The sequence below is a fragment of the Sprattus sprattus genome (assembly GCF_963457725.1).
Source record: "Sprattus sprattus genome assembly, chromosome: 15".
Classification (NCBI taxonomy): domain Eukaryota; kingdom Metazoa; phylum Chordata; class Actinopteri; order Clupeiformes; family Clupeidae; genus Sprattus; species Sprattus sprattus.
The window spans coordinates 13,691,717-13,763,290 of record NC_137913.1 but is presented as its reverse complement, the minus strand read 5'-3'; the positions used below and the strand labels follow the sequence as shown (position 1 = coordinate 13,763,290).

Here is a 71,574-nt window from a genome sequence, read left to right as displayed (position 1 = left end):
ATAGTAACTACTACAACAAGGAGGTAACCATGTTTGGGCCTATATATCTACCCAGCCATTCCATCTAGCATAAAACAAATTAGAGTTTTGGAATCTACAGGGAATATTGAACTAGCATGCCAAATTTCAGGTCATATTTATGGCCAAGTTACTCTCCAAAGACCTGAAAAATGACTAACTGAGTAGGTAGCTACAATTTTGGGATAGGTCCTCCCAGAGTGTATTTGTCAAGAGAAAAAATTATCAGCCAATTCTGAGATGTGGTGGATGTCCTCAGGGTGGTTAGTCCCGGACCAGAGAACTCACATATACCAGCAAAATGAAATTGTGAAGGACAGAAAAAACGAGTTGCCTATAAACACATACCACAAACAGTGGTATTCTTGTTAGTGTGGTATTAATAAATGTTGCTCTCGGTTTGTTACCTCAGAGGCAGGAAACGCGTTCTGTAGAGGATGGCTCCCAGCGTCCACTGAACCTCTTTATCGTAGACCAGCAGCGCGGTCTTCAGGTTGTCATAATTCGTGGGGAAGGCGAAGCCCGAGTGGAAAACCTCATACATCCACGCTGATTTGAAACACTGGTACCTGCAAAGGAGACATAATGTTACAGACACGCTGGACCAAATAGAAAAGCTGCTGATTTGAGGGAGACGCAATACCGTGGACACTTACTTGAGTCTATGCAAGTCAGCATGAGAAGCATACAGACCCCGATCAAATCGTTCCTTCAGGGTCCTCCACTGGGTGGCGCAGTAGTTCTGTATAAAAAAACATTAGGAGAGATTGACTATAATATTTCAGACACAGAAAAAGCCTACAGAAGTGTTTTCAAATGTATAGTGGAAGCTGGCCATATCCACAAACACTTGAGAATTCTTTACACCCCACACTACAGCATAAAAGTAAAATCTGTTGTTAGAAATATGTACTTCGTCAATACACAATAACGCATGTAGCTAGATGCCTGCACTCCACTGCATACCTTCGCTGCACTGGTGTACTTTGTGGAGTTGTAGTCACCACCCATGCGTAGCACATCTTCCGTACAGTAGTAGTACTCGGAGAAGCCATAGAACTGACTGTTTCGGAAGTCGATGGCGGGCTGGTAGACGCCGTTGAGGGAGGTGTGCGTCTCGTTGGTGTGGTTGAGGAACGGCTGCAGGAGCAGCCGGCAGGAGTCAAAGTCACCAGTTCCGCGGATGTGGACCCTCTGTCCCGCAGGACCCACTTCATCCTGCAACTCGGTGGGAAGACACGGGTCCAGAACTGGAGTGTCTGCCGTCTCCCCCCCATGCTGGTCCAAAAGCCTGCAGAGAAACACACACAGCTGAGCAATAGCTGACATTTACTTTCAAGCATGGAATCTCATTTCATTACCGATAAGCATAATCCACAAAGGGTATTTAGTGAGATCAGATGAACAGGTGATGATCTTTACCAGATCTTTTACTGTGATAAGTAAGGCCCTTTTGGCCTTCTCTGCACTAAAACAGCTATTGCTACTGCTATTACTGCTGCTACTACCACCACCACCACCACCACCACCACCACCACTACTACTACTACAGATCCACCCACCTAGTGATTAAGCAACTATATACAAAAAGTAGCAGAATCCTGTGGGTTGACATGACTACACCTCGTTTTCAAAACAAATATAACTTTTGCGATGAATATAAAGATGAATGTAAAGCGTCTTACTTGTTCTGAAGAACAGTCTTGCTGACCAGGCTCTCCTCATACCTCTGGCGGGCTGCGTTGCCACCGTAGCCCAGGAAAGTGGAGACATAGACGCGGTATACGTGCTCTGTACGGTGGGCATCACAGCCCAGGTTAAACTCTGCCAGCAGGTTCTTAGCCATTTCCTCCTGCAGAAACAAAGTCAGTGTTAAGGCAGGCAGTGGATTTTTGAGAATAGTATTTTTAAACAAATTACTGGAAGGACATAGAAGTTAGTGAATACTGCAGTTTTCTATTCTAAAGGTTACAACCAGCATGCAATGCCACCAACACCACTCTTAGTTTCAGATTGTTTGTTAAACCCAAGAAGTTGCATCGCACGAAAACCACTCTCCCCACGTGCCTTCAAACACAAAAATCAATAAAAAAAAAAAAATCACTGAGTTTAGAGTTTGATTGTAATTACTCCTGCTTTGATTCACCTGAAAAAGACTATGCGCATATTTGACTATACCCAAACCGTGAGATCTGCACTCCAACATTACAGCTCATCCAATTCAGCTTAGCGAATCTTTACACAGAACCTGACTAACCAGGTGTGTTTGATCAGTACCAAACACCAAAAACCTGCAAGATAACAGATCTCCCAGGTGATCAACCCTTGCTTTACGGTTAGTGCTCTAAAAGTTCATTCCCTGTCCTGTTCAGAACCCATGCTTATCTTATCTCTGCAGAAGGAAGGACCTCAACTCCATTAAACAGACAGGAATGTTCACCGCACAGACAGTGGGCGGTGTTGTGTTGGAAGGGGAAGAAATCAGATGAGTAACAAAAAAGTCAACATACTTCAAAAAATGAAACTGTATAGGATAATAACCTGCTGTGGAGAAGAAAAGCTTACACTTTTGGGCACTTCGAACGCGATCTGCGTGGAGACGCCGCCCATGTCCAGCACACCGGCTGTGCGCTTGCGTACCAGCGCCTCCTGCTGGTCACCCCCTGGGACCTGCACCTCCACCACTGCCTCACCTTCTAGTTAAGAAGCAATGGCTTAAATACAAATCAACATGTAACGATCATCAACAAACCCTTGTAAGTTAAGGAAATCAGGCACTTACCATCCTCTGCATGATTGAATCTTCCGAGGACAAAGTTTATTCCAATCCAGGCATACACACCTGCATAAAACATAAGTAAAGGGAATTTAAATGTCTTTCAACATTTCACTACGAATGCACTTCAGGCTCATAAAAGGTGCCAGTAAACTGGTTGGTTGGTTTGCTCCAAAGAGCAGGCTTACCCTCCTGTTTCCCGGAGATGACCTCCACATGGGAGTCGGAGAACAGAAAGTTAAAATGTACAGGGATGTCAGTCCGCAGATCCTCCAGGATCGCCTCCTGTTGACTGAACATGAAAAACACCCGTCACATCTCAAAGCAAGGACAAACATCACTCTTCATCACCTATATCCAAACACTGAAACCCCTCAGCCTTAGCAAATGCTTATTTGTATACATTCTAAATTCTCTTTTTAAAAGGTCACATTTCACAGACCTACAGACAGAAACCTGCCAATGCGGTAAGAAGAAGGTGAGAAGGTTTCACAGAAATTCAAAGTATGTGAGAGAATACCTCTGTGCAAGGGGGATAATATTTCTGGCAAGACTCTGATCCACAAAGAGCAAACAGTGGTAATAGTAGAAGCTGACGCTACTTTAATCTAAAATTTCCCTTGGCATAAATATAGTATCCATCTATCTATATACCACCAATCATGCAATGACATCAGCATTCTCTAGCTTCTCTTCGACTGAGCCTACTCTATGGACTTGGTCACTCTAGTATGGTTTGTGGTACTGAATGCATTTGCTTTCTACGACATCTCTTGATGTAAACCCTCTTGCAATTATTTTTCTCCCATGCATGGAGTACCTCTCAGGCAGCACTCTCATTCCTGCAGTGCAGAGGATGTACAGAGGGGTTTCCTGATGCTTAAACTTGGGGATGTGCTCTGCAGCGAAGCTTAGCAACGGGTGGATGTAGTCACTGGCCTTTTCTGGCGTGGTTGCAAGCTCTGAGATACCTATCAGTCCACAAACACCAGAGGGTTACAACAACAGCAGGTAACAGAAAACTGTCAATGAAACATCAGGTTTTTCTTTCAAAAGATGCATGTAAAAATTCAGCAACTATGATGCACTGCAGCGTACATCCGGATTTCTTAAAAGCTAGGACAAAGACAGAGTGAACAAGCCAAAAGCCCACCTGGTTTGATCTTCATGACCACTGGCTTCCGGTGCTGGTCTCTCATCTGACGGATGTCCAACAGGTCGTGTGGGTTGCCGTTGTGCCGCGGCCAGCAGTAAACAAACACCCGTGAGCCACTGCTCCCACAGTCAACCACTAGCCCATAGTTAAGGTCGGGGTTACTGGTGTCTGTGACCTCCAAGTCCGTCACTCTGGCCAGATGTCTAGAGGGTTAGAAGGGTGCCACACAAACAGGTGAATGAGCAGAACATCATCAAATACAGTAACAAATCTATTGAGTTTCGGAGAATCAAGTGACATGATAAGCGATGTAATAAACCCTTCACCTGTGAATATGTTTGTCCTCCTTTATCCAACTGTACTGGCCCTTTCCTGTGACCAGCAGCAGGTAAAGGAGACCAAGAAGCCCAGCCAGCAGACCCAGAAAGATCAGCTGTCTGAATGAAGGAAAAAGGATCCGGGGGAGAACGGCTGGTGATATGCTGAAGTGCCAGGAGGCAGGGAAAAGGCAGGATATGCTGAGCCTGTGGAGATCAGAGGAGAGAAGTGGTGAAGGCAAGATTACATCATCAATTCATAATCATTATGGTCCTACGTTTAACTTTTCACAACAGATGTTCTTGCAAACATGTTCTACGACAAAATGCCTTAAAGGGCAAGCAGCATTTGAATTCAGTGAAAGGCAAACGTACTTTCCCATTCTGTTGAGAGGCCCTTAAATCAGTTCGATGTAACGGAGATGCTGGCATTCGACACCTGGAACATTACCGGTAACCCCGCTGATGCACATGGACACTCCTAGGCCGCGACATTACCAACCTGTAATGATGGGACATGATCAATAGATGAACTAGAGATGCATTTCTGTAAGAATATGCAAAGTGTGATTGCTCAACAGTAGCAGGCCCTCACCCTGGAAATTACAGATTATACAACCCCAATGCTGATTTTTATAATTATGAGCATACAGCAGACTAGTACTCTTTAAAATGAATCTGTAGTACTTATTATGTTTATTGGTTGCACCAATACGCCAAAGCAAATTCCTAGTAGGCGTACACTTACTTGGCAATAAGAACCATTCGGATTCGGATTCTAAAACCGTAACTTTCCCAATCAAGGACACATCTGCTGTATTTTTTAGGTAAATGAAGAACCCATCAACACAGATTATATGACTACGTACCATCCAACCCCTAATAAAATTATGCAAAACTTTAGAATATATTTCAAAGGAGAAAGACATTGGAAATTATTGATGTATCGGTATAACGCTCAAATTGTTTGAAAAGAAACAGCATTGACACATATAAAAGGGCATTGATATGGACACAAAAAAAATCGTGCCAAAACACATTTTCCCATTACCCTTAACTTTCTCTTGAAGCAATAATTAGCAACGCCACATCCAACGTTATCTTCACTGACGTGACGTGGCAGTCACTCTAAACTAAACAAATAATTACTTGTATTAGGTAAACGTTACCTGTTCTTACATCTGGTAACTGCCTACATTACAAACCTATTGTCATACATGTCACTGCCGAATACAGATTCAATATTTCGCCTAAAATTAACTTATTTAGCAATGATGCAAGTTAGGTTACTTATTCACATCCCATTGCTACGTTACAGGGCGAAGATGAAACATTACTTGTATCTGACCAGCTGGAGCAAATACTAGCTAGTTGCCAGATAACTTACTTAGCTAGTTAGCAGTAGAACTCCCTCAACGTAACATTCAGTTCAGTTAAATTACTTATAGGGCTATCCAGCTAATAACCACGCTAGCCTGAATTACCTGCAGTATCATACATTCATTGAATAAACGTGAACGTCAGTAGGTAAACCAGATCCTACCTGTCCAATGCAAAGGCTGGTCTTTTACCGTCAACGTCACTGCTACTGCCTTTATACCTGAAGTTACATAACCTGTCTATCGTTTAGCTAGCAAGTTAGCTCTAGCTCGTTTGAATTACTGCTAGCTACGTTATCTTTCTACCTAGCTTACAGCATAGCTTCAGCGTAACGTTGTTAGCATAGCGAGCTGATCCAAGTTACAACGCAACGATTTTGTTAACCGCTGACGTCTATTGAAACGTTTATATTGGTAATGGCTGTACCTAAATATAAGTTAACCAGGCCGTGTGTTACCGTAACGTTACTGATTGATCATCTACGAGAAATGTAGCAAGCTAACTAAGCTAGGACCGGCAGGGAGCTAGCTACCGTTATAACTGAATAACTCTACTTTGTTGGCTATGATAGCTTAGAAAGTTTAGCAAGGAAGCATGCTATCGCTAACGTTAAAGTGAAGCTACCACACTAGCTTCATGTTAGCGAGATAGATGATTCTTTAGTTATATCACTCGTATAATCCTGTCACATAACCACCCTGGCCTATTAAATGTTCTACATACCCAAGCATGCCTTTCTTACAACATCCAAAACGTGTCTCCGCAGTTAGATCCACGTAAGAAGAATCAATTCAAAGCCGAGGAGACTAGCCATCGGCCACGAAAAGCTCAATCCGTCCAGAAGTCGCGCATGCGCAACAGTTACAAGTTAAGCATTTCTTGATTTCGAAAGATCAGTTGTTCTATAAACGTTGCATAACAACCACATATAATGGTCTGATCTAATCTAATTACAGCATTTGAGTGAGAACAACCCTTAAACATAATCTGCGGCACAGACAACGACCAGACAAATGCCATTTCACATTTGCATACAAAGTATTCTGTATCAACTGATGATTCCGTCACACAGAATCAGTTGTTTGGCATCATGATTGTAATTCTTTATTAGAGTTATACACTTCACAGACATTAAAAGGCCACTTTTAAAACTTTTAATTTAAAAAGAAAAAGAAAAAGGATCACAAACATGCCATTACAAACATGAATAAAGGCATATTGCAAATAAAAACAACATACAATAGACTGTAGTTTGATTGCTTAATACATTGATAGAGACATCTGACTGTGCCTCACTGTGCTGGCTCTGGTTTCTTCAGTGGTGAGAGAGGTCCTCTCTGCTGAACACCTGTTAGGAAAAAAACACATAAAGAGTCAACACTTCACAGCAAGATAACAGCCTTTTACCGGTAAATAGAACATTTCATGACGAGCAAAAAGATTAACTGCACCAAAAATAGTCAGCATATGTACACTGTAACATTACAAGCTGTATGTTTTATATTTACATTTAACATACCATGTTTCAGTATAAAATGTAAGAGGGAAATAAGCCATCCATTATAAATGACCCTTGCTGAAGCTCAGTCAATCACATTATTACAAAGACAAAGTAATAGCATTTCAAAGAACTCAGATGAATTCAGAATGGAACAAAACTTGAAAATCGTTCAAAACTTGTATTGCAAGTCGGCAAATGCCACTGTTGAGAATGTACCCTACAGACCTTTCAATGCTAGGAACATTTAAAATGAAATTATCTTAAAAACAGGGGAGAAAAAGCCATCCCCACAGCTCAGACACAGACAAACCTGCTCCAGAGATGTTGAGACGACTCAGCTCTCTGTCCAACTCCTCGTCTGTGATATTTAAATGGGTGTCGGGTACAGTGGGTAAAGAGTGGAAGAAATCGTCGTCAAGAACACCCGTTTTCCTGCTTGTTGGCATAGGGCCTGAGGGAACCTCTGGAAGGTTCAGTTGTCCATCAGGAGCAGACTCCTCTAAAAGAATCTTGAGCTCTTCCTCCAGCTCATCTGTGTCTCCACCAGCTACAGGCATAAACACAGCATCACTGAGTACAGCATATACACAATGATGAATCACTATGGTGCCTCTGTGTGTATGATTTCATCTTTGTGTAGGCAAAATATATGTTCATATTTACCACATAGAAAACCTTACATTAAATGTTGTGAAATACCCTGCCAAACCATACATTATTTTTCTAAATATACATTTGTTTTGGCATGCAATTTTCCATATTCATGTTATGGATGTTGTGCAAAGAGGACTGACATTACTGTGAGGGCCATTCACTAATTTCGCAACACGTATACTTAGTTAAGCCTAAATGTGGTGTACGTACTTGTGTCCAATGCTCCTCCGGCAAGCGTCTGGTTCACTTCGTCCTGAGTATCACACAGCTGAGCACACAAAGAGGATGGAGAACTAGTCAGGTCGAAAAGATCAGGGTGACTTAATGTTATTCATAGAAAAACATATGGAAGACGTCTGACCTCCTGAATCTGATCCACCAAACTTTCAGCCTTCTCCACAGTGACGTCTTTTAATGAGAGACGCAGGGCAGCTACACCAGCCTGGTATGCTTGCATCACCTGCATCAAACACAGACATTAAGTATTGCTTGATGGGACTGAAAAGATACATTTGTAAAATCGATCTAAATGTCAATCACTGCTTCAGATTCTTCAATACCAGCATTCTTACTAAATACATTGTGAATGGGGAAATAAATTGTGCATGGGGAAGATTAAATGAACAATTAAATAAGCATGTTGGGTTGAATAGGTGACAAATAAAGCAGACTAATTAGTATTCAAAGAGGTATGTATTATGAAAAAGCATGCATGACACACAGGCAGAATGCATACTAAACAGTACAGAACCAATTTCCTTTCTTTTTGAGCACAGAAGGATGTCTGTGTGCATGCTTCAGAATGGCAGTAGCATGTGTCTATTTTCTCACCAGACGGTCCGTGTGTGAGTGGGCTATTCTGTCAAGAATACCCTTTACAGTCTCAAGCTGGGCGTAAAGTCGGTCAGCCCTCTTCTCAACACGCTTTCTCCCCTTAAGGCACCTCAGAGCCTGCACAGGGAGCAAGAAATACAGTGCACAACTCATTTAAGTCTTATATGCAGATTTTCTTTTCCTTTTAAGCATCTACATTAACATAGTTCTCACGGTCGACTCTTTATACCAATAGATCCCATGGTATACATTAATACAATTCCCATTAATATCTAAAAAAAATTATGCAGTCATTTTAAAATTAATTTAACATCTTATCTCTGCACTGCTGCTTAAATGTCACAAAAACAATGCAAGATAACGGTCGTTTTGCCCTGTCATTGACACACAGAAAAAAACACATAAGCGACAAATACAAGTCCTGACAAAGTCATGTGGCAGATGACTTACCTGAGATTTCTTCCCCTCACTTAGTAGAGCCTTGGCCTCCTCTTTGCATCTGTCAAAAAGAAACAGCATATATTTGGTTCATCACCTGCCTCCTCTTTTGTTCAGAATTAATTTGTATGAATCTAGTAAAAACAAGTTTGTATCAGTTAAAAAGAATAGTTCGCGTGATTTCTCCTTTGTTTATTAACATGCCCTAATTTGTGTTTAAAGTAAGCTGCCTCTGTCAACGTATGATAGAAGACAATCTTGGATAGTAATAAGTCTGGATTGAATGATTTGTGAGTTGCCTTCAAGGCTTACTTCTCTGCCTCCTTGCCCAGTGCTTCCACTCTCTCTCCAAGCAGCTTCTCGCTGCGTTGCAGCTGAAAGATCCCCAGGTCCACATCACTGACAGGACTCACACGACCTTGAGCTGGCTGGGAGAACTTCACTAGCTGGACAGGACAGACACATCAAAATTACTGATGACACATTCAATTTCCATTGATCACATTTACACCGATTTAACAGATGATATTATGTTACCCTAACAAGACAGTGAATGATGTTATTTTATTAGTAGAATAACTGTCACTTTCAATGACACTTGAGCAGTATAAACTAATTGGGTAACTATCACTATCCAGTCAGCTAACCAGAATTAAAACAAATTCATCAACGCACTTTTTCGCCTTCGTGAAGAGACACGATCACCTGCTTGTCTCTCTGCAGCTGAAGCAGAGCCAAGCACAGAGTGGACTCATCAGGACAGACATGAGAGGCCAGTGTTCTCACATCCTGAAAGGACAGCAGGCACCTGTCTGCCAGTGGGGAGGACCGATATGTCTCCAGCAGCTTCACTGCCCTTTCCTAAACACAACAGACACAAAACATAATTTGTTATTACTGAATGCATGTATTGAAGAGTTGTAAAATTCTGCAAGTAAATAACTCCCCTTTCTTCTCTTAACAAAAACAGTGATATGCTTATCCTCTAATGATAATGTTACATGCTGGTAGGGTGGTAGTTTATTTTGGCAATGTCTGACATGATCAGCATTGGAGACCACACTCACCTTGACCAACTCAATCACAACGAAAGACTCTTCTAGGGGCACACGGCCACTGCCCAAAAGAGTGGACAATGTCCACTTCAGTGGCTTAACAAGCAGAAGGCCAACTCCCCACGACAACCAGCCAGAATCCACATTTGCAGCAAACTCTGATTCCTTCTGCACTTTTCCATTCCTTCACATTAAAATACAAAAATATACTAGATAGTGGTATTTATAGATTGATATCTTTTTAAAAATAATTTGGCTTCCCTTCACACTCGTTTTACAATCATTAAAGAGCCACCAAGTACTGCAGAATGAACATGGAGTACCTGTACATGGACAGAAGAACAGTCCCCAGACCAAGTGGTGCGCTGCCTTTTCTGCGAAGACTTTCGTTCAGTTCGTGCAAAATTACGCAGACAGCTCCACGACGTCTGCAATGGTCTACAATAAGTGGTGTCCAGAAGTCCATTTTACCATCCCAGTCTGTAGGGTCGACATCCCTATTCTCTTTGAACGCCGAAAAAAGGAAAGCCATGCGTGCATCGTCTGCCCAGTCTGGGGGAAATTCGGAAGAGCAATCCTCCCTTGACTGAGGTAAACCTGACATTGCTCTGTAATCAAGGCAAATATAAGTTAATGGCAGCAGGTGAAAGACAACAAACTGATTACTATTATGATAATTGCCGGTATCTAGCAATGAAGAGGAGTGACACTACTGCGCTTACAACGAAACATTACAAACATTGTGTTATTGTTTAGGTACATCATACGTGAGCACGCTAACAAATGAAGAAATTACTGGATTGGTTCCATAATTAATAACGGTATCTGTTCTTCCAGCTCCTAAACTAACAGTTAAATTTAAAGAGTGAGTAGTTTTAACCTTTAAAATGATATACATATCGTTTTAAGATTTATAGGAATATGACCATTTCACTTTCCCAGTTGGCAAAATACTAACCAGCTATCTGGCAAAGCAAAGTTATTGCAAAACACACACCTCAGTGGCTAGCTAGCAGCACTAGATACAAGTCTTGCGAGCATGCGAAGGAAGTGGAAGGCCTAACTTAGGTCTCTGTCACCAGCCAAATAGCCCGATCACCATTTTGGGTCAAACATCTTCGCTAGATGACCAGACAAATCTTCTAAGTCTGCAGTTAGTGAGTGTTAAGATGGAAAGTGAAATGTAGACTACTCTTTGGCCATTGCGGATGTGACAGCAGTGTTCAACCCGGATAACAAAAACACAGCCATCATATCCCGCGTGACGGGTTAAACCATAGATATCTTAGATAAAGGCTAGATGGATTATGGCGGACTCTTGAATGTCCGCACAGGAGGCCATTTTGAGGACAGTATGCTTCCGGTAGGGATCAGTGGTAGCCTACGTTAGGTAACGTCAGTGATCTTCACAATCGTTTACACTCTTCTCTCGCGGAAATTTTGACGGATTTACATATGACTTGATTTACAATCGTCATTACCTTGGTAATAATTCTGGATGCTTGAAATGTGCAGCTTAATTGTGTATCACGGCTATTGTGTATCAGTCATTTTACATCAATTGGCGAGTAATTGTTCTTTCTTTTCAATATAACTTAAGTTGCACATAATAAAACTGAAGTTGCACATGATTTCCAATCGGGTTGGTTTGTTAAACATCTTACATTATGATTTCGACAGGAAATTGCTGACTTTATTGCCAATGAAGATGCCAGAATTTTGTGCAACCTGCTCTATTGAACACTCCCTTGAAACGAGACCTGTCAGAGACCTGTCAATGTTATTTTCATATGAAAACCCATGTTTATAATCCTTCATAAGTATGTAATGCCATAAGAAATATCTTACGTTTATAACAAACCAACCCGTTTGAAAATCGGTTGGAAATTGAGCAAGTTCTGGTTATTTAAAAAGTCCACTACCAACACAATGTTAAGGGGGAGTGAGCTATACTGTCCTCAAAATGGCCGAAATGTGCGGACATTCGACTCCGTCGGCCAGAAACGCAGGCAGGATATCTAGCCTTTATTATAGATATCTATGGGTTAAACCAATCACTACCCAGCTTGGAAATAAACCGAATAAAATACCATACTTACTATATGGGGTTCATGCAATTCCTTTATTCGTATACTTTCTAGTGCGGCATCCGATCTGAATATGATGACACAAGTACGCTATCTTGTCTGATGAATAACACATAGAACGTATTTAGTGGCGTGACCTGGAAGTGACCGGTACTCCTGAAAAACAACGAATGCAAAATGTATCTGACCCAATAGAAAGTTTCGTCTGTAGCCGAAGACGTGAAGAAACCCATAAAACCTTAGGCAATAAAACAAAATCGGAATAAGTTGTACCTAAGTAAAATGTCTGACAAGGAAAATAACCCTGCGCTAGTCGTGTGAACACTTCTGGAAATGGTAATAACGTTTTTGTTATTGTCCGAAGAAAACAGTGTTGTTGAACACTACAGTGAACAGTCAACAGCTGCGTGTATGTGTCTTTTTAAACGACTTTATACAGTTAATGATATACAGCACTGTTTAAAAGTTATTTTCATTTTAAGAAAAAGTTTAAAGGCATACCATTACATTGGGATTTATTTATTATTATTAGTAGTAGTAGTTAGTATTATCTTTAATAGGCCTAACCATTTGCCTGCCTTACAAAGGCATATAATTATCTTGACATACATCATATGCTGTTCTCCAGACATATTTCGGGTTAGACTCATGTCTATGCTTATTTTGTTACTTGTGCATCTTGCATTGAGTCAGTATAGGTCAATTGTATTAATACCTGCAAGGCCAGTCGTCACAAAAAAAACACAACTTTAAAATAAAGTAGTTTGCTAATGAATGTGAGGTAAAGTCTGCTGTCAAACTATGAATGTCAGTAGTGAACACTATTTTTAAATCCACCACCACCACCCCCTCCTCGGAGGACAACTTACAAGAGCTGTACATGGATATGATGATAAAATGTACAGACATGAAAGCAGATGGCATACACTGTTTAGATTCGCTCCATGTCGTATTGCAATCCCTTTTTAAAAGGTACATACATACAAACACAAATGTACAAAATGGCATAATGTTGTATGTTTAGATGCAAGCACACACTTTATGAGATGTTTGGAATATACAAGAAAACATTTTCTCATGGAGTTGATAAGATAACTATTTGAAACTTGAACATAATACATTTTCGCTTGTTTGATAGGCTGTTTAAAGTTTAGTGGCACAGTCAACAAGGAGAATCATTACTAATAAACACATTTTCATTAGTATTTGGTATGTTATGAACAAATTCCACCCCACTTTTATTAAAATACTTTGTTAAATTAGTTGATTGTTGTGTACTCAGTGTCCTCTCATTGAGCACCATGCAATTCCTATGATCTGCGATCTTTAAAGCATAGTGGCACTGTCAATGATGAGATGTTATCACTGATAAACACATTTGTATTAATACTTATGATATTCTGAACATTCAACCCCACTTTTATATACAATCTTTTGTTTTATTAGTCGAGTGAGGCACATGTCAGTGTTTTCCTAATGTTTTTGTTATGGTAATGCAATCAATATACAAGAGGAATGCCTATATACAGGAGCTGTGAATTTTAACACAACAATAGTGCAAAGAAGTGGAGAGTCCAAGAAGTGCAGGGATACATATTTGACGTATGAGTATTAAGGATGAATAGATAAATATGAATGCAGGAGTAATTGTACAGTGGTTATTATAATGATCCAGGGTGATTTCACAGTGCCACAGTGGGTTAGATGTTCAGTAGTGAGAGCGCGAGAGGGAAAAAACAGTTTTTGTGTGTGGAGGTTTTTGCGAACAGAGATCTGTAGCGCCTACCAGAGGGGAGGAGTCGGAATAGGTTGTGTCCAGGGTGTGAGGGGTCTGCATTGATTTTTCCTTCCCGTTTCCTGACTCTGGAGGTGTACAGGTCTTGGATGGTGGTCAGGTTGGCACCGATGATCTTTTCTACAGACCTGTCAGTTGGAGTCTATTCTTATCCAGTTTGGTGGCCGATCCAAACCAGACAGTTATTTAAGTGCACAGAACAGACTCGATGACTGCAGTGTACAACATGATCAGCAGGAAGTACATCCTCTGTTGGGCCTTCTTGATGATTGTGTTGATGTTGGGTTCCCACTTCAGGTTCCGGGAGATTATGGATCCCAGAATCCTGAAGGATTCCACAGCCAACACAGTACTGTTGAGTACGGTGAGAGGGGGCAGTGCTGGGGGGCTCCTCCTGAAGTCCACTGTCATCTCCACGGTTTAGAGCGTGTTCAGCTCAAGGTTGTTGTGACAGCACCACAGGGCCAGCTGTTCAACTTTCCGCCTATATGCAGACTCATCATGCACGGATGAGGCAGATGACTGATGTGTCGTCTGCAAATTTTAGGAGTTTAACAGATGGGTCTCCTGAGGTCCAGTCGTTTGTGTAGAGGGAGAAAACGGAGGGTAGAGCACGCATCCCTGAGCTGCACCAGTGCCGACTGACCGGGTGCTGGATGTAATTTCACCCAGCCTCACCTGCTGCTTCCTGTCTATCAAACAGCAAACTGCAGTGGGTCCAGCAGGGGGCCTGTGATGCTCTTCAGATGGGGTCAACACCAGTCTTCCGAAAGATTTCATGACCACAGACGTCAGGGCCACGGGCCTGTAGTAATTCAATCCAGTGATGAAGTGTTTGTTAGGGACTTTGATGATGGTGGAGCGTTTGAAGCAGGAGGGGACTTCACAATGCTCCAGAGATCTGTTGAAGATCCGTGTGAAGATGGGGGCCAGCTGATCAGCGGAGGCTTTCAGACAGGAGGGTGACACACCGTCAGGGCCTGATGCCGTCCTTGTCTTCTGTCTCTGAAAGAGAAAGAGCTGGCACACATCCTCTTCTCAGACCGTCAGTGAAGGGGGGGAATCAGGGGGGAGTTGATAACAGGGGATGCAGATGATTGTGTGAAGTCTGAGTTGGAGCGGGTGAGGGGTGTGAATGTGGGGTGATCTAATACACATCAATTCGTCAGCCAGGTGAGGGTTCTCCATGGAGTGGGGGGAGGTTTTCCAATAGTTGGTGATGACGCAGGGTCGTTAGCTGAAGACTTGTTTTTAGCTTTTCAGATAAGCTTCTCTTTGCTACTCTGATCTCCCTAGTATGTTTCTGGCCTGGTTGTACAGGGTCCTGTTCCCACTCCTGAAGGCCTCCTCTTTTCATTAAATAGAACAGACTCGTTGAAGAACGTTTTGGTTTTTCCCCAAATATGTCTACATTTAAGACTATGTTTAGATAAGTCGAGTCTAGTCGTTATATTTCATGCTTTATTGTGTAAGCTTACACTTGCATTGTCAAACCAGCTAAGGTTAACTTATTTACCTAACTGACATGAATTCAGATGAATACGCTGAACAGTACGCAATATGAATACAGCACTTTTTTTAATCGTCCTGTATCTAAGTATATTTGCTATAAAATATATACAGCCAATAGCTGCATCTGAAAGGTGTGATGGAAGAATGTGTTTCTTTATGCTGGACTTTATCCTCCATGGTGTGAATGGAGTTCAAATATTATCCTGACCTGCTGCGCTTTGTCATTTACAAGAAAGTTCTTCCCGGGTGGGAAGTGCACCGTTCCTGGAGATACTGCAATACCAGGTCGATGCGTGGAGTGGACGGAGCAAGCCCCTATTCCATCTCCCAGTTTCAAAAATCAATTTAATATATAGTCCCCGGGTAGGGGACGTATCAGATATTAAACTGATAAGAACAGATTTTTTTTCTTTCGAAAAAAATTTATTGTCACTTTCCGTTACAGTTTCATTTCGTTTTTACATTTTTCATTTTACATTTTTTCACTTCTTCATTTTCACACTTTTACAGTTTTACAGTTTTACGTTGCACAGATTTTCACCACATTTTTTGAAAACATTATAAATAAATACATTACACAATTTTTGTTTTAAAACCGGTGGTGTGTGTGTATGTAAAAGAGTCTTTGTCTGTGTCTGTAAAAACCATGGGGTATGTAAAAATCCTAGAAAAAACCTGTAATCAAAATTTAAAAATCTCTCCATGCAGGACCGGGGTTCGCCACATCCAGGGTAGCGTCGCCCCCACCCCCCATCACAGCAGCAGGGCCGCCGCTTCTTGCGGCCCAGCGGAGACGAAACACCCCAAGCCCGCAGCTCCAGCCCTCTTGTGGTCTTCGACACTTGTCGGGGGGGCATCCGGCGGGAATCAGGAGCCGTGGTGGCCGAGACCCTCCTGCGTGAAGCCCCGACCCCCTCCGAATGGCCATGCTCGCCGCCTCCTGCTGTGCAGATGTTTCCAGCCGCCAGGGCACGAGGAGGGGCAGCGTCGCACGCCTCCACCAGCAGGTCCTGGAGGTCCGCAGTGCGGTACTCACACTGGTCAGAGTGAGCCAGAGCGCATGGACATCTGCGGCTGGTAGACCCTCCAGCCTCTGACTCACCCCATGTACCGCTGCCCGATACAACAGTGGGCGGACCTCCCCCACCGATGGATTCGGGCTTGCCAGGGGGCCGGTCGTGGCCCACGGGTCCCCTGCCACGCTGCTCTTCCCGGAACACGTGCCCCACTGGCTCTGGTCTGCCGCACCCAGGCCGTGGACTGCACACGCTCTTTCTTGTGCTCCGGGAGCGCATCACAGCTCCTGACCGGTGAAGTCTCATGGGCTGCCTTCCACGACGGACTCCTCTGTCTGGTCCAGAGGGCAGGGGCTCCCTTCCTCCCAGTCCTGCACAGAAGAGACCCACACAAATTAAAACAGTGACACCCCGCCCATCCAGACTGCTCTGGACGGGCAGGTTAAAAACACACTTTATTTCAAAACTGGGTTTAAAATACTTCAGGGGGAGGGCAGCAGCTTTATTTCCGCGGACCAGGTGGGAGTCTGGGAGGCTCTGCTCCTGGGGTGGCCTCTCCCACTTTGGCCCCCACCTGGCATGGTCCGCCGCCCTCTCTGCACCTGAAATTCGTGTTAAAAGGGGACTAAAAACAACACATGTTAATAACAATCCAGGTAAAAGTTCTATTTTAAAAAATAAAACCTTACCTGTTATTGCTAAAAATCCCCTCAACCCCAGTTTAAAACAATTCAGAGTGCATTTAAAACAGTATGACATCAGATGTCTATTGAAATCTGCTCTTCCTTTATCCCCACTAAACGTGGATCAGGGGGATGGCAGATAACCCCCGCCTTAGTCCCCACAGAGCTAGGCTCTTGCGGCTCCTTCGGCGAGGATGTTCTGAGCGCTTCGTTTAAAAAGAAGTCGTTTGGTGGAGTTGTGCTGGGCGGCCACAGACGGTTCAGGTCCGCCGAGTCTCCCGACTCGGAGCTACCTGACCGCTGTTTCGCCCTACACTTCTTCCCCACCATTTCTGGCGGGGGAGACTCCCGACTTCTCTTTCCCACCTGCGCACATGGGAGTGAGCCAACTAACTCACTCCCGGTGGAGGCCACACTCACCCCCAAGTCAATATGGAGTGAGGCCACTGTGTCCCCACTCCCTTCGCTCGCTTGTTCCTCGGGGGGCGTGGCCTCCATCCCTTCCTCGCTGCTCTGTGACTCCGCCCCTACATTAGCTCTGCACTCCACCTCGTTTGCCACCTCCAAGGCTCCGCCCGCCGCTTCCTGGCCCTCCCCTTCCTGGTCCGCCCCTGGGGTTCTGGCGGGAAACTCCTGCCCAGCCCCAGGGTCCGCCTCCTTCTCCCTTTCCGGTTCCTTTGTCTGAGGGCCATGCGGCCGGGCGTCCATTTTGCTAGCCTTTAGCTTGTTGGCAAAAGATTTCGGGCAATCTCTGAAGAGATGGTCTGATCCACTACAGAGGTTACACTTTCTGCCATTGGGACACTCACTGAAAGTGTGCCCGATTTCTCTACACTTCCCACACACTACTTTTGTACATGCTTCTACTAGGTGCCCAAGCTCTCCACACCTGCGGCACAGCTTGGGCATACCATTATAGTGAATGTAGCCTCGGTTTTCGCCCAACACTATCATTGAAGGTATATGTCTCAGGCCGTGGATCCCGCGTGGATCTTCCCATTGTTTAATGGGAACTCTCCACGCGCAGTTCCACACGCCATCCTCATCTACCTGCTTAACAGGTGGGCCCCGAACCTGGCAATACTGTCTCAGCCATGTACAAATATCTTCACCGCTCACCATTTCATTGAACATACGGACAACCACCCATTTCTGGGAGTTGTCCGTAAGTTTCTCCACTTTAAACAGTCTAAACATTGGCTGATCTTTCTTTAAAGCAAAAGCTGTCCAAAAGTCTGCTAGCAGGGAAGCCGTGCAGAAGCTAACGTCAAAACCCTTTCCTTGAGGCAGAGTCACAATGCAATTCAACGATTCAGGGCTAAAACCGAGGGTTTTTTGGAGTAGCTTTCTGGAGAAGTCCAACCGGGACAACTCCAGTAGCACACCCTCCACCTCGGTGAATAAAAACCGCACGCTGTGGTGCCTCCGCATGCCGGCATGGGGAGCCGTCATGCTGGAGACACCAGCAGCTATGCTACAGCTAAAACTCTAAAACTAGCACCAAATAAATAGCTAAAACAATAAATACAATAAATACTTAAAAAACCTAAAACCACTAAAAACCAGACAATGAGAATAAAAGTTGCTCTTACCTTACTGTGACAGATGTTGGTGTCGTTTCCAGGAATGAGCCCCAATGCGAAGGACCAAGGTCTACCGCCTAGGACCGGATCCTACCAGCCAGGACAAGGACAATCTTCTCTACGTGCTTTATGACCAATGTCACGAAGACAAGGGTCTTGCCACACGCAGAGCGATCGAATCTTAGCCAAAAGGCCGAGAAGCGACGCCGGCCGCAATGAAACGTGAAGGACCCGTTCCTCCGTCGTAATCTTCACGATTAGAGTAGTTTTAAAAAAAAGTCTCGTTTCTCTTAGCGAGCATGTCCAACAATTTGTTCTTTTCACATTCCCTTACATGTAGCGTTTGAAAGTCTCTAGATCACTACGTTTAGTCCTTCAAAGAACATGCTTTGGATGATACGTTCCACGAGGCTCCCTCTCAACCAATCAGGTACGAGTATATAAATAAAAGTTTCTGTAAATCTGATCCCATGTAAAGTTCTTATAATGTCTGCATTTAAGTGTATCGATCACAATCAATACAGCGTGGGCTCTGAAAAGGGCTATGCTGGCAGATTTAATGTTTAAAATGAGTTACAGTGTGAGACTCCCCCACCACCAAGCGGAGAAAAGTGGTATTACAACATAACTGATACTACACAGCACAGTACTCGGAGTGCAGTTCCAACCATTTATTTCCCACATTGCCATTTGAAGGCTAGAGTGAGTCCAAACACTAATATAAGTAAGGCTATTGCTGACACAAGCTCCTGCTCTCACTCTTGCCCCTCTTGACCATGCACTCTAAAAACAAAAGGTTCTATATCATATATGCAGGGTGCGATTTGCCGGGGGGGATGGTGGGGATTTACCCCCTCTCTGGTTTTTACATCCCCACCTCAGCTGGATGAATTTCATACATGGGGGGGATAACCCTCAATTATTAAAAAAACTATGAAAAAACAGACAGGTTGTGACAGCGTCTTACTTGCTCATACATCGCTGGCACTAACGTTCACCTTACCCGAACTGTCGGCATTCTCAGAATTCGTGAACGTCCCCATGCACATAAACACATTGAATACATTGTAACAATAACATTACATACACGGAATTTAGCAAAGCCAGCTAATTAGGCTACTGTACAATGAAACGAGTTTAGAGCAGCATATCGTCCTTTTTAACAGGACCCGCGCAAAACAAAATCTCTAACCTCTACACAACATAAGGCAGTCAGTGGAAGAAGTTGAAGGGAATGACCTACCCCAGGAGAAGTCCGGTGATTTTATATACTGTTCAAAATGTAACCTAATAGTTTCTATTGTTAATTTGAAGAGAATTATGCCTATGTAGCCTATTGCTTTTTTTTTTTTTTTAGATAAATAACAAAAAAAAAAACATCCCCCCCTCTGGTTTTTGGACAAATCGCACCCTGCATATATGAGTTATGTTTGCTGTGTAGATTCAATGATCATTGACATGAAAGATGCCAGCTGCAGGCATTATGCACTCATAAACTCCCCTAGACATCTCAAGAGGAAGGTCTCACTTAAAAATACAGCGATCTCTTCCCAGAGGAAACTGGGGCTTTAACAGAAGAGAGTAAGACTACTGAAAAGAAAAGTCAAAAAAATCTCTCCTCAGTTATTACTAATCTCAAAGAGAAGTTGGTTGGAGTCGCCAAATAAATCCTTACCAGGGCCCAGTGTAGAAGTAAATCTGCCAGAATCTGTGATGACATGAGGTCATTTGCCATGACTCTCGATTTTTACCCTGCCAACGTCTACCAGTTTGTCTGTGAGAGCTTTGATTGTGTTCTGCCTCATCCTCAAACAATCAGGTCATGGTACAGCAGCAGCCCTGCAGACTGACGGAAATGGGTCAGACCCAAAGGCAGACGCCCGAGTTAGAGAGGACCCCAAGTCCTCCTCGAAGGTGTTTGCTGCCTCAGCAGCCCTGGGCAGCAGCTCTACGGAAATTCTTGCCGCATAACCTCCTGCTTTAAGTCGGTTTGTTATCACTCTGAATAAAGAATCTTTTTTTATTTTGACACGATCTTGTCAATTGTTGTAAAGCTTTATACCTTCAAATTCTACCATACTTACTATCCTGTGGACATTCCAGGACAGCACCACTCTTCCAAATCCAGTTTGGCTCACTTGACATGCCAGGTTTAAGATACAAAATGTGGTTACATTATTCTACATATTGAGTAACTGTGACTGACTGAAAACACTCTGACAGGTCACAAAAGACCATTTAAGGTAGATACAATATTTTTTTCCCGGAAACACTTTTAGCCAAAAACATTTTTCCCTCTGATGATAGTATTCCCAAAGCTTGATTCCATAGCCTATAATTCCTAAAGTGATGCCATATGCCCTTGATTTCCATATCCGCTGACAACCAAATGCTGTTGCCCCCCTAACTTTGGGAACATTCAATAGTTCTTGGTATGAGTGAGTGAGATGAGTGAATGACTGGAAACAATAGCATGGTGCAACAAAAATGTATTAGTTGTCAAATTACATCAGAAATATTATGCAGCACATGATTTGTTGCATTTCAGAGACACAGTCCACAGAACAATCTGAAGTAAAAGATGAAATTGGCACATATATTTTTATGTAACAGGTGGGTAACAAAACTTAAGGTGCATAACAGTGTTTACTAGGGGTTGCACCGATACATAATTTTAGAACTTGAGTAATCGTTTCCTGAAATATTCAAGTACTAGGGGCGGGGAGAATGCTACACTTGGTCCTTAGGCAATAGCCAGGTATGGATGATACCCCTTATTGTGTCTTCTTATTCTGTTTACACATAGGCCTAGCAGCTTTTTTTCTGTAAATTAGGTGAAACCTGGTCATCCTTAGTAAGCCCAATGGATTCATTAAAATCTTTAGTCATATTTGAGTCTATTTTTTTTTTAAACAACATTCATTTGTTTTGCCAGTGTAGTATCCTGACAGACAGACTCGATGTTTGAGCCATCATTGAAATAACCAGTCCACTAACTCATTATTGCTTCACGTTATTTGATCACAAATAAAGTTTGTTTTACTTCCAAACAATTGATTTCTGCAGTCACTATCCTTCCTCTTGTTAACCAAGGGCTCTAGCTGAAAACCGAGGGCACGCAACAGCTAGTGTAAAACTTGAGATCCTCAGGAGGGGTTGTTAACGTGGTGTAGGCAATCATTTCACGGAGACAGTCGAGTTCAGTACTGAAACGCTTCACTTCTCCAGCCCCATCCAAAACACTCATACACTCATCAACTGCTCTCAACTACAAAACGTGGCTTGAACCTCCTACAAAGCAGTATGGAAAATACATTAACAACTAACAATGAACTAAATTGATGCAGAAGCTCGACTACTAGAATACCCAAGTACTCTGTGAAATTCTAGTGTAAATATAGGCATATTTACTTATTCAGCAAAGGATCTGTTTGGGATTTGGAAACATTTCAGGTTGGAAAAGAGAACAATATTTATCTTCTCGCACAGTTGCAAATTGTGCACAGAATTCCCCACAGCTTTTGAAGCCTTTACCAGACATCTTAGCCCCTGGATATACCTATGCTGGCCTCAACCCCCCGGTTCTAAGACTATGTCTCTCTAGAACGTACGTTTGGTAGACCCAAGCTTGCCCACTCCCTTGGATATGGTACCGATTGGGTAACTTCATGTGTTCCTGTGCAAATATATTTGGCAGCTATCACAACAAATCCAAAAGTAAGATTCTGGTTTACCCACAACTTAAATGAAGCATAAGCTTTGTAAGGCAAAAACATATAGGATGCCTCATGAAGAGTTCTTATACAATAAAGGCAAATATGTTGATTCAAACTGTTATTCAGATGTATGTGTCATTCTATGCAAAGAAATCACATTAAGCTACAAATAGTTTCACTACATTAACTTGCATCAAAAATAGTCTGAAAATACTCTTCACCAAAAATATTCTGAAAACAGTCTTCACCCCTGACAGAAAAACTGGAAACATTTTCATACTAAACATTCACACATTATTCTGAAATGCTTGGTGAGAGTGCTCTATCATAGCAGGATACAGCCAATAAACTGTACAAATGCCAAACTATTACATGACCACCTCAGGGGGGGGGGGGGGGGGGGGGGAAGACACGTAAATTTGAAACCAAGGAAATGTCTAACAATAAAATAAAGTAATTTCCCTAAGCTGAAATATGTATTCTGACAGCATAAATCATTTAAGCCATGCATGTAGACCACAGTATATTAATGAAATATTTCCATTACATGTTAGCCATAATCCAAAATAGACCTTAATATATTTGGTCATTTGAGCACTCAGTATATGGATGTTAGTAAAAATGACCTAATTTATCTCCTGTAACAGTCATTAAACCAGTGTTAGTTAACTCTGCATATAAGAGCTACATGCGTTTGAAATCAATATAAATAACAGAAGACAATAAACATTCCGAATGTATGTGTCCTTTGCCCCTCGAGTAGAGGAATTTTAGACACCAACATTGCTTTCAAACTTTCAAACTTATGTAAAGTACACAACATCTTGAGAAGGTGATTCACCATATCACATCGTGCTTTTATATTCAAGTTTGAATGTTTGTAAGCTTGGATAGTTTGCATGACTATGTACACCTTTAGCCTTGTTCCTACACACCTGAGCAGGACATTCAGGTGAGTTTAATTCGTCACTGTTAAAATTGAAATGCATTGATAAAGTTATTATGTATTAACATTTTAGGTTTCAAAGATGGGTTGAAAATCATCACAGATGTACTTCCTAAGATACAGTATTTGAGTGAAATGTAAATGCTGTTTATCTTTCAACAATAAAGCAAAAGCCCGTCAATTATTTTCATTTTGATAAAAAATCATAGATGGGTTATGTTGAATTTACCATTTTTGCCCACTGTAATATATACAGCTCATCAACATGTAGAAATACTAGAGAATATCCTGCATATAATTTTCTGCCAATCATAGACACTTAAACTTTAGAAGTTCTAATTTTGGTCGTATAATGTTCATTTTGGAGGAGTACGAATTTCTGATAATTTTCAGATAAGTTGTCAAAATTGCAATCAAATCTATCCCATTTTTGTGGCCTTTCATTTATCATTATGACCCAACATTTTAGAAACCAAAAAAAGACCCCTATTATGTGTAAACTTGCAAACTCTGGTGTCTTTGGGAATCCACTTTGAAAAACCTCCTGCATACGCTTATACACAAGCACAGCTTTAAACATTTTACTTTGCACTCAGGTCCACCACCAGGTGTTGGTAAGCCAGGGTCTTTCCCTTGAAGCTAGCGGCCAGCAGGATGTCCTTGTTGTCCACGGAGATGAGACTGAAGGCCCGGGGTGCCAGCAGGTTGAGCTCCTGGAAGGGCTGGTAGCGCTGGGTGAGGTCATCCCACAGGTACACCCTGGAGAAGGAGTAGTCGCTGCCCAGGAGGAGGTACTGCCTCTGGCCCACGCTGAACGGGTAGACGGCCATGGAGCCGCGGGAGGGCAGAGTCTGGATCTCCACGAAGCGCTGGCCCTCCCAACGCAGGATCTTGGAGTCACCAATGAAGCGTGTGAGGCACAGGTACAGCACCTTGCGTATCCAGAAGTGCTTGACCATCTGCACGTCCGCCGTGTCAGCGATCTGGGAGTAGAAGGCGAACTGGCGCTGGCTGCGGTTCCACTGGTAGACCACCGGGGGCTGCGACGCGCTGGAGAGGATGAGCCGTGGCTTGCCCTCTACCTCCAGGAACTCCACGTGGGTGTCGCGGTGCCAAGGGTGCAAGGATTGATGGGAATAGAAGCCGTTGCTGTTCCAACGGTAGATGCTGGTGGAGCCTGCCTTGGAGCTGTCGACCACGGCGAAGTACCAATCCCCTTCTATCTGGAAGGTCTCCACAAAGTTTGGCTTGCGTACACGGGTTGTGTCGATATCCTGGATCTTTACAAATCTCAGAGGGCCTTCCTCCCATCTGTCAAGAAAATGGTGGAACAGGAATACACTGTTATACCTCTCAGGCCATACTGTATCTACAATTAATACAGGTTTTGCAAGAAATGACACACCTTTTTTAAAGTTTTCTAGAAAGTTAATTTTTTTATGTGATTTTTGAAATGGTGATATCATTCAATATTGTGCTGATATTGCTTTATTTCACAGTGATGTTCTGGCAGACCAAGAGGGGAATGTTGTTCTGAGAAACAAGTGTATTACTGAGACAATAAAAAAAAAAACTTCTCACTTGTATATGTGGGATCCTCCAAAAAGCTGAGCAACCACCATATAGAGTGTGTTGTTGATAACCACAGGTTTACAGTAGACCGCCGACCGAGCTAGGGCACATAAAAACAACATGCTGTAATATTCATATGACAGATTTAGCCTGAGTAATCAGAACACACTGATGTGCTCTTTTGGAAAATGAATGATTGATTCAACAGAGAGGGGAACTCTCCCAAAGTATTTTGCACCTTCTTCATAGTGCTATCTGTAACCCTCCAAAAATATCTTCCTCACTGAGTGGAAATAGCTATGTTATTTTTTCTTCTCAGAGGGATAGGTTCTTATTTTATGCCTCCCGATCTTTCCTATGGTATGAGGGTTATGATGATGTAGCTCTGTTTGCCTAAGTAAGATGTCTCCTCCCCACTCAGTGCTCTTGGTTTCCCCACTGAAGCCAGCCACCACTCTCTCAATGACTCACTCGCAGACTACATCCATTAGTTTAAGAGCAACTACATCAATAAAAGACAGCACAGAGCTGTTGCTGTCTGCTACACACTGTCACTTTCAGTGGGTGCACTGAGGAGATTTGTGCTAGGACCTGGGGAGATGCAGACTCTCTTGAACAAAAACGCAAAACACAAAACAGTCCTCTGTGAAAAACCTGCTTGGTCATGCTTGGCAGTCATGCAGTGAATGCTCTGAATGGAAAGTCTTACAGCAGTGTGTGTTAATTGTGCTTACATGTGATGTTGTGGTAATTTCTGAAAATCATTTCCACGTGATCCCACACGTATACCGTGCAAATTCCAGTGTTGGGCTGGGCAAACACCACATACTGGTCTCCACCAAACTCATAGGACTCCACAGAAAGGGACTGGAAGGGGAAAGTCTCGTACACAGCAAAATCTGTCACATGGAAGTAAGGATTACAGTGTGAAGTGTGTATTACCAACAGTTATATAGTATTATAACACTATACTATAATAATTTTCCTTATTTGCATGTACCATACCACCATAACAAAGGCATAGAAATTGATTGTGGTCAAATCCGATGTACTCAGTCATAGCTAGCCGTGCTACAGCTACATGTAATACAGCAACTGAATTAGTACAGCTTTTCTAACAGCACTGTTGTTCATCGATATGATGCCTAGTAGCCCACGGCAGGTGCAATAGGGCATTCTCTATCTGGCTGTACAAAAGCTGTCTGCAATGCAAGCTCTGGAGTTAGTAACACAGAGCTTCACCACACTAACTCAAACAGACCTGCACTGATGCAGTTGAAATCCCGTGGTGTGAGGTCATGGATGCGGCGTCCCTGGAACTCGAACGGGCTGGCACAGTAGATGGCGGGCACCGAAGTGTTGGTCTTCTCCATCCAGTCCACCAGCCATTTGATCTTACAGTCACAGCGGAACGCGTTGCCTCGCAGGTCTCTTTGGAGCAGCACAGAGCAGGGATTCATGAATCATTCAGCCGTCCGTTAATCATTCTGCCTGTTCAGTCAACTGTTGTGATTAACTGTTACCAAATCTTTTTTTTTTTTTTTTATCTGTTGTGTAAAAGATATGCCATAAGGGTTGAATGATTTCATGGCAGCATGATGCTCAGTGTTTTGAGTTAGTTGGACAATGTTTTTTTGTTATGATCTTCAATGAGGAACAGATCAATGGAACTCCTTAGTGGCTCACTAAGACAAAGCGGTTATTGTAGTGCATCTACAAAGAGTACTCACAAGTCTGTGAGGATATCAAGATACTTGAAGAGTTCCCGAGGAAGACCCTGAAGGTTATTATTGGACAGAGATCTGACAGAGACAAGACAAGATTATGTTACCAAAGGTTATGTGAACCAAATTGCTACGACCATTATTTTTATAATGTGGACACATAGTCCAAGGGAACATATACGCACAAATGCGTTAGGGATTTCAGTCCTCTGAAAGTGTTCTTTGACAGCGACTGGATATCATTATTTTCAATGAACCTGTGTAGAGGAGAAAGAGAAGTAGAGAAAGAAAGAAAGAAAGAAAGATGTCAAGCATAGATAGATACATGTAAATTTAGCCTAAAAAGACACATGGTTTTATCGGTAGGAACATTCATTCTCCTCGGAATCTCTGCCTAGGGTCTCTCTTTAATTTAACTCTCTGAAAAGACGGCAGCATTCCCCAGCTCATCTCTGACAGATATGGGGGTCAATGACCTGTTAGATCCAATTAAGATCGAGCAGATGGATTGCAGGCAGCGCCACATGGGCCCTCCCACGCGCGTTTCGCTGCACCTTCCATTTTTCTTGTTAAACCTTTTAGCTTAATAACATGGAGGCTGGTCTAATGCGTGTCCATTCATTTCCTCTGAAAGCTCTTTCCTGTTTCCTCTCGATACCACTAGAAACACGGCCAGTCACTGAGCCACTCCGCGACGCCCCCTGCATCTTAAACAGCCTTAATGGCGGTGGCTCAGAGACACATGAGTTAGAGCGGCATTGACCTTGACAATGAGGAGGGTCAGATGAATGGGGATGGCCCACACATGAATACCTGCACCGCCCATAGAGCAGCCCGACTCATTCCCAACATCTGATGTCATAACTGTGGGTATTGTCCATGGGTGTTCAGTCAGGGTGGGTGATAACATAGATATATATAAAGGCCTTTATATATATCTATGTGTGATGAGGCCTGAAATGGATTTCCCTGAACACCTCCCATCCCCTCAGGGTGAAGTGGCCTCTCCATCAGCCCCCTCTGCCCTGCGTGTAAGCTCAGCAGGCATGGGGCTGGGTCAGTGCCCCACTGGATGAAAAATGCAGAGCACGCACAACGGCAGGCAGATTGAATTCCATGAACCTCCTCAGACAGTGCAGGCGTAAGCACTGGCAAAACATCCCACAAACACCTGCAGCACTGAGAAAGAAGCATGCTTTCCTGTGCCATCTATTGATTACCTTTCCACTTGGAACTATTGAATTATTTGTAATGAGGTGAGAGGAGAAGAGAAGGTAATTGTGCAGGCAGAGGATAATGAGAGTGTTGCAGCGGCAGCAGTTTTATAAACATGGGGGCATCCACACGCGCATGTTTACACAGAGCCTTGCAAATGCATTTAAAGAGACAGACAGCCACAGCAGTAAGTCTCCCTGTCTATCCAGAAAACCGACCCCTGAAAACCCCAAGAGAAGAACGCAGCCTTAAGTATTAGTTTCTATACAAAGAGACGTGTTCGTGTTGAGGAATGGCGAGATCCACACAGTCCTTGCCCTATAGTGAGGAAGATATTCAAAGTTGTAATGTCTCTCATTATAAGCTCTGCATAGCCCTTCGAGCCACCATGGCCTTCAAACTTAATCTCATATCCTCCATTACATTTCTGTCATCATGAGGGGGCCTTGTCCGTGTAATGCTATATATGAGGCGATAGAGATGGCTGGAGGGAGTTTTTAAACGGCGGGACATCGCCGATGTGAGGGAACTAGCTCATCAGTATGCTCAGAGGGGAGTCGCCCAGACACAGCTGGCAGCGCTGCCGCCACCGCCGCATCCCAGAGCAGGGCTGCCGCCAAGCCAAATCTGTGCCACGCCAACACTAAAGCACCCGGCCAGGTTTCAAACACACCGAACATCGCTGAGGATCTGACGCAGCTATTATGCACATCGCTGCGGATCTGTGATCCTCCACTCAGGTCATCAGCTACTTCATATTTCAGCCAATTAGTGTAACAAAATGGCCACCTTGGGATCTCTTAGCTCACCAGAGAAGAGAGGAGCGGAGATTTTGTGTTATGTAACTGCATGAGGGCCGTGCCCTTGATCAGTATTCCATATAACCATCTAACCTTCTTGTTTCTTACAGAAATATCCTGGATATGATTTGCATAAACTTTTATCCAGATATTGAATAAGAAGTCCATTTGATACCATGTCTTGTACATAAAACCCAAAGCATAATACTTTCAGATGCATTTAGTGAGTAAAGGTATTGATAGAGAAATATGTCTTACTTACAGATATTGCAAATGTGACAGACCAGCAAAGGCATCATCCGCAATGAAAGAAAATGTGTTTGAGTTCAACAATCTGCAGACAAGGATGGAGAAAGAGAGAGGGAGACAGAGGGAGGGGGAGAGAGATAAAGGGGGTGGGAGAGGGACACAGTCTTAGGTTTCTTGTTTATACGAGAGGTATCAGTGAGAGTGTAAACAGGTGTCACACTATTATTTTCAGCACCCTCAGAAAATGACCCTCCATTACAGTAACAGGTACTTGAGCTTCCATGTACAAGCCTGCTTATTGCTTTGTCTGGCTACAAAGGGAGTTATTTTTCTTGTTAGAAAGGGAGCAGTTATGTCAGCTTCTGTTTCATGGTTTCCTGCAAAAATTGCAATGCAGTCCCCCCGGGAGTGCTCCGTGAAGCGCCCGCATGGTCTAACACATTTTATGAGGTTTATGCAAATCTGATCGGCAAAGAATGCAGGAGAGTTCAAGGAGTTTTCACTCTTCACTCTTCAAAATATATCCCACAGTGCCTGAAGAAAAAAAGGAAACTGCAAAATCTAGAGAACGATCTGAGGGCAATGCTGCTAATTTAAGTATGGTAATTACCAGAAGAGAAGGGGTAATTTATCAGGCTTTATCAGTTCATCATTACCTACAGCTATGTGCATGTGAAGTGTATAATTGTGACAAGAAGAGAATGCACTGTACTGTGACAAACCTTGACAGGACAATAGCACAGGTACACACACACACACACACACACACACACACACACACACACACACACACACACACACACACACACACACACACACACACACACACACACAGAGCCTCTCAACAATCTTTGTGGGCAGTGAACAGAAAGCCCATTGTTTTCCCAAGAGGGAGCGATGGAGTTTGTAATGGCTGATGACGTTGACTCTGGCTGGGATGCGACACTGACACTGTCACTGATACAGAGGCAGTGTGGCACTGGTTAGTGTACAAAGAGCAACAGAGCCTTACCAGGCCACTCCACAGAGCTCTTGGACAAGAACTGGGCACCTGGGTCAGCATTTAACTACAATCCACCCTGTTGGGGCCATTTGGAGCAAAAGAGGGGATTTAGACAGGGAGACACCGAGGAGAGGAAAGAGAGATGTCAGGATGACTCAGAAGATGAGAGAATAGACAGATGTCAGAGAGACACAGAAGAGGAGAGAAGAGGAAGGAGGGATTTCAGGAGGACACAGAAGAGGAGAGAAGAGGAAGGAGAGATGTCAGGAGTACATAGGAGAGGACATAGAGATGTCAGGGTGACACAGCAGAGAAGAGAATAGGAAATAGAGATTTCAGAGAGACACAGAAGAGGATAGAAGAGGAAGGAGAGATTTCAGGATGACTCAGAAGAGGAGAGAAGAGAAAGGAGATATGTCAGGAGTACATACAAGAGGAGAGAAGAGAAAGGAGAGATGTGAGGATGACTCAGAAGAGGAGAGAAGAGGAAGGAGAGATGTCAGGAAGACTTACAGGAACTGAAGCAGGTGCAGGTGGGAGAAAGCTCCCTCTGGAATCGTAGTGAAGGCAGCGTTGACCATCGTCCTGAGAAACATAGCGGTCATTCATCATCATCATCATCATCATCCGCACCGCATCATTATCGTCGTCATCATTGTCATCGTCATTGTTTACTTAATTATCAACACCATCATCTCATTTGAATCCAATTCCAATCTATTAACTTCAAATATTCTCTTAAGAGCTGTATAATAATCGTGCCAAACAATTGTTAACAAAGATTCAAATGATTAAACATTAACAACGATTAAACATTATACCTTATATTCCTTACCCAACATGCCCCTGCATGGAATTAATGAAACAAACTCAAGCTGCAGCAATGACTGAAATATAGGCTATTTAAAAAAAATATTCAGTGCTTCAGTACAAATTTGACGCAGAGCAAGACAGCAATGTGTGCACACAATATGTCTGCAATATCTATATATTGACCCATCCATGGAAGGTCATTCAGCTAGTGACCTCTTAAGTGATTACCTGCTTGGCTTGCACTAATTCCCCCTGGCTATTCCAGTTTCATGGATGATTTAATGTTCCGAAACTGGGACACACACTCTTTCTCTTACATATATCAAGTATTCGTTCAGGAAAAACAGGCCATATTGTCCAGATTACAACATGTTTCAGTGAAACTTATTACTAAACATCCAGCTCAGGAATCCATAGAATCACATGCATCACAGGCACACATGAATTCAGTTCTGCATAAGTGCATTTAATTTGTTCCTACATATACACCATTTCAAATCTCTGACAGATTTTTGGGTGTTTAGATCCTATTCCAAAGATGTGCATACAAAGCCTTATTTAACTGACTCTCCCTTGGTGCTATTAGCAGGCTGGAAAGGCCTTTGAATTTCCCTGGAGTCCTAGCGCTTATCCCATAAGTGTGCTCCAATCAATGTGTTCTCGTTCCAACCAGAGCCAGAGCAGGCTGACTCCATTCCAAGAATACAGGGAGGTCTGCGGCACAGGGATACACGGAGCCCATTTCTCATCTTTTATTAGCGAGCCAGAACTGAGCTCACTGGAGCAGTCTGTCAGAACAAGGTGGACGCAGAGGCGATTTGGGGTTGTTGTTGCGCAGGCTTTCCCGTATAAAACATGTCAGTCTTTGCTGTTTATCTTTACGGTAGTTCTTTTGTTTATTTCACAGTATCTGTCACACAGCACCTCATTTGCATTTGTGAGCCACTGCGTTGCATTGCATACTACTGTGTACAGTGTTGGTGTTTCAAAGTCAGCAAATAAGCATACAAGCTAAGGAACCAAGTGTTGAACTGTTTTCTTGATGAAAAGGGGGTACTGGTGATCTTTGAAAGAAACTGTTCAACTATCGAAAAGGTTTAAATGTTTCATGTTAGACCATAGTGTTTGATATACGTATAAATGAAAAAAATGAAGAAAAAATTAAAGTTAAATACAATCAAATAAAATAAATATGGTTTGACACAATACATTACTGTAACAGAATCAATTTCTTAAACATTTCTTGAAAGTGCCACTTTTTAGCTCCTGCAGACAAATCTTGTCAATATTTTTCAGCAGACAAAACACGCTACACTGGACATGGTTTACATAGTGACAGTGACAACATCAGTCCCAGCTTTTTGTCAATGCCAAAAGATCCAGGAGACACCAACAGCATCACAAAACATGACCTTGCGATTCTCTTTTCACATTTCTCTTGTATGATCAGAAATGTTGGCTTTAATGGATCAGTGACTTAGTATATTATGGTGTCATTGGTTACATAAGTAAACACTTCAGGTAGATACACACAATTCACTCCCTACATTACCTATCTCTGATTTATGAACTACTAGAGCACAATTTGAATGTAACTATGAACCCTGAAAGGGATCTACTTTTCACGGAACAAATACTTCCATTTGCACAACCTGACCGTGCAGTGGGTGCTCACATCTTTCATCAGTAGCTGTCCTGTCCTCCCTGGGAATAAATACACTTAAGCAGCACACAGCTCCCTGGTGTGATGTGAACAGAGCCTAACCCCTGGACTACTGCGGCAGCAGCGGCAGCAGCACAATAACAGCTCTGGCGGTGACGGCGCTGTACTCACAGGGAGATGATCCCGGGGGGGAAGCTCTTGGGGATGGCCTTGGTGTCCACGCAGAAGGCGCTGTCCTTGGTGCAGGAGCAGGTGGCAGGACAGCGGGGGATCTTGGGCGCCCGCTTGGCCTCGCCACCCCCTGGGAGCAGTAGAAGGAGCCACAGGGAGGCTAAGAACAGCAGCCTCCACTGCGGCCACCTCGGAACCTTCCTCGGCCCGGCCTCCAGCATGGTGCCCCTCTCGTCTCTCTTAGCCTCCGTCCAGACAAGAAGTGGCTGAACAAGAATAACAAAGAAGAAGAGGAAGAAGAGAAGAGGTATGAGGAGACTGGAACTGTCGTCCTGGGCTTAAAACGAAAGCTGATGGGAGGAAAATCATGCAATGGACGGAGGGGTGAGAGACACAGAGAGGTGTTGAGGGTGCTTCGCTCTTGTGAACTGAGGTTGTGAGGTGAGAGGAGGGGGGATGAGCGAGTGAGTGGGAGAGTAGGAGAGAGAGAAAAGAGAGTGAGACAGAGAGAGAGAGAGAAATGAATAGGGAATGTGAGAGAGTGGATTTAACAGAAAATGAGAGAGGAATGAAGAGAGAATGAGATAGAGAATGAGAGAAATGAAGAGAGAATGACAGAGAGAATGGATTTAAGAGAGAATGAGACACTGAGAGAGAGAGAGAGAGAGAGTACAATGAAGAGAGAATGAAAGGGAGAGAGTACAATGAAGAGAGAATGAAAGAGAGAGGAATGACGAGAGAATAAGAGAGAGAGAGAGAGAGAGAGAGAGATGTATGTGAGAGAATACTATACTGTAAAGGAAGCAAAATGAGAAATAACATACAAAGGCAGTACCCACCTCTTAAGTATTCCCTTCTCTCTGTGAGCTTGTCTGGCAGAAAGTGTATGCTCTGCAGTACCCTGAGCTATCTATCTCTCTCTCTCTCTCTCTCTCTCTCTCTCTCTCCCTCTCTCTCCCTCTCTCCCTCCCTCTCTCTATTTCTTCATGGTGCAGCTGTCAAAGAGCAGGCTGCAGGAGCGAGGCTGCGATTTTGCTGCATGCAGACCTGTGTGCTGCACGGCTGACACTGAATTATTAACTATCACATGGACCAACACTTCACCATCCAGCCTGGAGCAGGAGCAGGAGGAGGAGGAGGGGGAGGAGGGGGAGGGGGAGGGGGGCCAGTGGGGGAGGGTGGGGCCATGCAAAAAGGCACCTGAAAATGGGAGGGGCAAAAGACTCCCTCAGTCTTCCCATTTCACATATTTCTTATGGGAGCCAAAGATCACAGTAGTTCTTAAAAAAAACACAGGGGGCGAAGACAGGTAACGCCATCAAAGTAAGGAGGAAGTACAAAGCTCACTCTGTGAAAATCTGCACTTTAATGCTTAAAAGCTTTTTGGCTTATCCAACCAAATTGAGCACTCTAGATATCATATAATTTTTGTATTATATATTATGTAGTTTTTTACAATGGGTGACAGAAGTGACACAGAGGAGATATAGTGTGGAAAACAGAAAAATGAACTAAAGAAAAGAGGTTGGTTGAACTAAAACTGACCATAAGGCATCGCGGTAAACAATGAGCACAGCTGACCAGATTTGTAGTAATAGCATCATCAATATTTAGTCAGCATATTTTTTTGTCATTTCTTTCACTTTTTTTCCTTTGTTACAGAGGTCCTAAAGTTTGGACTTTATGGCAAATTAACATAGGCAACACAGAATGATGGTGCCGATTTACACGTATATGAGCTCAGGTGTAGGTGATTGTGTCTTCAGTGTCTTTCGAAACCCCTGCTCAGTGCTACCAATAGGTGGCACTGTCTCCTCAGTAATGAGATGGGCACAGAGATTTGGAGTGTATGACCGAGCAGGAGCACTAGCTGTGCCAGGCACAAGCAGCCTCACTGCATAGCACAACAGCGCTTCTGTCACCAGTGGGTTACACACTGGCACACTCCCCTCGCACTTATTCACACTGCATGCTTGTGCAAATACACTCTTATACACAAATACACAATAGTTTTTTAACTGCAGGACGGCAGAAAATGGGAAGCTTTTCATTAGAAGGGACAGATATCCATTGTATTTGCTATATGGCTACTGTGTGTGTGTGTGTGTGTGTGTGTGTGTGTGTGTTTGTGTTGGGGGGGGGGGGGGGGGGGGACTAACCACTGTGTGAGTGACAAAGCTGTGTGTGAGTGGCATAAGGCAAAACACAAAAATCTGTCAAGAGTTTTTCATCAATGTCTCAACTCATTGTAAGTCCTTATACAGAAATACAAAACTAGTTGAAATCACACTTTGAATATCAGAAAACATTTCCTGCAGAGAGAAAAGTCCAAGAGATTGAAAACCATAGAGGACATGTGTTCCAACAAGCATGGGCTCACTCTTCTGCATATTCAGCACTTATCCCACAGGCATAGCATTAACAGATGTGCTTTTGGACCACGCGCATTTGCTTTAGAAATATCTGCTTTTCAGCAATGAACCAAAGGGAAAGGATTTTTCTACATGCTAGCCTATTTGTTCATGAGAGAATTAGGCCTACATGGCCTTGCAGTAGGCAGAATCAATGTTACAGACAGGTTATAACTATTACTTCACCTTCCCCTTTTGAGTCACACAGACCATAATTGTTCAATACTCTTTCCCAGCATTTAGGACACTTCCTTCCCGGGTCATCTGTGGGGATTGAAGATGTTGAGCTAGGGGGTTGTGCGTCATTAGCATGACTTCTTCGGTATTTTTTTTAAATAAAATATGCAAATTACTTGTATTCCGTTTTCCTACCACAACCCGACTGGCATAAGCTTACGCCAGGCAGAGTGAAAGACATTCTGTGTCCCCTTCACTCGCACATCTGTTTGAGGTCTGTACACTGCGCGTTCTCTGGCGCGTTATCTGTGCCGGGAAGCAACAGGATGTGAAATGTTTCCCGCTTCTCTTAAGGTCCCGCCATGTTCTCAGGAAAATCCCCGCGGCTGCAGGTGATTGACCGACTGCCTCAACCGCCAGGACCAGGGGTCAGAAACATCCCCACCTGTTTTGCTCGTCACATGTAGATTTGTTAGAGCTAGATGTCATGCTACTGTTGTTTAATTACTCTACAATGCAGCACTGTCATTGTTCACTTTGAAAGCTTTCTGAAGCCTATTGATTCGAATGTGAGTTTTGCTAACAATATCAAGGTACAAAAAATAAATAACCTGCATGGTCTGTAGGCTCACCTAGACTACATTGCTGGGAACTGCTCATTACACTAAGCTGTGCTGCAGAGAAATAGGCTTATGTCACTGCCATCAGTTGTACACAGTAATAAATAATAATAATACTACATGTGCAAGTTATTGAGGTACACATCTTGTAGCAAAGGGGAAGGTTGTTGTTTTTGAATCAATCATGTAGAATTAACTAACGGAATTAGTCTTTTTGAACCAATCACTCCATAGCTATAGCTGCACATTTATTTAAGCCTGGTGACTTATAACGTGCTCATTTTTGTGTTTTGTTTGTCAGTTTAAAAATGACAATTTTTCATTTTTGTCGTCACACAGCCACTGGAAAGATCTTGCCAGGGTATGCCTCAAGGGAGCATTCTTTCATAACACAGATATCTGAAAGAACTGTTAATGTTGAAAGAGGTTAGTTTGTCTGTATCCATTCTTCCATTCATTTTCTAAACACGACAGCAGTGATTTTCTGAGAAAGAATGAAATGTGCACATGCACGTGTCCAAAGTCAACAAGTCAAGAAACATTGGCATTCCTCTTGATTTATTTAACAATTTGGACAGAAAGACATTGTGCCATTCTGTCATATTTGTACACTGACAGGATTATTGCCATCAGGTTAAACAATGGAATATATGAAGTAATCCCTTCAGAAGCCCAATTCAATTACAGTGAGTACTGCGCCCTATTTCTTGAATTATATGATTAGTTGAGCAAGGGAAAAAAAAACATCTCCCTTTGTCTCATGTGTTACAGAAACCCATAACTTATTTCTCAAGAGGACCAATGGAAGACCGGGGAGTTTAAAGACACACAAATGCTACATTCTGTCCTCAGTGTATGCCTGTCAAATCAGATATGGACATATGGTGGTATTTATTTGACTCATATACACATTCATGCAATTTTTTGGATTATCACTTGCACTTTGTGTCTGTGTAGGTATAGTCCTATTTTCAATCAATTAATCAAAATGGTAAGACAGACAATGACAGTCATTGTTAAAACAACACGCTATGGATAGGATGACTATCAGCAAAAATAAGGAGCACATTCAAGGTCAGAATATGTTTAGAATTTGTTGGCTTTGCATGATGGTGTCTCTCTGTGAGGATGTGACTTTGTGGCACCTGTGCTATGGAGGTCTAGTGTGATAGTGGGCCTGAAATTCTAGGATTAGATCATTACTTCTGCCCTGGAGGTGAGAGTCTCACGTTACCTGCAAAGGGGAGTCAATTCAATGGAGAATGTGTGAGCCTATGCCTCAAGGTGAAAGGTATATTGTGTGTGTGCAAAGTATGGTATGTCAAGAGTATTGTGATTTTTTTCATGTTCAAAACAGGCCCCTGTTTTTCTAGCCCCTCGCTATCCCTAAAGATCTATTACACAACCAATAGTCAAAGATCCTTATTTTGACTTAGTTTTATGTAATGTGCCATTGGCAATTACATGATTGCACATTTTTCTTTCATTTAATTCTGTTAAGACCAGTGAAGGTAGGAAATTGTAGAGGACACTGATTTCAATGTGCAACCAAAAACAAATGTAAATCAGGGGGAAATTATTTCTGTTGAATTGTGTCCCAATTGTGTGGTTGGGTATGAAAGCCAATAGGATTAGTTCCTATTCAGTTTTCTTGTCTTGTTTTTAGTTCTCTCTCTCTCTCTCTCTCTCTCTCTCTCTCTCTCTCTCTGTCAGTTTATTTTGCCTGTCAGACCTGCAATGGCATGCCCCTTCCCTCTCCCCTTTAAGAGGCTCATGTATTTAGTTACTTGCAGGGATGCCAGACAGCAGTCATAATCCTCCCACTCTTCCCATAAGCCTCAGTTTTTTTTCTGTCTTTTAATTCAGAATTTACCGGAACAAACCCATGGAGAGGGAGTTGAACCGCTCCCCTCATTAAGGCTCATCAGACACGGCGTATGCATCTATCCAGTAAGAGCGTAGACTGAGCTGAAATCACTACGAATTTAAGATTTAACGTGGGAAAACGGCTTTTGGTTCATAATTGCATTCATACAACCCTAAAGTCATTGTGACCAGAGTTACTGCACATCACACTTGTTTAGCTCTGTCATACACAGAGATTGCACACCGCACACCACTGCTTAACCCATGGAGTCATCTATTAAACCTGCCAGAAGTCCTTCTGAAAGGCAGATCTTTTGGGGACGAAGAGAGAGGAAGTAAGGGACAATGTATCATCGGGGAATGATTGACAGGCCACTGCCCCATTTGCGCCCTGATCTGTCAGTTCAGCCCCAGTGGACACGGGGTGCACTGGGAACCTGTCAGGGCCACAGTCAACCCGCAGGCAGGGGCTGGTCCTCCAAAGAGATAATGACACACTGGGTCAAAGGGCTGAGGCTTTTCCCTCAGACCCATCACTCCAGCCCAATCCTCATAAAAAATGGTTGCACTCCACTGTAGCACTGTTGGTGCTCTTCTTCACATTTCTAAATGGGTTCACCAGGAAGTTCTTGAACAACATAATCGGTTCTCTTGCTCTGCTAAACATATAGATTTACTTTTGGATGTCAGACAGACATGACTGCAGAAACACGTCTATGGGGTGTTTTTGGTCGAACTGCTCCACCAAGGACTGTTCTAATTGTGACATTTTTAAGGTAATGTCTGAATACGGCCTCTCAAATTGGTTGCCTCTGAGCTCTTTGGCCAAACACCAATAGATGAAAGTTGGCCAGCGGGATATTCATGAGCAGGTTCATTCATTCTTTCAATCATTATCCTGTCTGTCTTTGTTCGGCTGGGCTCCCAACGGGTGCTGGCAGCACTGCTGGAGACCTCTCTCAAACTCAGACCAATCCTCCGTCCTCCATGTTTGCCTGTACATTAGCCCCTTAAATCAAGGCCTGAGAGACAGCAGCCTGGAACAACAAGCTGATGATGTCACTTTCTGTTCCCACCAAGGACTGTCAATGAGGGAGTTGTCCCCTTCCTAACGCATCCCCCCCCCCCCCCCCCCCCCCCAACATAAACACCCACTCATCCCACTCTTCACCTCCTGCGAGGTCACACACAGTAGAGACTGCGTCATATTCTGATTGACAGCGTGTTGCCTGCGTGGGGGGTAGAGCTAGGTGAAGGGTAGGTCATCTGTCAGCCCTAACGCACCCCAGACTGAGACTGGAAGAATAATGAGGGGTCTGTTCCTTGATGTGAGGCAGTGACATCAAAGTGAGACCAGAATAAATCAAAGCAAGTTTAAGTGAATTGAGCAAATCTAACTCAGTATGTGGCCTCCGGGGAAGAGGGTGTGGACGACCTGACACAAGCAATCCTATCATTGTGCCAGGCACCGTTTTGTCGGCGCCTAAAAAAGAGATGAGATTGAAGTGAAGGACATTTCAGGTTTAAAAGTTCAAAGCCAATTTCTCTTTAAACTGGATTTTTTTTTGTGTCTGTTCCTTTCCTTATTTTAAATGAACAACACTAGATCCATATCTGATAAGGATGTTAACTGGGTTTGTGGTACTTCAGCCCACTCAAGACAGGCGAGGTGATTCTACAGAACCTTCCTTGGCCATATGGCAGAAGTGATAACTACTGAACAGCAGTGGCCTCCTCCTCCATTAAGGTAGTTATAAAGCACACACCAAAGGCTCTTATGGACAGCTGTTGGAAGAGAAAATGGAGGGGGCAGATGCTAATGATGCTAGTTCTATTACCGGGGATAAAGGCTCTTAAATACGAACTGATGTTGACACGTACGGAGGTTAATGAATACAGGAAATGAGATTCACATTTTGAATATTCGGCTTATAGTTATTTTAAATGTGGACACAAGGACAGTATAATCTAATACCCCTTTTAAACTCGACCAAGGTTAAACTAAACAGATTTATAATATAAAAAGTTCGACCCATGTTATTCAACTCGGCTTATCAGACTACCTCTCAGCCTGGGTTGGAGAGGGGTCAGGCACAGGTCCATTAATGGCTTCACCCGAGTTGCCTGAAGTCTGAATTGACTAAACATGAATTAAACCTTGAGGTACACCTTGTTTTTCCTTGCCACCACTGACTACATGCTCTGGGGGGTTCATGCCTTGGGCCCTATAAAACACAGTGAGACAATGTGAATTGTTGATGGTGCTATAGAATCGAAAACCAATCTTAACCAACCATGGTCGTTGGTCCAAAAAGGGTGTACTGTTAGGGTGTACTAAGCACTAATCGATCATTATCCGATATTATGTCACCAACTCCTACGGATGGATTTTCACAAAGGAGGAAATGTTTATGGATTCCAACCACCTTCAGCCGCTTTCCCTCGCCTCCTATAATGCAAGTCAGTTGAGTTGACTCAAGCAGTAAAAGCTCAATCTTGATAGGGAACACACATTTTGTCATTTGGCTGAAAGCCGCCTGTTGCTATGGAGGAGCACTCCAAGTGATGCATCAGCTGGTGGCAATAGGCCAGCCAAGAGTGTGGGTTAGCGCAAATCAGAGGGTGTCTGATTGATAGCACTGAAGTGCTTGCTAGCACAGCCATTCACCAGCCATAAATAACATGCTAACAGCTAGCTACAGCTCAGCACAAACAGGCCTAGGCGTTGCTTATTTTGTCTGCAATGCATTATCATATTTAATCACCTCCTGTAACCCATGTTTAATGGGAGGGGGGAATCGTAATGTCCTGCCCATGTACTCCTGTGAACATGATTTATATCGTAAACTCAAAAAGAGGAGAGATATTTACGAGGTTGTTTATGAAGTTCTTTCAAACTGAAAAAGATTTAAGGAGTTGTTTTCAGTCGCATTTTATTTAATGTAATCCTTTTATGGTGACAAGCATTCTTGGCATCTTCCTTGAACCACCACTTGAAATGCATGGCATCCTTGTTTGTTTACACACACACACACACACACACAGTCAGTCACACACACACACACACACACACACACACGCCAAACACAGTCATACCTAATATGGCAGGCTACGACTGTTATAGTGCGCTGGGGTCTTAAGAGGCCCATGTTCCCAGCACTGTTGTGTATTAAGACATTATAGATGAAGCTGAACAATTTAACCATGTTGTGTTCATAGGGCACTTTAAAAACAAATAACTAACAATGACAAAACCAATGTGACAATGACAAAGTGACACAAAAGGACACTGTGCCTTTTAAGCAGAGAACAGTTTTGGTCTTACATTGATGTACCTTCTCAATTGTTCCTGATGGCAAAATGGGAGCCATCAGGTGTAAGGAAGAGCAAAAGCAAAATGGACACAGACAACAAGCAAAAAAACTGGCCAGGTCAAAGTTCATACAACACATCATCATTTCATGTAAAAACTGATGTCCCACCCCCCTATTGAGAACTCTTTTTTTTTTTTTTTGTACGAAACATATCATTGTTGTTCCAAACAAAACAAATGTAGGAATAGAAATATGAGTACGCTGTAAATATATATTCATATTTATAAATTTCTAGCTGTATTTACAAATGAACCATCTTTCTAGCTCAATTTGGCCCTCAAGCCAACACTATAGCCTGGTTATTTTTATCCATTCAATTTTGGTGAGAGACATCAGTCATCCATTAGCAACCCAACCCCAGAGAGGAATGGTTCTTCATGATCCCTTTCTCTGCCAGTTGAAATTTTCTATCCACCTCCATCCTGTGGGATGTTCCGAATGACGGGAGAAACCAACTGTAAAGTAAGAGATTGAATGTGGTCCCTTCATCTCTCCAGCAGTGCTCTTCCCAAAAAAAAAAAAAACAACACCACCACACCTACGGGCTCCATTCACTCTTAGTGTCTTAGAGAAGCACTTCCTCCTGGAGTGCAAAGGTATAAACACCAACCAGTCAGTTGGATCTGTCCCAACAGCACTTCTGTTTATAATGTTTACAGCACACTTGCTTACGGACATCCCCAATTTGAGCTTTATCTACGGAGTCCACTGAAGTCCAGCTCAGGGGTGAACAGAGAAGAGTTTGTAAGGTGTCTTTAGGAGTGTGTGTGTGTGTGTGTGTGTGTGTGTGTGTGTGTGTGTGTGTGTGTGTGTGTGTGTGTGTGTGTGTGTGTGTGTGTGTGTGTGTTTGCGTTCAAGTGTTTAGTTTGCTGAGCATGAGTGTGGGTATCTGCAGAGACAAAAAGACGACGACTTGCAGCATCAGCGCTTCTTGAACGCCACCCTGCTCGGGTGAGGGGGAAACTTTGGCAGGCAGGGCTCGTCCACGCCGGCATCATGGGAGAACACGGAGTCCTCCCCCGAGGAGCAGGTGGAGCTGCGTGTGTCGGGGTAGTTTGGGGAGTATTGATCCATAGACATGGAGAGATCCAGATACTCCTGAGAAAGACACAACAAGTCTGGTTTATGCAGCGCTCGCACAGAACATCTGTAGTGCTTTAGTAGACCCAAATAAATATAAGCACATTACTTTCAGTTCAGCTAATGCTTGATTGTTTAGTCTCTTAAGTCAGAAACTCCAGATAAACAGAGACAAAAACATCCTTTTTTTCCCCTGGAGCCTAACAATTATGTTCTCATTGGAGGTTTGAAGCATGATGTGACCGTTATGCCTCGCAGTATTATCACCATCAAAGTTACATTGTATTCTTCATGAGCTTAGCTCCTTCTCGAAAATCACATGCTCGACATATCTGTGCAGAGACTGACCTGGTTGGAGGTCATGGACAGCGTACGGTCAAGGTCCTCCACCAACTGATGGAATGTTGGTCTCTGAGAAGGAACTGCATGCCAGCAATCCCTCATCATCATATACCTGACATCAAGAAAGAGACAATGTTAGGCTGAGAGGAAAGGACTACAAGTCAGCAAGGAGAGGAAATTATACTAGACTACTTCTCTGTAATATACTTTAGTGCAGATTTTTAAAAACTGACCAAAGGAGCATTGTTAAAACAGGACTATTTAAAACACTTTTCTTGAGTGTTGTGCAAATATCAAGAAAGTCATAAGACTGACCAACAATTTCATTTAGATACAGAGTAACCAAAAACCGATGTTGTGCATATTTCGATAAAACACTATCGTAACGGCATATAATAGCTGTATGTGCGTGTTATCGGCTACATTTGCATTGTTTACCTATATAAATAGACTTAGCGTATCGATTGTTTAACTGACTGTCCGATAGCCGATGCAGCTACGATAAATTAGATCGAGCCTTACATCTCATGGGTGCAGGTGGTGGGCTTGTCCATGCGATGTCCTTCCTTCAGCAGCTTGAAGAGTTCCTCAACGGGGACACCAGGGTATGGGGAGCCCCCTAAAGTAAAGGTCTCCCAGAGGAGCACCCCAAAAGACCACCTGGAAAACACAATACCAGTTCAGTCTTAATTCAATGATTCAATGGTTCAAAATCAAGCTCAACAGTTTGGCTCATTAGACTAATTTCAAATGATAAAATACACTCAATGAAATCACAAGACACTCACACATCACTCTGGTGCGTGTATATCCTGTCAAAGAGAGCCTCGGGAGCCATCCACTTCACTGGCAAACGACCCTATGGAAAGAATACTCCACTTTAGACCAAATAAGGAAACCAGAGAGGTGATGTCTGAGGAAGAAAGCCAGTGCCAGCAAGGGTTATGACAGTCCGTCCTGTCCTACTTACATTGGTGGTCTTCTTGTAGTAATCAATGTGGTGGATATCTCGCGCCAAGCCAAAGTCTGCTATTTTCATCACATTGTCCTCGGTCACCAGAACATTGCGGGCAGCCAGGTCCCTGTGTATGCACTGCAAGGGACAGACAGGGGACACAAGTTAGTGTTGACAAAGCATTGTGACCCTTCTGTTCAACCCACCTCCAAAAATATACCTAAAACAACAGACATGTCTACTCATTAGAGCCTATTAATACATGTAGGCCTCAATAGGTAAATGTTCAGATATTCACATGAAAAGGCCACATGAAATATAATTAGTGAAGGTTACCTTTTTAGAAGACAGATACTCCATCCCTCTTGCCACTTGATACGCGCAGGATACTAGATCTTTGATGGACATGTTCTCAATTGGCACCTGATCTGGATTGTAGCAGTACTCCATACCAGGAGGGCGGCGAGCTCTTAGGTACTCCCTCAGGTTGCCCTTGGAGGCAAACTCCACAATGACATACAGTGGACCTGGAAAGGTCACATCAAGCACAGGCTTACATCTTCTACACAGTAGTGCATTCCAGTAAATAATGTTGACAGGGATACATTTATTTCAGGAAAGAGAGAACCATGAATCATTTCTTTAAACAAAACAAATTCTAGTATAAGCACTACTTATACTCGAGTACTACGGATGTAAAAAATATGACTGATTGGCAGGATCTCAATTGTACTCGTCTCTCCAAAAGATGGAAAGAAATATGACTGCTTTGGCCAAGGGACTTTGGCATGTTTCAGTTGCATAATGGCTTGGCCAAACAGGTGGAAGAGTGAGGAGGCCCAGGTCATGTTTTCTGTATTAGTCTGGCATAAGGAACATGGCTGGGGTGGGATGCAGCTTCAGGGTAATGGTCTTGCTCTGCAGAGAGCCTTGCGCCGCTGCCAAGGCTTGTCAGGGAAGATTTGAGTGATATAGCAGATCTGGCAGCAGAGGCCATATCCAGCAGAGAGCTCAGGAAGCTGGTGTCGGAAGCTCTTACTGCTCCCATTGTATACACTTGGCCCTGGTCACCTGAACCGGCTGATCCCCCTGTCCACCATCTTAACTCTCGGACCATGCGACTGTCTTTAGAGAGGGAAATCTCCTTTTCTCTATTTGTCTTAACTTGCCATTTTGAAAAATCTAACTTTTTATTTTTTTTATTTATTTATCTCTCTTTGGGCAGTATCTCACATTCTCCACTCATTCGTCTTTCTTCATTTCGATCAATAACTCACCTTCTTGTGTGCAGGCTCCAAGCAGGTTGATGATGTTCTTGTGTTTGCCAATGATCTTCATCATCTCCATCTCTGAGATCAGGTCTGATAGGTCTTTTTCTGTGGCATCAGCTGTAGGAGTAAGACAATATTGCTGACTTGAGCCCAGTGACACAGAGTACTGCCATGAGGTACTTCTGTAGATTGAATTAATGAATCAGGGTAGAATTAATGTTTGAGAAAGGTAAGTAAAGCTACTTTAGGTTTGAGTGAAGGTACATTAATTGAATAAGCTGGGGTATAGCTTGTGCTAGAAAAAGTGCCTCCTCGTCCTTTTCCTGGACAGTGCATCTCCAGTTTTATGGGGACTGTCATACATTTTAAATCAGAGCTTCTCGTTCATTTTTACTTGGGTCCGTCTTGTGTGTGGTGGCCTGTTGCCAGGAATAGACGCTTCGGGAGCCCAGCTGCCCTGAGCTGATTCTCCCAGTGGGACCTAATGCTACAAATCCCTATGTGATCCACTGGGAGACTGGAGGTTTGCCATTACCACTACAGTTTAAAGACTTTAAATTGACGGATGTTTTTAACACGAGCCAGCGAGTAGTAATGGTTCATTATTAGAAAAAAATAGATGTAACAGAGTGGGCAAACTCAACCATACTCCCTCGACACCCATGGCAATACTGTTCTCTATCGATATTTGTGACATACTTGTGATTCAGCATGTACTCCAAAAGTTCACTTTATATTTCTAAGAAACCATATAAATTGTGCTTTATGCCCTTTGGATACATGGTTTTATGGTTACATCAATTTCAATAAATCTCAAGCAGTCTTTCTTGTTAGTGCCATTTTTATGCCACTGTGCCAAACTTACATTTCAGCATCTTGACTGCCACTTTGTTGACACGGTTTGGCTTTTCTTTATCCATTCCCATGCACTCTCCCATCATCACTTGCCCAAAGCATCCTTCACCAAGTGGCTTCCCGAGAACTAGCCTATACAAAAGCATATGTGAGAGAAAAGCCAGAAACATTAGAAGGGAGCACCAAAATGGATTAACAGCAAAGAAAAACACAACTGAGCAGCAGGCCTCATGTCAGAAAGAATCCCAAGAAGGCAAGACTTTGTAAACCGAATGGTGGCAGTGATCTGTACCTCTCTCTGGTCAGCTCCCAGCGTGGGTCCTGGGGCAGCTCGTACTCGGAGACCCCGGAGAGCATGGGTGAGCCCCCGGAGGAGAGGCGCGAGGGACGCACCAGCATGGCCCCGGAGTGCAGGGAGGAGCTGGAGTCCACAGACACCTGTGAGGTAAGGAGCAATAGGTTACCCTCCATCACATTCAACAGTACAGGAGACAGGTTTAGAGAAAAGAGACAGGGTTGCTAAGCTAACAGAGAACATGTGTTTCCTAATGTGTTGGGTGGAATGATAGGTCAGGCAAATTGTGGAAATGATGCAAGAACACTTTACATAATCTTGTGAATGCATATTGGTTAATCAGAGAGATTAAAGTGAGGCTGATTTTGCCAAAAGGGAGCTGTTGGTAAAAATATGACTTTCAGTATATTTACCTTAATGGAATAACTTACCTCTGAGGAAAAATACAGAGCCAAACTTACCTTTGGTCAATCTGGCTTCTTAATGAGCCAATTTGAAGTTAATGGTCATTTTAATTAGAAATATATAGAACTTTACCGTATTCATAACATCAAATAATTTATGAAAATATATTTTCCAACGGCTGAGGTACTAGTCTGAGGAAAGGAAGGAGTAGAAATTGCAAACCCCCTATCTACTTTCTGTTACCTGTCTGCGCAGAGGAATGCTCTTGGCCAGCTTGTGAACGGCGAGCTGACTGTTGAAGTTGCTCTTTTTGGACGAGCTGTGCATCCTGGCGATGACAGCAAAGGCCACCATCACGCATATGACGAAGAAGCCGACGCAGTAGATCAGGACCTCCAGATAGGTTTGATTGGGCAGGGGAGAGGGGGGCACGGCTTCATTGACAAAAAGGAAACCAAGTTAGCTGCATGGCTCTAGCTACACACCAAGCAAATAGACCCCCCCACACACACACACACACATCTCAGTGTCTTACTCCTTTCCAACCAAGTTTTCAGACTATTTGATTCATTGTCATTTCTTATGGAACCATTATGAAAAACCTTCACAGTACAGATTCATTTTCCCATCAACATCATTCACCTCCTAGCAGAAAAAAACATATGAAGAGACCCAATTTAAAAGAAAGAAAAGTATTCCTATTTAAAAAATCTTTTTTAAAAGGGAATAAAAGACGGATTTAATTAACGTACAGAAACAGAGCAGAAAAAAACTCCAAATAGAAAGAAACAACTGTGCCTTGTGTTTGGACTTTGGATGACAAGCGACATGATAATCCAACATGATGCACACCCGAAGCATTGCCTCCTGCTCAGCGTTGGATTATCATCAACAACCCAAAGATCATTACATCCTCATTTCACTAGTGAAATTGCACTGAAACACTCTCTTTGGGAGTCTTATCAAACTGAAATTCCAAACACAAGATCCTGTATCATCTATGACTTTCTATTGTGAAGGGAAAGGAAAGTGCATTTGAGTAAAGCTCAATGCCGAGTGCCAAACACCATCCACAGCCACATCATGTCCTCTTAAGGACAACATTGGCCCATCTTGGTAGGACAGTGTCTGGCATGCTTTGATCTCATTAGCACAGGGAGGGCAGGAGAGAGGGATGTCTCGTCGCGTCACAGGCCATCCCATTAGACAGGGAATGCACAGGGACCATGCAGAGGTAAAGGAGCAGGATGACGGAAAGAAGCCATTTTTAGAAACACACACTGACCTGCACTGCACCTGAACTGACTGAGAGGATTAGTTTCAAGAAGATCCGAATATTCCCAGTAATGAGGAGATGCTATAAGTATTATGGCCATTAAGATAATGTGGCCTTTTCTCTCTCCCCCTCTCCCCCTCCCTCTGTGTGTGTGTGTGTGTGTGTGTGTGTGTGTGTGTGTGTGTGTGTGACTGAGAATATCGATGTCTTTAGCCAGTGGGCAGATTGCAGGAATTAAAACAGAAATACTGTCAAAGCAGATATACTGCCATGAAGTGTGTGAATTTAAAATGCACGAAAGCTGTCGTCAGCTTCATTCCACTCTAATGTGATACAACATCTGCAAGGCCAGTGTGAGAGTTATGCAGAGGGCACAGAAGAAGAACAGAACAGAACAGAACATAAACCATGAAAGAACCTTAGATACCTTCATAGACAGTCAACCATGCAGAATGGTGAGAGTGCCCGATAGAGTTCCCCGCCAAGCAGGTATACTCCCCAGTATTCTCAAAAGTCACATTCTTTATTTGCAGGACCTCCATTTCCTTGTCCGTGGTGTTAAGGCCAGCGGTCTAGAAGAAAACAACGGGAACAGACCCCGAGAGAAGAACCCAGAGAGGGAGAGAAGGGCTGAGTTAGGAAGGACCAGCAAAGAGCAGATTCACCTAGCAAGATAGAAGGAGGACTGACACGCCTCGAGTCCCCAGGCACACACCCACGCTCATACACACACGCACAGATATACACACACACACACACACACACACACACACACACACACACACACACACACACACACACACACACACACACACACACACACACACACACACACACACACACACGCCGCACACACACACCCTCCTGGAAAGAAAACATAAAATACTGAAATGCACCCCCGAGGTTCAGCTTCAGCAGTACCGTCCCTGCAATAAACACAGTTAGTGGCGAAGGTTGAAGTGGAGGGGGATGTGAGCTGAGGAGAGAGAGTGCACAATGTTTTCACCGCGCACAGACCCATCACCATCTGAGAAGAGAGCAGGGATAGAGGGGAAACCCAGCCTACCCGCTTCAGTCCATCTCTACATGCACGAGATGGGCCACATGGAATTGTATCCAGCAGAGCTACGTAAACCACAGCGACTGCAGTTCACTAAATGGGCAACCTATACAAATCCTTGTGGGAACATACTAAAGAACCCCCTCCCCCCAAAGGAGGCTCTGCTGGGATTTTCTTTTCCATGGCATCATTCACAAGTAGGAAAATCAAGTGAGCAGGGAATGGAGTCAGGAGAGAGAAAAGCTTATTCATAACCTTCCACACTTCATCATGGTTTCTGGACCCTCTCATTTCCCCCCCACCCTCTCCCTTAAAATCTTTCCCTCATCTGACATGACCCCTCTGGGCTCCCGTTGAAGGGTTACCTTGAGCCATTGGCCTAGTGACAGCGAGCCAGGCCGACTGATTGGCCTCGCCTATATAATTGGACACTTTACATATATACTCCCCGCTCTCCTCCTCAGTCACATTGGAGAGCGCCAGCACTTGAGTGTCTGAGCTGTTCACCCCTGAATGCTGCAAACAGGAAACAGGGCAGACACATCAGGCCATGTAAGGTCACAGAATCTGGCAGTCAGTAAACATCACCATGGCAACAGGTGCACAAACAAACAAACAGAAGTAGTGTGGACAAATGAGGCTGTACAGTGCTACCAGTAGCCAAGACTTCTTAAATATGTTCTTAAAATGTAATCTTGCTTAAAATGGGTACATGTCATGAGTGGATGGTCACAGGTTGATTCACACAGAAAGCCACACAGAGAGTCTTGAGGGTGACAGATTAAATGTCTTACCTTGAGCACTTGAACATATGGCAAGCCATCGGATCCGTAACGACTCCCGTTTATTTCAATATGCTTCAACCACTGGATGTGCGGCTGAGGGTCACTGAAGACCTTACAGACAAACTCGACATCACTGCCCACCACCGCAGTGCGATTTGCTGGAAGGCCTGCTTGTAGGATGGGCCTATGAGGTGAGCGTTCTGTGTATTTGGACACACACACACACACACACACACACACACACACACACACACACACACACACACACACACACACACACACACACACACACACCAAGTCTTTTAAAAACCGTCAAAAGTATATCACAGGGTATATCTGAGCTGTAAGAACGTCTGGTCTGAGTTTAGCCTAATACACATCAGATCTCAAACAATATGGAGACTAAAATTACATGGTCCAGCAAAAAGTAGATCCAAAAGATCCACTTATCCAGGCCAGACTCCGTTAGTATAATTGCAGCCATTTTGTTGAAATGACTGCAAGTCAGAGCAGCTGCCCCTGGTTCAGTTGGAACAGTTAAATAAGTTGACTGAAGTCCAGAGGCTAAAAGCTGCTTGCAGGGAGGGGGGAAAAAAAACCTCTGGTTCATTCCGAAGCTCGATAAATGAGAGCCTGGGTAATGAAGCAGAAAACTCTGGCACGGAGACAAAATGTCCCGACTCAGATCTGCTTTGCTTTTCTTTGATTGTGGAGATCATGGCGCCTTGAGAGCGGGCAAATTAGGCCTGCTCTCAAAGCGCAGTATCAAAACCAATCAGTGGTAGCGAGGTTATGGGGTGATGTCATGCCCTTAGAAAACCCAGCAAGGCTTTACTGGCCAATGGGGCGTGATTCAGACTGACTGGGTTATTCAGATGTGGCCGAGTCACAGACCAGCGTGAGTGAAGCAGGTTCCTGGCCTCGTCTCACCTTGCTGTTTATGTCTCGCGCACCGCAGACTTTACATGAGTGTGTTATAATTGGTAACCTATTGTTCTACTTGACATAGCATGTTTACACAAATCATTATATTACACATTTTCGATTGCTTCTATTCTTCTCTTGTCTATTTCAGTCTTTTCGGTACATTCTTAGGATAGGTCAGCAGTAACGGCAACCAACAAATGATCCACGGGTTTCCATAAGGCTAACCGACATAGCACTGACCTACGACGTCCAGCTGGTAAGTGTGGTTGATGCTGCCATGCTGATTCTGCACCACACACGTGTAGTTCCCCTTGTCTGAGGGCACCACAGACTCCATGATGATGGTCCACATGTGCTCTCGCACCTGAGAAAACCAGAGCAAGATTTTAGATAGGTTATCATCCATCCACAATGATGATCCATTAACAAGATGAAAAACAAGATGAAATCAATCATCTTCTAAAGATATAAACATATTCTTTCACAGTGTTGAGGTATATGCTTTGTACTGTATGAAGAAGTTACATACACACTAATACAAGTTTGCACAAATAACTCAAATTCACATCAAAACTCAAATATCATCAAATATCTTAAAAGGGTGTTTGGGCTGTTTCTTGTCCCCTTTCTTGAACACTGTTTAAAGAGCAAAGCACACACACACACACACACACACACACACACACACACACACACACACACACACACACACACACACACACACACACACACACACACACACACACTTAATGCTGTAAATCTCCACAAGCTTGACAGGTGATCTGCACTGCACAGTAACTGCTGCCATTTCCAGTAGACCGGAAATGGCACACATCAGATCAAACGTGACATCTAACCGAGCACTGAATTTTTCACTCATTACACACACCAAATGCTAAGGTAGGTAGGTAGGTAGGTAGGGGTGTGTGTGTGTGCGTGTGTGTGTGTGTGTTGTACTGCTCCAGATGTGCTGTGCTTCACTGAATGCATACAGTCTGCCTTGTTTCCTCAACACCCCCACTTTATATATCCACACACACACACACACACACACACACACACACACAAACTACACTAAAGATTGTACATGAAACAACAATAGACCCCTGCGTAGCTTCAGAGTAGAGAGGGGGGTGGAGCACAGAGGGGTCAGAGGCACCCATTTACCACAAACTGCCCCGGCCCCTCCATAGCGGAAAACAGAGTCCAGATGGGAATTTGGTGTGTGTGTGTGTGTGTGTGTGTGTGTGTGTGTGTGTGTGTGTGTTGAGGGGGGTTGTAGACTGAAGCATGAGCGAGTGGCCAGAGCAGGAGGGAGCTGGCTCAGTCGAGAGGAAGGACCGTAATGTGTCCCAGCTGGGGGGGGGGGGACCAGGACAAGGCAGGAGAACACCTTGATGGGAAACACAGATGCTGTAGAGAACGAGCTAGGGTGGGGGAGGGGCCAGAGGAACGGCTGAAGCTACAGTACATTTAAACCCCGAAATGAACACTGGCCTGAAAGGTTTTTCCACGCTCCTAATGATACATAAACAGTGAGCAGGATCGGGGCTGGGATGTGTTAAATATGTGAGTCTTGAGTATGTAGAGAGAGTGTAGTTTCTTTGTGTTGAGAGAAGGTGTTTTTGAATGTTTCTGTGCAAGCATATTAGCGTCCATATGTCTTCAATTTGCACATGGTGGAAAGAAGAAAAAAAAACAGCCGCCTCTCCCACATCACGTTCCTCCTATTCAGGGCATGGATGGCACAGCACCAGGCCTTACTTGGGCTTTCTCACACTTTCATTGTGCCAGCGGAGAGGAAGGGAAGGAGGAGGAAAAGAAGTCTGTGAACGTGGAGCTGGCACTGTGTTTCTAACACGATTTGTAGGAAACTTAAAACAACGTCCACTATGATTGGAAGCAGTAGTTGTGCTTGTGGTCAGTGAGGAGAGGCAAAAAAAAAAAAAAAACAGCACTAATTAACCAGTGGAAAATCTGACTTCATGTCTGACTGCAGTTTTGTTTAATAACCATTTCATAATTTTTCTCTGTGGACGTTAAGAATAAAATGGTAACTGTTGTGACCTTACAGACGTGGACGCGATATTTGGTTTAGCCCTCTGGTCTTAAAACCTGTTTGTACGTCAGGAGACAGAACCAAACAGCAGACAGAGTTTACTTCAAGTGAAGAAAGACTGTAGGAACATGCTGGAAGGAAGAACGACAAGTCATTCACTTGCTATTTGCGACCAACACTAAAACGGGACAGCACACCATGAGCTGTCACTTCACACTCATGAGATGAGTTGGCAAGGACTCGTAGAGTTCAGTGGACTCAGTACACCAGCATGCAGATGTTAATGAGCAAGCCCATGCTCATACTTCTGTGTCTCTCTGTTTTTTTTGGAGTTATAAGCAAACAGCCAGCTTTACAGCTGCAAACAGTCCATAACCTCCTCTAAACATGCATAGTGAAGGCTTGTGTTGGAATCGAATCGGGTCTGCTGGGGTTTGAAACACTAGCCATCTGGGCACAGAGGATATTCTGCTGTAAAACACAACCAGCTGTTCTACACGCAAACATCCAGCGAGCGTGTCCAGGATCCGGCAGATACAGGGAACACAATCCCACAGGCTTGTCCAACCCAACAATACTACCTCTTTATGGGGCTTCAGTACCTGGCCTCAAGTGTGAACCTTGAGTGTATCCATATAAGGACACCGATCAAATGTTTTAGTGAAAGGCATGCAACCAACACAAACATCAGTGCAGCAGAAATGGAGAAATGTAATGGGAATAATTCAGTGGGGGTCTTAATTCCATGGTGGTTTCACTGGTTCTTTTCAAAACACTAAATATTCAAAGGTCTTCTCAATGCTTCTAAACACAGTGTTGTCTACTGTGAATTCTTTGCACAAAATTGGCATTGCCCCAGAAATGTTGCTACAAAATAAATTAAATCATATCCTTTGTGTAAGCCTCTTGTGGAAACTAAAATCTGATGTGTGGTGGTCAAGGTTTACCTTGAATCCACCGATGCGCTGATCTCTTTTAAACTCCTTGCCGTTCTTAAACCATTTTAGTGTTGGCATGGGATTGCCACTGGCCTGGCAGCGGAACTTCACCGTCTTGCTGGCCGGGACGGCATGAAGCTTCTTCTCCATCCTCTCGGGCTGAGCCCACTGTGGGGCCATCGCTGAAAACAGGAGAACAGGAGTGGAGAAAGATTACTCACGGCAGAGGTGAAAGAAATTAACATGTCGCCTTAACACTGCGCCTGCATACAGTTTGGAGATATTGTATGACTAATATAGGTGTATTTTATGACTACTATAGGTGTAAAGGTCAGTGGTCATATTTTTTTTAAAGGTGAAGGGTAAGGGTCTGGTATTTATTTAGCAGAACCTTTTATCCAAAGCTAACTTGCAAAGGCATCCTGCAGCGGCTGACAATCGAACCGACAGAAAGAAGAATCGAATCGAGATTCATTTTTTTTGTACTGTACTCACTAAGATTAAATAAATGGACAGCCTACCACACTGCTATTAAATCCACTGCACTACTGATGAAAAGCTCTCAAATACATGCCTACATACATTTAAACTTGGCTTTAAATGAGTGTGTCTAAACCCTTCCAGACTCAAGGTCACAGTGAGGGTGATAACCAGCCATGCTCCCAGTCCCTGCTCACAGAGCTAGACACCAGACAGGGCGGTGGTTTCAGCCTAAGCATGCCTGCCTGTATTCATAAACACCCTCGAGTCAAATACTAATCCTCAGTTCTCTTTCAGAGGCTGTGCCTTTAACTGAAGGTTGTTTCTCGTGACTGGTATGAGTCACAGGAGCAGTGTTTCCAGTGCCAGAGCACGGGCAGCAGTTCACACAGTTGGCCTGACTCTTCCATCAGATGAAAGCCAAGACAAATCACTGACTAAATGGTTTGAGGCAAACGCTTTTTAGGTCCATCTGGTAATAAAATCATTAAGGACCTGAATTTAAGAAATGACCTTAGTTACAAAGACACTTTTTTTAAATGCGATGGAATACACCTTCAATCTTGTTTCTACACTGTATGCATTATTCAGTTCTTAATCTTAAAATAAGATCAACAGAACTCAAGAACTGATTAAAATGTTGAGACACTCACGCATCAATTTCTGGCTACTGGAGAGCTTGGCTTCTTCAGATGACGACTCATCCTCTTCCTCGTCGTCATCTTCAGAAGACAGCAGGGGATCTGTTCCAAGGGTATAAAAAAAGCTGTTCTTATGTCTATTCAGTAGGTATGCTGGCTGTCATTGCATAACATAGGAGCACTTTTATTAGAATGGACCTCAGCTCGGAGCACATTTTCAAAATTAAATTTGTCAAGTTAATGCGACATGATCAGGGTTGTAGAATGAAATCCAGCAGGCACCTTTGTACACGGTTAACCAAGCCGAATGATGAAAGCGCCCCGAGGAGCTTTCAGCGACGCAGGTATACTCCCCGGCATCCTCCAGGGACACATTCCTTATTTGGAGGACTTCCATGTCCTTTTCAGTGGTGTTGGATCCAGAGGTCTGAAAGGATACAAAGTGAAGGCCATCAGTGGGCAAACAAAAACAACAGTTCAGGGAAGGAAGCACTGTTCTTATACTTGCTGTGCTTATAGTCTGATAAAAAAAAAAGTGGCCAAGGAATTCGGACAGGATACATTTCAGAGCAAAACTGAGGACTCTGAAGAGCAAGGGAATTTTTTCCTTGAGGTAACCTAAGTGTAATGAACACCAAGAATGGTGTGTTATAGTGGAACTGTTTAGGGTGTATTGTTTAGCCTAAATGTACAGTCCATTGTTTATCTCTCTTCACTGACGGTTCCTTACGTACATTAGAGGCCCCAGCGAAAAAGATTTACCTTCAGCAATGTGTGCAGAGTAAACAATATGCCGTGCTACCTACAAGGCATCCTTTTTAACTGGGTGTTTTACACAAGCCAGCCCTGAGGATATCAGCACTCGAAGGTCATGCCACACGAGGTCAGTCAGTTTTGCCACAGAAGAGCTTTGTTGGTATCATGATCTGTTGCCCCAAAGAGAGAGAACATTCTGGGCCCGAGCTGGAGACAGAACATTCTAGACGAGATGACTCAACACCCGCAAGAGAAATGACACTGATGCCTTGAGGAGACAAGATGTCCTACCTTCAGGACATGGATGAGGGGTTGACCATCAGGACCCACATGACTCCCATTGACCTCAATATGTTTCAGCCACTGGATGTGTGCTTGGACGTCGCTGTAGACCTTGCACTCGAACTCCACGTCACTGCCCACCACTGTGGTCCGATTGGCTGGCAGGCCTGGCTGTAGGATGTGCCCAGGAAGGGAATGCTCTGTTGAAAAAGGATTTTTTTTATTTTAAAATATTACTGATGTTTCCAAACACAAAAAAGTCAGCCATTCAAACAGTCATTAAAAACACTGCGCATCACCAAAGATATCTACACAATGTATAATCAGGTTTAAGATCGTTAAGTGATGCAACTGAAATCAGATTAATTCATTTGTCCTACCTACTAGCTCTTGCTGGAAATTAAATTAATTTGCGGTAAGAATAGGCCAAAACATGTTTTAAAAGCCTTTACATTCATTACATACTGGAAATTGAAGAACAAGTCAGTTATCTACTGAATATTTTTCTGTTACCATCTTAAGGTAGCACAATGCTTTACTATGAATCTGGTTAACAGCAATATCGGATAAATGAATATATATATATATATATATATATATATATTTGTATTATATTAAAATATACATATAGGGTTTTTCTTTCTCTCTGACTGTCTTTTTCAGGTGGAAACCCACTCACTGGAACCTGGGCCGTTGTTTGCTTAGACCGAGTAATAACCTTCCAGCAGCTCAGCCCCAATCATCTCTACTCCATCCTCGCAAAATTCGATTGGACCCTGAATTAGTCACAGGCCAATCATCAAGCTGGCTGGGAGCAACTTGAGAGGGGCAGGCCCAATCTAATTACTGAAATGGGTTTAGGGGGTCTGGGGGCAGCCACCTGAGTCCCCCCTAGTTCCCAGCGATGATGCCATCTCAGGGGAGAGAGGAACCGTGGGCTAAACCAATTAGATCGACACACCGTCTATCACCAAGCGGTTGTCTGACTGCTACAAAAACAGGACAACAGTTATAGGTCTGGCTCTTACACAGACAAGCACGCCGTTTTCATGGTCCACAAGAAAAGCAAAGTAGTTTTCAGTGTAGATGCAGGCCTTCAAATCACACACTATATGCAATTAAGTAAAGTACTTGCTTACATGAAGTGCATTTTGGTCTAACTGGCCAATTATCATGGTCTTGAACAATGTTAAGGCAAATCAATGTCAATTACACAAGGCTGGAATAATAGCCATTAGTCACTTTGGTAAATTGTGGCGGTACAATTACTTGGAGAGGGGGAAAAGAAGAGGCGTGAATGAGGATGGATGAAGGCAGGGATTCAGATTAAACATTGTTTCCTTAAAAAAGCGGTCAGATAAAAGCCATGCAATCAGCTCTAGCTCAGGAGAATGCCACACTAAAACTACATTAATGGAGCAAACTAAAGTTAAGTGAGCACAATCATTGAGGGAGTGATTGAGCAACAGAGGCAGATGACACTTTCAGAGGGGGAGAATCTTTACAGTGCTTTTTTTCTTGCCAGGTGGTGTGACCTATTCAAGGCAAGGCCGCAGAACTGCACTTCTCAATTGGTTGACCTCTTCAAGTAATCCCTCCCCCTGCCTCATTGCAACTACCTAAACAAACACAATAAAAGGGCGCAGACAACCAAAAGAAGCAGAGATAGAGAAAAGCCAGAGAGAAAAAAAGGGGGGGGGCTTGAAGTGGCAGGTTCCAGGGCCAGTTGCCATGGTGACCCTAGCTGGGCCCAGTAAAGGTATTTCCTGGATTGCATATGTCTGACAGCCCCCTAATCCCAGCAGGAAAAGGGGCCAGGGGGTAGGATCAACTTTCTCCTCCAAAAAAAAAAAGATCCCAAAACCAAACAGAAAAAAAGGAAAGCCAGTAGAGGGAAACGGTAGATAATAGGGTTGAGCTGAGCCGTTTACACACAGCCTAAAACTCCAGACTACCATTCCAGCTTCCTCTTTCCTTCCCTGCTCCTTTCTACTCTACACTCTCACTCTTTCTCTCCGTCCCTGTCGCTACAGCTCACGGCTAGCCTGGTGTCCATTGCGCTGATATGCTTCTGTCAACATTCCTACTATTAAACAGGCCACAAGCACGCTATAAAAACATCCCATAAAAGCTCTGTAAATGCGCCTTTCGCTTTGATGTGGAGCACAGACGGATGCAGGGTTTGTGCATCTGTCACAGTCTTATGTTGACAAGGCTTAGAGACCATGACGGGCTGGGTTAATTTCCATACTTAAAGTGGCTCTGCGCTATATTATTGTTTCTTGCTAACTTCTGTCTGTCTTAAAGCAACAGTATGCAGGATTTTACAACATTTTGAGGCATGTTTTTCATAGGCAACTTGTTTTTTGCATCATCTTCAATTTCATTTTGATGGTATATGGTCATGTGAAGGACAGATAAACACATCGTCGTTTCCATTAGCCATCCAGGATATGCAACACGTAGTTCTTAGGTAGAGTTATGGGCCTGAACAAAAAAGACATTGCCGGCAATAACGCCAAAAGACACCAGTAAGCGTGCTAGCAAGCTTTTATCAGTGCCAACTCGGCTGTTTGTACAGTTTGCAGAGTTTTTGCATGCTTTTCAGCTAGTAAGCTGGCAGATAAGATTCAACAGTTAGAATATCTATTTTAAAACCCCAGTAAAGCACTGCTTAATTGAAACTGGCTGATTAGATAACATAGGAGTCCAAGAGACAATTTCTTTTTCTTAGATCTTCTATTTTTAAGATAGTTATCAAAATGTAAACCCCGCTACCAGTGGATCACTTGGGACAGCTTTACGTTCAGCCTTATTCATCATAGTGTTTTTTAATATGAGGTTAGCCCATTTAAAAATCACTGCCAATTCAGTTACATGCAACTGTATCCACACAGTAAAAATGTCCTACCAGTTCCTACGAAACACTGTAAACAACAAGGTCACGCCAAACCATTACACCAAAAGTAAGTCTAAACAAAGGAGGTCAAAACTTCCTGTTGAATTTAAAAGACGAAAATGTTGCAATTACAAATGTTGCAATTTCGAAAGCCTTTGGATCCTTGCACCACTCAGGATGTATAAAATCAAAAACCCAGCCGGAGATCTTCCAATGTTTACTGCTTGGAGTTTAGATCCGAGAGACCCAAGCACGAAAACCCCATTAGGACTCACATTCCACGAACAAGTTGGGGCTCAGTTGATCCTCCTGACTCTGTGATAGGATTAAGTCGGATCCGAGAGCACATTTTCAGAAAGAAGCCCAGCTGGAGGAGCTTGGGCTCTCGTGCCCTCTTCAAGCCATTTGGAACAATTGATTGACATCCTTGAAAATCAAGTTAATTACACAAAATCAAAAAAAGGGGGGGGGGGAAGGGGGGTTGTGGATTCTTTTCAAGTAAGCAATGCATGCGATCAAGGCTGTTTTGGCCAGAAGAGGAACAGGGCTTAGAAAAACAGCGAGTGAGGCGCATCAGGGGCCTTTCGACTGGCGCCAGAGAGTAGGGCCTGGGCCGCCGTCAAGATAGGAAGCAATACAGCGAGGGAAGGACTGCTGGGATTTCCTGACCTGAATTGATGGTTGAGTGCTGGAGACAAAGAAGGAGAGAGAGAGAGAGAGAGCGAGAGAGAGAGAGAGAGAGCAAATGGAAGGGGGAAGACAGAGAGAAAGTGAGACTGACTGAGGGATTTGGAATAGGGTTAGTGGTCGGGGTGAAAGTAAAAACATATAAATGTTTGCCCTCCAATCAGTGGAATCTGGGTGGGGTATTCCTGCAGACCTGCTAGTGCAGTGATGAGACCTTCTATGTACATCATCCATCCATCCATCCATCCATTCATCAAATGGCTCGGAGGGAGGGTTTGCTTAGGAAACAAGTCACCAACTGCTAAAGTGTTTTTGTGTGTTTGGGGGGGGGGGGGGGGGTAATGAATACAACAACGCAATTCACCCATCTGCAGGCTGACCCTCGTTACAGGCCGTGTCCACCACGGCCCCCTCCTTCTCTCGCCTTCTGCATGCTGACGGCGTTTGTTCACACCCGTCAAACTTCTCTCCAAACACAATATACACCAGGGGGGTGAGATCAGCAGCTGTCAGTGAATCATCTCCATTGTTCTCTGTGTGCTGCTGCAGACCCTGCTGCTGCTGCTGCTGCTGCTGTTAGCCACCACTGCTGCCACGGCGGCAGTCCCCTGCCCTGGCACAGAGTACTTTTCCATCTTCCCAAGGACGGAGCAAGGACGGCTTGTGCAAAGAATGGCAATTCGGCGCTAAGAGTTTTCCGTACATAAACAAAGGGGGGTTGGGGGGGGGGGGGGACGTTGCGAGGCTAGACGTTACAATTACAACACATGCGTTACATTAGAGACGAAGGGTGCCGGGGAAATAAACAAAAAACAAGTTGGTTAATGAGCCCGACCCGAAGAACTAGCTGTGAGCTGCTCATGTTTTCAATCAGCATGAAGAGAAGCAGTTGAGGACAAGGGCATGGAGTGCTGCAATGGAGGCCTGTTGCTCTATCCTTGCATTAGGTCTTACTTCTATTAAGGCTTGTAAACAAACCATGGGAACAGCCAATGCAAACTGGCTCAATCTGTGAGGTAGGTGTGTGTGTGTTGGTGAGTGGCTGTGTGTGTGTGCGTGTATATGTGTGTGTGTGTGTGTGTGTGTGTGTGTGTGTGTGTGTGTGTGTGTGTGTGTGTTTATTTATTTTAGTTTTAAATGTCCTTCTCAAGTTTGTTTGACGGACACGGCCCTGTGCCTTTGGACAGGAAGTGAAATCCAGAGTTAAAGGAATTTGCTGGAAAACAATTCCCTGGGGCCTCACCTCTTGAATGACTTATTTTGCAGAGGGGCCTTTTTAACCTGATCTACCAGTCCGTGGAACTCACTGCCTCAAGACAACAACAACAACAGCAAACAACCACCACAACCTGAGGGCCCCTTGACTCTCTGGCGCTAACCTGAAAGGGTCAAACACTTCTCTCATTTAATACACACGTACGCCTTAAGGTGACTGTTACTCCGAAGATTTGGACAAACACCGTCAAGTCTGTGACATCTGGATGACGCAGAGGCACACTCTTGCCTCCTATCCTCCAGACCAAAAAAAAAGGGAAGAGGAGGGAAATAAACACCCTCTGACGCCTGTCCGAGTTTATGAGCTCTTGACAGCTGAGCCTGTCACTGGAGCAGCAGGAGGCCTCTGAGGCAACGCCGGGCCTCGCCAAACAGCCTGTGTCAGAGGACTTGAGAGGTGGACGATGGGGTCGCACACAGGAAGTGACCATTTGGTGACGGAGCAGTGGGGAAAGGAGGGATGTTTTTGAAGGGGTGGGGGGCTGGCTGGCTGTCAGTCAAATCTGTCTGTCCTGTAGCTAACTTGCTTGGAAAGAGAGGGGGGGGGGATGAGGAAAGAGAGAGAGACTTTTTCTTTCCCAGAAACATGATATCTCCACCACAGTGAAATAAAGACCCAGAGTGAAGTCTGTTGGCTGTGTTTTTCTTTTCTCAAGCACTTAATTTATGGCTTCACCCTCCCCAAGAGTTAACTCTTCCCTTGACAACAGATACCAATTTCAAATAAAAAGAGAAGTGCAGAGGAAGAGAAAGAGAAGCTAGGTATTTGCACTGCCTTAGGCTACACATGGGAGCCATTTCACCCCCAATCTATTCCCAGGAAGTGTTAGTATCGCCCTTTTTAATTTGTTTGAAGGCGTAACCATGAAAGAGAGAGGAAGAGATAGAGAGACCCCACTATTTTAAAGTTTGTATAATTATAATGTCCAGGTTTATTATCCTAGTGGGTGGCACAGCACACTTTTCAAAAAGAGGAAACACCCAAACCTGCACATCCAGACTGGGAAGAGGTGGCAGCCATAGTGTCACTGGAATTTAGCCAAGAGACATTTTTCTGGATTTAGTTTCACTGGCGCTTTTTTAAATCTGCCTCTTTCTTTTCACTTCACCCGGTTTATGCCACTCCCTTACTAGGTCCTCTGAGTTACATTACTTAGATGTAGAGATTAGAATGCAACCGTCACAAATAACCAGAGGAACAATATGAACATTTCTGTGAAAACACCTATACTTATAATAACCACACACACTACCAGACTGCACATATTTGACTGAACGTTACCTTTGTCAACTGAATACATCATGCCAGTGCTGCTAACCAAAGCAAGAAAAATAAGTGACAACCATATTTTGCACCACCTCAATGGAATCTTCATAATGATTTACCCATATGATTATTACAAGATATAAGTACAGTAGTGAGAAGAGGAAATGGGGCAAGACAAAAAAAAATGGCTCAAATCTACGATCAGTGAGATTTGTAAACGTACCTTCTTCAGTGACCGCAGGTCTGGCCTGAGCCTGTGACAGCAGAGCGGCCAGAGCCCAGAGCAGCAGCAGCACACTCCCCATCGTCTTCATTCTCCCGCGGGCTTCACAGCTGGGGGACACTCTGTATGGAGGAATCCATCTGGGCAGCAGGGGCATCAACTCTGGACCATGCGTGTGTGTGCAGACCTACGTCAAACAGAGAGAGAGAGAGAGAAAGCGAAAGAGAGAGGTCTAAATTAGCTGGTCTGACGCATAATGCAGGTAAATGGGGACAATTTTGTTGCTTTGTTTAGGGCCATAATCACTGTGTTGAAGAGACATCCCTCCTACCCGTGAGACGTGGTTGGCGTGTCTGTGAGAGGATACTTTGGGAACCAAATAAAAAAAATAGACCCAATATGAAATAAGACGGCTCAGAAGAACACCCGAACACCTTACTAAGCCGAGACAGACCCGTTTTAGAACGAGTACAGCTCATTATCAGTTAACAGTGTCTGAGCTTAATGACCACAAGACAGCCAAGTCAAACGTACCAAGTTGTGTCACTGCTAAATCTCAAGCTCTGTGTCTGTTATTCTCATAATCTTGTGGCAGAGGACTCCAATTAAACAGTCTTTATTGCCCAACACGACGGCCCAAGCTGGTTACACGCAACTAAAACCTCAGGCGTTGCTATATGATTGCCAAACACGAACAGCCTGTACCCTGACCACTTGGATTCAGTTGTTGACATTCACCGGGTGATAAGAGCAAAAAAAGACGTATGTTTGAATGAGCAGATATCACCACAAAGGCCTACAAAGCAGCCATTACGTCAGTTCATACAAAAGGAGAGAGCTTCAGGTTAGGATTTAAACTGTGCGGCAGGCTTAATGCATATTTTCATTAAGCCATCATATTAACATTAGCCATAGCAACAGAAGTTATGTAAGTATCCTTGGAGCGCGCAAATCTCTTATGTGTTACCCATTAGGAGAGCATTAGTAAAGTTAGTGATATTGTGCTCATGTTGGCACTGGCAGTTAATACAATTACACTGAAGTACTTGGTATTTAACATGCAACTACAAACTGCAAAGCAATAATTTTCAAAAATTATTTAGACTGCTCAGAAAGAATAGAACACTGTAGGCTGGTAGACTTCCGCCACAGAAAGCTGAAAACTGTTGACCCAGTCAAACAACACCCGCAAATTAAAGGGTTGGGAGGGGAGTGGGGAAAACAGAAGACAGAAATGAAGGATAATATAGGGATCACTTTCACAGCAGTCTCCAGTTTCCTAAAGCCAAAGGCGTATCTATTGCTTTACCATAATTAAAAGAGATCCATCCTGAAGTCGCATCAATCCAGGACCAGAGAGGATGAAAACAAGAGATCTACTACTACTGAAGGTCTACTGTCAAGCAGAACCACGTGAACACAGCTCAGGGCTCAGTCTAAAGTGAACCAACCCCAGGATGTACATTCAACCTTGCATTGATTCATCCAAGATTGTAAAAGATTACAAGAAGCGATAAGTCAGTTTCAGTAGGGTCACCACACATTCCATTTGAGTCACTCTGCTATCCAAATCTGAGTGGTCACGAGGAGCGGGGGGGGAGGGGGGGGTTGGGGTGGGGGGCAGAAGCAGCACTGTGGACTACGGCACAGTGAGTCACCTATGACACAGACCTGCTCGCTCAATCATGCAGTGGCACCTGCCTGATGCAATTAACACCTGGCCCCTCTAAAGAGTCTCGAAAGAGAGGGAATGGACACAGCGTCAGCCCCGCACTAGGGGCAGTTATACGACACCTCGGCAGAGGAAGTGCCCCCATTGCTTCTCCTGCCCGTTTACAAACACAAACACACACCACACAGATTCATCACCTCACAGTTGGCTTGAGCCTCAGGCATGACCTTTTGCCACCATTTGTCTCTCTGGCTGTCAAGATGGCCTCACCAAGTTGCCACAGGGGAGGGGGGTTCTGTTTGTCAAAGAAAATAATCTCACAAATCTTTTTTAGGTTATGTGAATTGAGAACACAGAGCATGATGAAGAATATGCTGGTTTAAAAACCAAAACAACAAAAAAGGTCATAGGGCACAACCACCCTCTAAAGCATGAAGTAATTTTAAACCAGTAATTTGAGCGGTCCCTGTTTAGACCAATAAGTACATTTAAAAACTCTCTCTAAATTATGCAAGTGCAGCAAGCCCACGTTACCAGAGTATTCAACAGATTTTTTGAATTAGGGCCTACTATGTGTGTGTGTGCCTCTTGAGGATGACTAACCACTAAGCAAAGCGTTGAGTCACAAAGACCCATCATACTCGGAAGAAGAATCAGAATCCCTGACATGCCTTTGCATTTAACATAGGCCAGCTGTGCTCCAGAGGCTACAGGGTTTGGCCTGACATGAATAGGACTGCACCATTGCATTCCATTGAAACAAGAACCCACCCCACCCCCCCACCCCCCATCTCACACCCACAGGAGGAGGGGGGGGGGGATTGGACACTATTTCACTCTCAGCTGCAGCAGCTGAGTCACAGGGAGGCCCGTGGGGATCCAGTCCATAGACATATATGATCCAGTCAGCCGCCCGGCCCTCGGCCCCGTAAGTGGTGACGCACCACAGAGCCTGGCGAGGCTCTGCCTCCGATGCAGGACATCTGCCAGACGGCTGGCCCGGCGGTCCTCCAGAGCACTCGACACAGACCAGCCCTCCACTACAGTCCACTCCCAGGAGTGCTTGGTGACCACAAAGCGCAAGGTCCACCGCCGATAGCTCCCTCCTCTGTGTGCATCACTGCAGCGTAAGAGTTTCAAACCACTGCCCCCAACCCACTGTGTAAGAGAAGTTACACCCTGGGGGCTTCTCACAAATGTATAAATGCATGTTTGTTACAAATGAAATAGAACTGAGGCACATGGATATTACTACTGTTGTCTAGCCTTGGTTTGGATGTGGAGAAATTCGTTTTTTAGTAAAAGTTCACATTCTCAACCTCCACAAATGCTTTCTATAAACCCTTTTCGAGGTAAAAACTATGATTTTTCAATCTGCTTACCCTCTAGTAACATGGGCAAACAATCTGTTAAGAAAAGCTTCTTACAGAACATTTAAATGCCTTTCTATTCAGCCTTGAACTGAGGAGACAGGAAGTGCCAATTGAGAGAGCACTTGGAGGCATGCGTTTCAGTCCTTTTCATTAGTGAATTCTGCAGGGACCCAGCTTGACAATTAGCAGGGTAAGCGGGAGGTTAGCAGCACAGCGTCACACAGGGCTAAACAGTCGTCGACCAGAGACTTGGAGGTTGGGTCTTTTCACCAACTTTACCCCAGGGCCCCTCTAGGGTCCTCCCTCATGCGGGATCAGTTCCACACCACAACCCCCCCACCATCACTACTCCTGAGCTTCCACAACATGTGCAAACTTGACTTTCCTACAGATCCCTCCAAGACTTCAGGCCACAGATTTTTTTTCTTAAATGACAGAGAAATAAAGTTAAAACAAGTTGAAACATTTCAAACTGGTTTCATTTTCCACTGAATTTAGTCCTTTTGTAATTGTAACCGAGAAGAAGCAAAAACAACAAGAATCTTATTCAACTTGCTTTAAACATCAAATGCATCTCCTACAAAACAACTCAAAAAACAGACGGCTGCCTAAAACTACAATCATTCCAATGATTAGCAGTAGAGATAGTGCCACTACTGAAGAGGAGATGGCAATCTTTCTTTTACAATTTTTTTTTTTTTTTAAGAAGAGACAGACACCAGGTTCAGCACACCAGATAAACCTTGTCAGTTTATCTTGGCCAAATGCATCTGCTCCATGTTTACCTAACAACTAGACAGCATTTCTGCTTTGAAGTTTCCCCACAGCACGCATTAAACATTTAGATCCCACGCTTGGTCATTGGAACGTCTCATATTAAAACAGTTCGTCTTCTTTAAGTGTGTTGGAAGCATTGACATCTTAGCTCCCATCATCCTTCTCCAAGCGACAGATTAGTAGCGTGGACAAAAGAGTAAACCACAAAGCTAGGGACGTTTTTCTTTTGGTAACAACTTCACGTAAGCAGACAGGGAATGTATTTATACTTTATGCATTTCCTAATATACTTTAACTTTAACTTCAGTTTTCCATCCAGGTCTTAAAAAAGTGTGTCCATTTTGGTTGGGGAGAAGAAAGTTGAATCTCTCTCTACAAAGTGAAAATTACTTGACTCTAAAATGTGTGTTTTTGAGAGGTCACGTATCAAACCGAACCGGAAGCTCCAATCAAAATGTAGAGGTTATTTTCATGGCTGAATTCCATTTGACTGAATTTAACTGCCCTAATTTCTTCCATGCTTCATGTTGATGCTATAAATATCTCACTTCATGATGATAGTTTTTTCACCAATTATCAACAACCCTGGGTGTTTGATTTACCCCCCCCCCCCCCCCGATATATCGAGCAGAGTAACCACAAGGCCCAGAGCCAGCCCCTTAATTACCATCCGCAGTCGCCCATGCGTAGCATTCCTGAGCTGTGGGCATTTGTTTCAGAGACAGCAGGTCTAACCCCGGCTGTTCCTCCCCTCCTGGGGGCCTGTCTGCCTCGCGGGGAGCCTAGAGACTGCAGCTCCGCAGGGGTCCCATTAGGAGAGGTGTGAGGCAGTCTGGGCCTGATCCTCTGCACCCACACACTTTCACCTGATTTAGGAAAGGGCTTCTCAGAGGCTGTGACGAGGATTGCAGGCAGAGTATTGGCTGGAAACTTGAGCCACTTTCTGATCTCAGAATTAATTTGATGCCTGCCGGCAACCAACGCACTTCTCTGCTTTCAAGACAGCTCAAATTTAATAAAAGGTTGTGTGTGAATAGGGCAAAGTTTCTGGAAGTAAATCAGCCATAGGACAGGTAAAAAAGGACGAATCAGAAAACCACTACAATCCAACAGGTCATTACACAAGCAGGGAGTGATTTCAAAAGACATGTGCCCATTCTTTCAACCATCATTTTTACTGCCACAAGCTTTACTTTTGCATTGAAATGTTTTTTCTTTATATCTTGTAACTTCCTACTTGCTTTTCAAGTTTCAGGAAAAGCCTTTTTGGAAAACTGTTATTAACACAACATAGGCGACTTTCCTATGGCAACCCTAACCCATAAATTAGAGGGCAGAAAAAATTCCACTCCACCATTTCTTGTGCTAAAATGAGAGCCTCCTTCCGGAAACATTCCCGATGGACGCACAGATCCGCTTCGAAAGCTGTACTCCTCCCAATCATTTCAATCATCAGTCAGTGATACTTCCATGGCACATTCCTCTCCACCCTGGCATGTACAACCCTGTGCCCAGACAGTGGAGGTGCTGCAGATCACCATTTCTCCACCTGATGCCAGTTTTGATGCAGGAAAACCTTGGCAGTACATACCCAAACCATATGCAAAAGTGAATAATACGCTTGAAACTACCCGAAAAATAACATACACAATGGATGAGAAACCATACAGTCTATGCAACAAGGTACCGTCCTCTAATGGCAAGCATAATCTAGATATTTATAGAGTCTACATATTACCTTTCAGATGTAAACACAGGCTACAAATATTTAGTAAAGATATCAAGTACATCGATTTTTTTTCTCATTGGCATGCCAGTGCAATCAACTGAAGCTGACACATGGACAAGACACATGCATGTGATGAAGCCTTCAGATGCAGTTCCATCCACATAACCATAGCTGTAACTGGTGAAGCATATTCCACATCAACAACCTAAATGTTTTTAGTAATCCAGTTGACAGATAAGCACCCGAACTAATGAGTTACTGTCTTCTCCCAGCTCTACAACACTGGCCACATCCTGTAGGACTCAGGGTAAAGTGTTCTTTCTGATTTCCATAATTGAATCTATCAGCAAATGGGTTGGTCAGTCTGAGCTTTTGGTTTCAAAAAGTAAACAACATTTGGAGGTAATGCAATAGTAAAATGCCATGACCCAAACCAAAACATATATTTGATATTAAAAAGGGGTAGTTTAAATGTGATGCCCCTCTCCTGTTGAGGAAATAATGATCTCTAATAAATATCCAATTGCAAAAAAAGCAATTTCACAAAACATATAACCACTTGCTGACACATTGAGAGCACTACAGGTAATGACATCTAGGCAATTCTACATTATTGCATGGATTAATTCTGCTATTACAAATTTGGACAAATCACCAACCCTTCCATCAAACAGCTGTTGATAATGAGTAAGTGTACATATTGTAGTTGCCCTCGATTTTAGGAGAAGTAAACAGAGGCACGATCTAGTAGAAATACTACAATTTGGAGGATTTCTGAAGACAAACACCCCTCGATTGACAGATACATATGCAGTCCTTTGACGTCAAACAAACATGATTTCTGGCAGAGGCTGAAACTTGGCAGGAGGCATCCTTTTAAGACATTGGGGCATGAGGGTGTGGACACTTAGGCCTAATAGTAAAATACATTTCCAAATGAAAAACCTCACAAAACAAAGGTCGTATGCGTGAAATGAATTGCATAACCGGCAATCTCACCCTCTGTTTTCTTAATTAACATGCAAATGACCACGACCCCAGTTCAATTGTTCTCCTAAAAGCTCTGAAATGGTCGAACTACGTGGGGAGGGGGTAAACGAAGAGAGTGATGAGGAAACATAAAGTGATACGAAAGTTTAAATAAATATCTTCGGTTTTGCCAAACAAATGTAGGCTATATCCTATCCCTGACATTGGCGAGATTTTTTTTTTTAAAGAATAAAAGGAAAGAAGCAGTTTAACGTGGTCATTTCTGAATGAGTCGTTTAGAAACTCCGAGAGATGTTGCATTTTTACAAATGAATTTAGTAAGGTGAAATATTCCATTTAAGTAACATACCGCAAAACCCCAAGTGTTGAAAACTGTTCGCGCGGCAGGACGGAGCAAAGAAAACAGCGTCAAAACTTGATTGAAACCACTTGAAATGCTGTAGGCAATGGTTATCTTAACCGGATTTCAACCTACTCAGGTTATCACGTCTCCAGAGAGAGCGGCTGCCCATCAATACAAACATGTATCCTAGGTTGCTTCCGCTGGGTAGACGCAAATAGAGATGAAGGAATGGGCTACATATTGACTATAGGCGGTAAGTGGGCCAGCACGGTCTCCTCCATGACTCAAAGTCTCCGTAAAACACGTCGTCGAAGTTACAAATCTGTTCACGACGTGCAATCACGCACACAAATAAAACTCCAGTCGGAAAACCAGCATCAACGCGTGGCGGTTTGAAAGTTCGAGTCGGATCAAAATTATCATTGTACCGAAGATGCACGTTACGTTATTAAAACATCACACCAAGTGCAGAGTATCTTACTAAATGGTAAACACAGAAGCAGCCTATTACCTTGAGATAGAAGTTCAGTAGTTCCTTGTTTTGTTCTGGAGGTGGTTTATCCGATAGTAACTTTTGTTACCAGTCCTTCGGCTCATAAATCCATTTAAAACGTACGTTCCAGATAGTATGAAATCTCAGCTTGAGAACTATTTGAAAAGGCTGAGAAAAAGGTTGAAATTTGTGATACCCGAACAGTGATTTTATTTTCAATAGAGTTGTTTTAGGTCCTAACTCGCACTAGTCACCAGTCGTGGAGCGAGCAGGAGTGCGGACCCTCGGCCTCCCCAAAAGTGGCGAAGAAACAAATGAGATTCCGGGCTCTAGGAAACCTCCTACTACCAGCGCTCAAAGACCACTTACATCACCGAATTTAAAACCTGGCTCCCCCTGCCATTCGAAACACCTCAGTGCCCATACTAACAGCACCATTTGCATTATGGGATTGTAGTCAAGGTGCGAAGAAATGGAACGATTTTTTTGTTTGTTTTACTTAAATCAACTCGTTTTTATGCCATTTAGTTAAAATTCGTTTTAAATTACTGTCTTGAACAAAAACAGCCTATTATCATTCTGACAATAAAGCAAAATGTATGTCTAGTCTACTAATGGTCTTGTGCATTCTATAGGCCTATTAATAATGTGGGTGATTTGTGCATGCCATAGCCTACATATTGTACCTTTTAACTCATCTGCTGTCAAGAGGGAGTTATTTTGATCGACAACATGTAGTCCAGCTCAAGCATTCTAAGTTTTAAATATGAAGAGGTCCTTTTATTTTAAGGGTGTTAATCCACATTTAAGCAAAAAAAGACTAAACTCATATAAATGTCCAGGATGTCATTCATAACTGTAGATAACTTCAGACTCATTCATTAGTGGACAGTTAGAATGCTTCCTAAGCTTAAATGATCAATCACGCTCTTCAGTGTGTTTACACCAGCTCCGACCTTTTGAGCGTTGAGCCTTATGATGTAGATCCATCTGGATCATTTCCTTGACTTGACACAAGTAGATGTTATCAGTGATTCATTTTCGGCCATCTCATTTCCCCTGTGTAGTGTTTGCAGAGGTGTAATTAGCTGTCTTACACCCCCAGTGGAGTTAATCTGGTTTGTGAAGCAGTGTGACTTTTCACTGAACCCATCCTGAGTCATTTGCACTGAAAACAATTCAGGTGCTCAGATGCGGATTTCCCCTCGGCTGGTATCTCTAAGAAACATATTTATATATTGTTTGAAAAATATTGTGTAAGAGCCACAGGTGAGCAATTTAGTTTTGCATGGTCAGGATCAGAGGCACTGCACTTTCTGCACATCGAAATGTTTGCATTTTCTACTCAGAAACGATTCAAACCGGTTCCCACAGAGTACAAAATACCTCTGTCCTCCTTCTCTTTACACAGGGCTCCAGCCTAAAGTCTGTGAGAGCACAATGCTTATGTTCAGGACATTAAGATATTCCACTGGAACAGGAAATGGCTCCTGAACCTTATTACTGGGAAAGCCAAAAAGAAAAAAATAAATCTAGCTAATAAATCTAATTGTCCATTATCCCAAGTCTTATTTTTTGGAGGGCAAACAGCCAGCTCTGAAAGGATCCCATTGACCTACTAAAGAGGGCTTATCACCAAATATAGCAATGAATGGAGGTGACAATGAGGTGTGAACCAAGCCTACAGAGACTAATGAGGGTGGTGAGGGACGCAGAGGAAGGCAAGAGAGACAGAATGAAGGAATGAATGAAGTAGTAAGAAAGCTTGGGGGTTGCAGATCTGAAAGAAAAGAAAAGTTTATAAAACACTTTGTAACATGAACATGAATTGGTATCAAGGGAACACATTTTAACATAAGTGTAATAGTATACATTTGGCAACAAGGATATTGGATGTAATATTAACTGGTAAAGTTGTCAACAATGGTCGTTTTTAAATTAATTCCTTTGGATTGAATGAAGCTTTGGTTTGAAACTAAAGATATAAAAAGACAAAATGTTACATAAATCATCACTAGAATGATACAATGATCAACAGTTATTTTAAGGCCACATGGCTCCCATACCCATGTCATATAGGCTATGGCTCAACTCTTCAATGAAAAGCATAATTTATGTCTGCAAAAACCATATAAAGTTTGACTTTGATGCTCACTGAAGTGCCATTCATCTTAATGTGCCTCACTTTCCTGGGCCATGCATGGATCTGCCCTGGCAATAGTAGACTGCCTTCGCTGACATTCTGAAGAGGATGATGACAGGAACTTTGGGATGAGGCTCAGTCCTTCCTCTGTGTTGCGTGTGTAGGATCCTC

General features: G+C 43.5%; 4 protein-coding genes across 8 annotated transcripts in view; all 4 read right to left on the bottom strand.

The window, feature by feature from the left end:
- entpd4 (ectonucleoside triphosphate diphosphohydrolase 4) overlaps positions 1–6,475 on the bottom strand; it is a 9,868-nt gene extending 3,393 nt beyond the window's left edge. Inside the window, exons 1-12 of one of the 3 annotated variants that reach the window (XM_080853096.1) lie at positions 6,371–6,475; positions 4,643–4,769; positions 4,277–4,474; positions 3,948–4,153; positions 3,615–3,765; positions 2,983–3,086; positions 2,801–2,860; positions 2,560–2,714; positions 1,704–1,870; positions 985–1,309; positions 675–760; positions 426–587 (exon numbers count right to left, since the gene is read on the bottom strand). In XM_080853096.1, coding sequence (XP_080709222.1) covers positions 426–587; positions 675–760; positions 985–1,309; positions 1,704–1,870; positions 2,560–2,714; positions 2,801–2,860; positions 2,983–3,086; positions 3,615–3,765; positions 3,948–4,153; positions 4,277–4,474; positions 4,643–4,650 — 1,622 coding nt within the window. In that variant the 5' untranslated portion in view covers positions 4,651–4,769; positions 6,371–6,475. The remainder of the gene's footprint in view (positions 1–425; positions 588–674; positions 761–984; positions 1,310–1,703; positions 1,871–2,559; positions 2,715–2,800; positions 2,861–2,982; positions 3,087–3,614; positions 3,766–3,947; positions 4,154–4,276; positions 4,475–4,642; positions 4,770–6,370) is intronic. The other 2 variants (XM_080853098.1, XM_080853097.1) reach the window with 2 other exon arrangements.
- Positions 6,476–6,737: 262 nt separating this feature from the next.
- chmp7 (charged multivesicular body protein 7) lies at positions 6,738–12,288 on the bottom strand. 3 transcript variants are annotated; one of them, XM_080852475.1, is made up of 11 exons: positions 12,229–12,288; positions 10,453–10,737; positions 10,142–10,313; positions 9,750–9,935; positions 9,387–9,520; positions 9,087–9,135; positions 8,634–8,753; positions 8,164–8,262; positions 8,013–8,070; positions 7,459–7,695; positions 6,738–6,995 (listed from the first exon to the last, which is right to left on the bottom strand). In XM_080852475.1, the coding sequence occupies exons 2-11, from the start codon at positions 10,731–10,733 to the stop codon at positions 6,940–6,942; spliced, it is 1,392 nt and encodes a 463-aa protein (XP_080708601.1). In that variant the 5' UTR covers positions 10,734–10,737; positions 12,229–12,288; the 3' UTR covers positions 6,738–6,939. The 3 variants fall into 3 exon arrangements, with proteins under 3 accessions (XP_080708601.1, XP_080708600.1, XP_080708602.1); XM_080852474.1 differs by lacking the exon at positions 12,229–12,288 and adding an exon at positions 11,127–11,332; XM_080852476.1 differs by lacking the exon at positions 12,229–12,288 and adding an exon at positions 11,194–11,317.
- An 11,760-nt stretch (positions 12,289–24,048) lies between these two features.
- lgi3 (leucine-rich repeat LGI family, member 3) lies at positions 24,049–32,898 on the bottom strand (the record flags this gene model as incomplete). Its single annotated transcript, XM_080852126.1, has 9 exons — positions 24,049–24,778; positions 25,049–25,139; positions 25,774–25,938; positions 26,301–26,470; positions 26,770–26,841; positions 26,949–27,020; positions 29,041–29,112; positions 30,544–30,615; positions 32,678–32,898. The coding sequence occupies 9 exons, from the start codon at positions 32,896–32,898 to the stop codon at positions 24,049–24,051; spliced, it is 1,665 nt and encodes a 554-aa protein (XP_080708252.1).
- A 7,789-nt stretch (positions 32,899–40,687) lies between these two features.
- fgfr1a (fibroblast growth factor receptor 1a) lies at positions 40,688–69,542 on the bottom strand. Its single transcript, XM_080852840.1, has 19 exons — positions 69,279–69,542; positions 61,884–62,070; positions 55,542–55,732; positions 54,777–54,921; positions 54,507–54,596; positions 53,383–53,555; positions 50,617–50,740; positions 49,459–49,649; positions 48,032–48,176; positions 46,572–46,762; positions 45,921–46,066; positions 45,639–45,760; positions 44,780–44,890; positions 43,839–44,029; positions 43,518–43,640; positions 43,336–43,406; positions 43,070–43,207; positions 42,554–42,659; positions 40,688–42,223 (listed from the first exon to the last, which is right to left on the bottom strand). The coding sequence occupies exons 2-19, from the start codon at positions 62,038–62,040 to the stop codon at positions 42,047–42,049; spliced, it is 2,592 nt and encodes an 863-aa protein (XP_080708966.1). The 5' UTR covers positions 62,041–62,070; positions 69,279–69,542; the 3' UTR covers positions 40,688–42,046.
- Positions 69,543–71,574: the final 2,032 nt, after the last annotated feature.

Bases quoted from the DNA above. Each gene is read 5' to 3' on its own strand.
- chmp7 (XM_080852475.1), bottom strand. From the start codon at position 10,733: ATGTCAGGTTTACCTCAGTCAAGGGAGGATTGCTCTTCCGAATTTCCC. The intron at 8,263-8,633 runs GTGAGAAAATAG...TGTTTGATGCAG, and splicing joins ACTCACACACGGACCGTCTG to GTGATGCAAGCATACCAGGC. The intron at 7,696-8,012 runs GTACGTACACCA...TTATGCCTGTAG, and splicing joins CGGAGGAGCATTGGACACAA to CTGGTGGAGACACAGATGAG.
- fgfr1a (XM_080852840.1), bottom strand. From the start codon at position 62,040: ATGCCCCTGCTGCCCAGATGGATTCCTCCATACAGAGTGTCCCCCAGC. The intron at 48,177-49,458 runs GTAAGACATTTA...GTTTTCTTCTAG, and splicing joins CATATGTTCAAGTGCTCAAG to ACCGCTGGCCTTAACACCAC. The intron at 45,761-45,920 runs GTACAGATCACT...GCTTTTGTATAG, and splicing joins TGGGAGCTGACCAGAGAGAG to GCTAGTTCTCGGGAAGCCAC.